We start from the raw sequence: 72,089 nt of genomic DNA, 5'->3' as shown, positions 1-72,089 counted from the left end.
TATGGCGTTCCCCACATAAACGAAAGCCCTCCAGAACCGCCTTATCTTTGGCCTCCACCGTCGTGAAGACACTCGGGATAAAGCCGAATCTACAGCCCATCAGTGATCCCTCCCCATCTTTGAGAATAACACCGAACCCTATACTAGCATTTTCATCCACCACCGCATCTAGGGCTGTAAATGAACAGAGCTACTCGCAAGCTATTCGAGATTCGGCTCGAAAAAAGCTCATTCGGAGCTCGATTCGATAATAAACGAGCTGAGCTTGAGCCTAATTTCGAGCTTAAAATTTTTATCGAGCCGAGCTTGAGCCTGACAGTGCTCGGCTCGTTGAGCTCGCGAACATGTTCGCGAGCTTGTTCACGAACCTTCAGTCGAGCCTTCAATCGAGCTAGTACACGAGCCTTAAACGAGTCGAACTCGAACTCGTGTAACATATTAATTAAGAAGATTTTCTTAAATTTATAACAAATTCAAGCTTGAACACCATATATACAAACATCTAACGAGCCGAGGTCGAGCTCAAGCTCGAATTCGATATTATCGAGCATCACCCGAGCCGAACTCGAACCGAGCCCGAGCTTAGTAAGTGGATGACGAGCCGAGCTCGATCATCAAGATAAAAGCTCGAATCGAGCTCGAGCCGAGCTCGGACACCCGAATATTTAAATGAGCCGAGCTCGAGCCTGCTAGTATTCGGCTCGGCTCGGCTCGTTTACAGCCGCGGTCTGCATCACACCTGAGTTTGGCCTGACCACCCGAACGGCTGCACTCGATACTATTAAGCATCGGCTGAGCTTGAGGAGCACTCACTTTTTTGGTCCAAGTAGCGCGGAGGGCAATCTGCAGACAGTCAATATGAGAAAGCTCCTTACCTCGGATGATCAGCATGTTTCTTGAGTACCATATAGACCACACAATCGTAGCAAAGCAATTGTGAAGTTCTCTAGGAGTACTCTATCTAATCTCATCAAACCATTGGAATATGGAGAGGGTATCTTGTCCAGGTCTCAGAGTCAGTCTCAGGCGTGAGACTTCCCACAGGAAGGTCACCCGTTTACAGTCCCTAATGGCATGCTCCACAATTTCTACAGCTTCCCCGCACCTACAACAAATAGGATCAACATCAATAGATCGACCACGAAGAGCATAGATCGTCGGAAGAGCATGTGCCATGCATTTCCACATGAATAATTGCACTTTAGGTATAACATCCAAACTTCAAATACATTTCCAAATAGTGCTATCATGCGAAGAAGTAAACATCACCTCGTTCATGGATCGCTTCCGCAACTAAGTACCCAGATTTGACCGCATACATGTTGCCTTTGTCGTGCGGCCAGAACACTCTATCCCACATCTCGAGGTCAATAGATAATTGTACCGTCAGTTTCCAGGCCTCCCTCTCCGGTAATAACTCAGTAACCTTGGACATATCTCATTGCATCGTTTCCTCAGACAACAACTCACTCACTCGAGTATTCTCCCTATCCACCGGCACCTGAGCTATCAAGAAGTTACCTCTACCATCCGGCAGCCATGCATCTTTCCCCACCCGAATCCTTGCTCCATCTCCCAACCACCAAGCAATTTCTTCAATCAAAAGGTCTCTTTCTACTAGTATGCTAGTCCATGCATAAGAAGGATTATGGGCTTTACTAGCTAGTAAGATATCCGAATATCGAGCTTTTAGGGAGCGAGCTAGCAGGGAAGACTCATTTTGAAGGATGCGCCAAACCTGTTTAGCTAATAATGCTTATTTTGTGGACAAAGCTTATTTTGATCAAAGTTTGTGATTTTACATGCATTTAACTCTTTTTTATATTTAAGAAAGTTCGGGTAATTTTTAAAAAATTTTAAAGTTCAAATTATTTTTATAAATAATTTCAAAGTTAAATTTTTTTTAAGTTCAAATTATTTTACAAATAGCTCCAAAATTCAGATCATAAACTGCATTTAACCCACTATATAATTCACTTTCTTGTTAGGTATGCCATAATTTATTTTCCTTCACATTCCCCAAGTTCATTTTACTTTGAACGAGCCATATGCAATTTTATCTTTTCAACTCTAAATAATAAAATATATTTTCTCAATATCTATGTGTAGGGATGTCAATCTAGCCCGAAACCTGTGGACTGGTCCGATTAACCCGTCATCCGAGAGGGTTAGGGTTGAATATTTTCAACCCGATAAAAGTTACAATCCGATTAGCCCGTAACCGAATAGCCCGGCACCCGATAGGGTCAGCCCGACTAACCCGATGGGCTAGCCCGAAACCCAAATACTTAATATTAAATATTTAGATATAAAAATAAAAAAATGACAAAATATTACAAAGTCTCGTCATTTCACTTTTCTGTATTTTTTAGATGATTTGATTCTATGAATTCAAACTATTGTTGGATATTTTTTTGTTTTTTCGTTAACAAAGTTGAACATTTTATTGTTATCAACTTATTTTATATGTTATGTAATCTTGATGTTTTTTTCAATATCTTTTATTTTTACATTTCATGATTGCTATATAATTTATATATTTGATTTCTATGCATATTTTATACATTATACATTAGATCATTAAAATAACAAAGTATAAATGATTATTTTATTTTTACGCATTTAAGTCGACTAGCCCGATAGGCTAGCCCGAAACCCGATAGAACTGGCCCGATTGACATCCCTATCTATGAGAAAGGAAACGAACTATAACTTTGATATGAATGCATTATAAGGTGAGTAGAAAATAACGGCAAGGTAAGAAATTTTTCCTTCTTTTTAAATTTTTCAAACACATTAAGTTACATTCTATGAAAAGAAAAGAATACCAAAATTATATTTGATTTTACATAAATAAAACCTACGAATTTCCCTACATTTTCCGACATTCCGAGATTTGCAATGCATTGACGAGAAATCATTTTCTTTAAATTTGAAAGTTAAAAAAAAAATAGTCAACTTTGTCGCCTCTTCTAGAAGACCACACACAATTTGTTACAACCCCAAAATAGACGGAGAGATATTAGCCCATTCCCTCTCTAACGACGTCGTGTCGTAAGCATATGCTTCAGCATTTCTTCTTTACCACTCCCATATTCTTCTTCAGCAAGAAAGTTTTGACCCACCCCCCTATTTACCAATCCCACACTAAGCAAATTATATATATACGTGTGCGTGTGTATATATATATATATTATTTGGAGCTACTCAAAACTCGAACAAAATCAACCTGACGAGTTCTCCGCATTTCAATTACGATTCTCTGCAATCTCTCTTCCCCCAAATAACGGCGATTAGATTTGTGTGAATTTTGACGCAATTGCTCGCAGCTGGTTGCTGGAAACCACCGACATGCACGACGGCGACCCCCGCCACGGCGGCGATGGAACGCTTGCGCTCGACTTGAAGAATCTGAAGGTGATATCACCGCTCGGTAGGGGAGCTAAAGGCGTCGTGTTCCTCGTTCAGACGGAGAGTGGAGAATTGCTCGCGCTCAAAGCAATCCTACGATCTTCCGTGGAGAAGAAGAAGAAGATTTCGAGCGCCGGAGACGGCGGCGAGTACAGGAGGATCTGCTTCGAACGAGAAGTGTTGGCGTCGTTTCACCATCCTCTGCTGCCGAGACTCCACGGAGTTTTGGTTACTGATAAGATCGTCGGATATGCGATCGATTACTGCTCCGGCCGCGATCTGCATTGTTTGAGGAAGAAACAGACTGAGAAAATGTTTTCCGATGACATCATCAGGTAGATTAGTCTCTCTATGGAATGAACTATTTTCAGTTATCCGGCGTCGTCGATTTTGCATTGTTGAAAATTAATCCGTTTATTTATTAATTTATTTTTTAATTACGATTTCAGATTTTACGCAGCGGAGCTGGTGCTGGCTTTGGAGTATCTGCACAATTTAGGCGTCGTTTACCGAGATTTAAAGCCGGAAAATGTGATGATTCAGGAGAGCGGGCATTTAATGCTGGTAGATTTCGATCTCTCAACCAAACTCGCTCCAAAATCTCCCGAAAATCGCCCGGTCTCGTCCGAATCGAAGCTGCAAGTGAAGAAGCCGAAGAAGAGGAAGAATAAATTCGGTTTCTCGATGAGGCGCCGCGACTCGGGGATCTCGCCGGTCGACTCGGTTCAACGGGAGGAGCTCGAGTCGGACTCAGCGAGCACCGCATCGGACTCGGTGGAGAAGTCGAACTCGTTCGTCGGCACGGAGGAGTATGTGGCGCCGGAGATCATCCTCGGCGACGGCCACGACTTCGCCGTCGACTGGTGGTGCCTGGGCGTCATGCTATACGAGATGCTCTACGGTACGACGCCGTTCCGGGGCGCCAACCGGAAGGAGACGTTCTACCGGATCATAACCCGCGCCCCGAATCTGACGGGAGAATCAACGCCGTTAAGGGACTTGATCGCAAAATTACTCGAGAAGGATCCGAGAAAGAGGATTCCTGTCCACGAAATCAAGGGCCACGAATTTTTTAAGGCAGTTGATTGGGACTCAATTACGGACATGCCCCGGCCGCCGTTCATTCCGGAGTTGACGGACGTCGAGGGCATTGATGGGAATAAGGAAATCGACGTAGAGAAATATGTCCAAGGCGTGTTCAAAGTTGGTGAGGACGAGAAAGTGGAGGAGCACATGAATTTTGAAGATAGTAGAAACAAAAACGCGTGGGTTAATAATCATCCCACACACATTCAGAATGACAATTTTTTGATTTTTTGAATTTTTTACCATACATTGTGATTATTGAGAATATATTTTGACAGATCATTATTTTATTAATTACTTTATATATTTGTATATATATTTCGTGGAAAAAGATATATATAATTAAATCTCGAGTAAATATGTCACCTCGTAATTGGTTAGCCACTGCTGCGGTGTTATGCATGACATATTGACATGGCATGTGAAGGTTTTAAGATTTTGAATGTGATGGATATTATTGAGACTGGACCACCGGCTTTACAATCAATTTGATTTATAATTTGCTTTAGTTTAATAGTATTATTGTGCTTGATAATTTTATCTCAATTATATTTCAAATATAAATGGAAAAGGAGCTTTTTTTTATGTTGAGAGTAGCTACCCGTAGTTATTCAAAATGAACCATGAGAGTTCAAATACTTTAAATATGATTGATTGGCAATTCAAAATGGACTATGAGAATTTCAATTCTTTAAATATTGTTAATTGTGTTTGAATTGGGCACCCCTCAACTTGGCTAGACTGCAACACGACATAAGTAACTATAAGCCGTTGAAGTAATTATTCACTTTATTTAACTGATACTATAAGATGAAATGTTGATTGTGGATTATAATTAGCCAGCAAATCGGGAGAGACAATGTTTAATTATATATAGGTACAATTACAGTTGGAAGATCACATCTTGATCGTGATCACCCATCCCATCTCTAGCCTTCATGTTCGATGCTTTTTGTCACATGATCACATTTATTTTCCTATTTTTTATTAATCACATATACTTATTCATCAACACATGGCAGTGTATCAATCTATTATAATATGTATAATACATACACTATAAGGTTCACTTGGTACACAATACTATGAGATAAGATATGATATACTTAATTGAGATATATTTTAGTGTTCATTTTGTTCAAGTAGAGAACGTTTAAAAAATTCTCATCAACTCATTTTATCTACTAATTACACATTCTTTAATCTCGGTGCTCATATGTAATGGGGCATTTAATGGGACAGTAATCAATTATGATTTGTTTTATATTTACCACCTCCAAAGTAGTATACAAAATCACACAAATATGTACAAATTTTTTGGAATTTTGATTTATAAAGGACTATGTATTTGATATTAAATACTAGAGTGTTATAAATGTATTATACATTCTAATTATAAGTGCCAAACAAACATTACACAAATCACAAAGCCAGACAATTTTGAATCTTCTCTTTTGAGAAATCTGTTTCTTGGAGAGCCCAAAGTTGTGTGCAGTGTGAAATAAATATTTTCAGACAATTTAATGTATAAAGATTGCAAGAGAGCATGCGTAGTTGTGTTGAGGAATTGCCCAGAAATGAACGACATACTATATTATATGATTATATGATTAAAGAGGCAGAGGGAGGGTGTGTTTGGTTGATGGTTGTCTGGATGTGGAAAACAGCTCAGTTGGTGTGAAATCATGTGGACACACAAGTTCCTCAGTTTTGCAACTGTTAACGATATGGCTTCATAAATACTAAAGCAATTTCCACCAAACATGTCGCATGCATCAACCTCACACCTTCAATTGCATCATACCAGATAGGTATTATTGTCTCTGGGGGCGTTTGTTTTCAGGCCATAAAATAAATTCATAAAAAGTTCATTTTAATAATTTCAATTGTTATCAAATTATTTATTTTACTATATAATCTTTTAAGTGTTTCATAGATCTAATCTTATTAAATAAATTAAACGCTCTCCATTATGTTCGACATTATATGAAGGGTTGAAATTGAAGATGAGTCGTGCTGGTTAATATATATTATATTATATTATATTATATTATGTAAACGAATCTAGGAGTATTTATTAATTTTCTCAAAGGTATTTTTACAATCATAGGTCCCTCCATTCAAATTCAACTTAAATATAGTAGAAGCTCCACTCAGTTTGTCAATTCCACGTGGCAAGCTCGCATCGATTAACGCTACCACATCGCAAAATTGGTGAGCACAAGTGATATTTTTTTCCCAATTCCAATTGCACAGATCAAGAATTTGGATTAGATTATTTATGATAATCAAGAAAGTTTTTCTATTTTGCTTTTTGCACCAGATTTTCATTTGTAATTAGAGCATCCATAGCAAATCTCTTAAAAGTAATCCTAATTTTAAATTTAAGTTAATAAAATAATAAAAATAAAAAATGAGATAAAATGATCATCTGGATCCACAAAAAAATTTATACCCCCTCAAATTTAATCCTAAATTTACACCCCTTAAATCTAATCCTAAATTTATAAAATAGATAATGAAAAATAGGAGAGCTGTTGTGTGTATTTGTAATTTAGGGAAGACTTTAAAGTATTTTTAAGAGTAAAATTTTGAGAGATCTGTGGATGCTCTTGCACAGCTAGCTTTAGATACTTTCAAAGTGCTTTAACTGTTCAAGTACATGGATTTCAAGTCTGAGATTTGATTTCATGTCACAAACCTAACCTAAACAATTTGTTGGAAATATGGTTTTATGCCAAATCTGAAAATTATTATTTAATTAAATATTTATTATTTAATTAAAATAATAATTGGATGTTAATCTACATCTCGAGTAGATCAACGTGATATACTTGAAGTCTCAAAACCGATTTCCGGTGAGTGAGATATTGTATGTCAAAGTTTGGATGTTGAAGAGGGAAAATCAGTTTCAACTTCTGCGTTCAACGATTGCGGCCACCTACCGCACCCGCCGGAATTGACTGACGTTCCGTTCACACCGGCCGTTCACACTAGGTTTAACACCTATAAATACGGGTGTGTTGTGAACTCATAACTCACAACTTAGAACTCACAACTCAGAACTAACGACTCTGAAAACTCACAACTCACAACTCACAAAATAGTCTGCATTCTGCATTCCACCTCTAGCTCAGTTTTCGATCCTTATTCAGTTCGCCGGAGCTCGCCGGATTGTGGTGCTACATCCGCCGAGACGAAGTCGTTTTACCTTTGGGGAAGATACGCCAAACCGAAGAGCACTACCGGGGCGATAATCTTCTTGCGGGAAGAGATTCATCTCGACTCGACTTAGTTTATACGTATAATTTATTTATACAGTATATTTCAGTTGTATACAATTATTTGAGTTGTAATTTCTCAAATTATTTTCTTTGTAATATTTTCAATTATTTTGAGTTGTAATATCTCAAAATATTTATTTTGTAATATCTCGATCGTGTACCCGGTTCTAACAATCGCAAGAAGATTATTTCTCTGCCGTTGATACACGTTCGAGAAATGGCTCACACCGACGTCAATATGGATGGCTCCACCACCTCTGCAACCATCGGTTCAACCACGTCGTCAATATTTTCCTCGTTTGCATCAACGGGGGCTTCTTCGTCAACATCTAGAACTATTGGTCTTGCCGAGAAACCATCAACGTTCTCAGGCAAGAACTTCAAATATTGGCAAGAGAAGATGCTATTCTACCTCACAACCGTGGGGTTTGCCGGATTCTTAATGGAGGATAAACCTCCAACCCCGAGTGAAGGGGAAGGGGAGACAAGCCAAGAAATTCGTACCGGATATTTGAACTGGTGTCGCGGCGACTACTTGTGCCGTAACACCGTTCTCATGTCTCTGGACGAACGGCTCTACCGTGTTTTCAAGGTTCATGAAACCGCGAAACAATTGTGGGAGGCCCTTGATCTAAAGTATCAAGTGGACAAGGCGAATACTACCAAGTATGTCGTTGCCAAATGGTTGGAATATAAAATGGTTGACTCCCGACCATTGATGGACCAAGTGGAAGAGTTCCAAAATCTTTCACATGAGGTTCAAGCCGAAGGGATGCCCTTGGCGGATGCATTGCTCGTTGCAATCATCATAGAGAAATTACCTCCTAGTTGGAGGAAATTTCAAAACATTTTGAAGCATGAGCGCTCGGAGATGTCCGTGCCGATATTAATATCCAAGCTTCAAATGGAGGATCACGTGAGAAGTCGTGATCAAAAGGGAAAAGCTCCAATGGAGGCAAAGGCCAATCTCACCGAGAAAGGCGGTCCCTCCAACAAACGTGGTCGTCCTAACCCTAATTATAAGGGTAAAGGAAAGCAAAGCGGTAGTCAACCATCAAAGTTTGATGGTGTATGTTATAATTGTGACAAAAAAGGTCACATGGCTAAGGATTGCCGCAAGCCAAAGCGGAAGAAAGCAAATGGCAACGTGAACAACGTCGAGAAGGACTTCGACGATTGGAACCACGATGACTTTGCTGCCATGATCTCCGAGGTGAATCATGTGGACAACCCGAACGCTTGGTTCGTGGACACCGGCGCTACCGTCCATATATGCATAAATCGTGAGTTGTTCCACAACTACAAGGAAGTGGAAAACAAAACGATAATGGAGGCTAGCGAGCGGACATCCCAAGTCCTTGGCATGGGAGATGTGATTCTTCAACTCACGTCGGGCGTGGAGATCACATTAAAAGACGTATTACACGTTCCAACTGTCCGAAAGAATTTAATTTCGGGCTTTAGGCTTACGAATAAGGATTTTGAATTGTTTTTCAAATCTGACTATGTTGTAATACGCAAGTGGGGAAAGTTCCTAGGGAAAGGCTATGCCTCCGAAGGACTTTTCAAACTTGGTGTAAGAGCTTGTAAGCCTGCCAAGGCTAAAATCAATAAAGATGCATCAACCTCTTCTGCTTACTTGATTGAGTGTTCTGATTTATGGCATTGTAGACTTGGACATGTTAATCTAAATGCTATAAAGAGATTAGTAAAAATGAATTTACTAAAAGTTGATGAATACAACTCACAAGAAAAATGTGAAGTTTGTGTTGAAGCCAAAATGGCTAAGTTACCGTTTAAATCGGTAAAAATGAGCACTCAACCATTGGAACTTATTCACACCGATGTTTGTGATTTAAAGTTCGTGCAAACTAGGGGTGGCAAGAAGTACTTTATCACCTTTATAGACGATTGCACAAAGTATTGTTACCTTTACTTATTGAAAAGTAAAGATGAGGCTATTGAAGCTTTTAGAAACTTCAAAAATGAAGCCGAGAATCAACTTGGATGTCGAATTAAGATGGTTCGAAGTGATAGAGGTGGAGAATATGTAGCTCCGTTTGCTGAATTATGCAACGAAAGTGGTATAATCCATCAAACGACGGCTCCTTATTCACCACAATCTAACGGCGTTGCTGAACGCAAGAATCGAACTCTTAAGGAGATGATGAATGCCTTGTTGATTAGTTCAGGATTACCCCAGAACATGTGGGGGGAAGCTGTCTTAACGGCCAACTATATCTTGAACAAGATTCCACTCAAAGGGAAAGATGTAACTCCCTATGAGCTATGGAAAGGAAGGAAACCTTCGTATAAATACCTCAAAGTGTGGGGGTGTTTAGCCAAGGTAGAAGTGCCTTTACCAAAGCAAGTTACAATAGGACCTAAAACGGTGGATTGTATCTTCATTGGTCATGCACTTAATAGCAGTGCCTATCGTTTTATAGTGCACAGATCGGAGATACCTGATATACATGTTGGGACAACGATAGAATCTAGGAATGCTATATTCTTTGAAAATATCTATCCTAACAAGGATAAAGGTACATCGAACTCTAATGATGGAGTTGATGGTGATGCTACAGGTTCTAAACCTATGGAAGTAGCTAGTAATTCTACTCAAGTAGATGATGCCACGGGTTCTAATCATGTACCACCTAATAGGAAAAGACCAAGGTCTAAACCTATGGATGTAGAACCGAGACGTGGGGAACGAGTTAGAAAAGCTAATGTCTATGGACCGGATTATGTTGTCTTGATGCTAAATGGCGAACCGGTGACGATTAAAGAAGCTATGTCTGGCTCAGATGCAGCTCTCTGGAAAGAAGCCATCGATATTGAGATTGATTCCATTATGCAGAATCATACTTGGGTGTTAGTGGATCTACCACCTGGAAGTAAAGCTTTAGGATGCAAATGGATCCTAAAGAAGAAGTACAAATCTGATGGTACTATAGATAAGTACAAAGCCCGACTTGTCGTTCAAGGTTTCAGGCAGAAAGAAGGGTACGATTTCTTCGATACCTATTCACCTGTGACCAGACTAACATCTATTCGGATGCTTCTCGCTATTGCTGCCTTGCACAATCTCGAGATTCACCAAATGGATGTGAAAACTGCGTTCTTGTATGGCGAATTGGAAGATGAAATATATATGAAGCAACCTGAAGGGTTTGTAGTACCTGGGCAAGAGCACAAAGTATGCAAACTTCAAAGGTCTTTATATGGGTTGAAGCAAGCACCGCTTCAATGGCATTTAAAATTTGACAGTGTAATGTTGTCAAATGGATTCAGAATCAATGAGTGCGATAAATGTGTCTACATTAAGAATTCTAATAACGGATATGTTATTGTTTGTCTTTATGTAGATGACATGCTCATCATGGGAAGTAATTCCCGAGTGATTCAAGAAACCAAAGGCATGCTAAGTAAAAATTTTAGCATGAAAGATATGGGCTTAGCTGATGTTATCCTTGGAATTAAAATTCTAAGAAGACCTGATGGTATTACTATAACACAATCTCACTACGTTGAGAAAGTGTTAAAGAAATTCAACGCTTTTGACAAGCCAATAGCTAAGACACCATGGGAACCTAGTGTGCATTTGAGTGTACACAAGGGAGAACCTGTTGACGCGATAGAATATGCGAAGATTATTGGGAGCTTGTTGTATCTAACAAATTGCACTCGTCCTGATATAGCATGCTCGGTCAACAAGTTAGGCAGCTTTACAGCTAACCCTAGTAATGAACATTGGAAAGCTCTTGAAAGGGTTTTGAGATATTTGAAATATACTCAAAACTATGCGATTCATTATACTAGGGAACCCTCTGTACTTGAAGGGTACTGTGATGCAAATTGGATATCTGATGCCAAAGACTCGTTTTCAACGAGCGGTTATGTATTCACTGTGGGGGGTGGTGCTGTGTCTTGGAAATCCAAGAAGCAAACATGTATTGCAAGATCGACCATGGAATCAGAATTCATAGCTTTGGATAAAGCTGGTGAAGAAGCCGAGTGGCTTAGAAATTTCCTCGAGGATATTCCATGTTGGTCGAAACCTGTGTCGTCCGTGATAATTCATTGTGATAGTCAAGCTGCTATCGGACGAGCACAAAACCATTTGTATAACGGTAAGTCGAGACATATTCGTCGACGTCATAATACCGTGAGACATATGATCACTAGTGGAGTTATCACAATTGATTATATAAGATCAATTGATAACATAGCGGATCCTTTGACAAAAAGTATCCATCGAGATCAAATGTATAAACTGTTAGGGGGAATGGGTTTGAAGTCCACAAATTAAGGATAATCATAGTGGCAACCCAACCATGATGACTGGAGGATCCCAAGAACTTGGTTCAATGGGACAACTAAGTTATGAAAATCCGTGTGTTGAACACTCGAATTGCCTATTCCTTGTAGAACAGTGAGTGTTCGGAAACCTGCACGTGGTGAGGTTAAGTCTTTGACTTTTAATGACTCTAGAACTCCTCGAAGAGGACAAGTATAGCAGGATACTTGAGTTAAGAGTCACCTATGTAAGTGTGAAGTGGGGCCGCTTCGATTGAAACACTTATGAATCCAAAGAGGTGTTCCAAGGCCTGTAATGGACACAAACGTGAGAACGAATAAGGATTGAAGCAATATTGTGTCAATATTGTTGACTTAGTATACACCGAGGAGGACTAGTTCAAGGAACACAATCCACTAGGCCGCCGGTATACTCGATAATATTGACTATGGCAGGTTCAAAGCCACAAGCTACCTTTCCAAAAGCAATGTTGTTTCTTAAGAAGACTGAGCTAAATGTCTGCATACATACGCATACTGATTTCTCACTCATGTGGGGGATTGTTGGAAATATGGTTTTATGCCAAATCTGAAAATTATTATTTAATTAAATATTTATTATTTAATTAAAATAATAATTGGATGTTAATCTACATCTCGAGTAGATCAACGTGATATACTTGAAGTCTCAAAACCGATTTCCGGTGAGTGAGATATTGTATGTCAAAGTTTGGATGTTGAAGAGGGAAAATCAGTTTCAACTTCTGCGTTCAACGATTGCGGCCACCTACCGCACCCGCCGGAATTGACTGACGTTCCGTTCACACCGGCCGTTCACACTAGGTTTAACACCTATAAATACGGGTGTGTTGTGAACTCATAACTCACAACTTAGAACTCACAACTCAGAACTAACGACTCTGAAAACTCACAACTCACAACTCACAAAATAGTCTGCATTCTGCATTCCACCTCTAGCTCAGTTTTCGATCCTTATTCAGTTCGCCGGAGCTCGCCGGATTGTGGTGCTACATCCGCCGAGACGAAGTCGTTTTACCTTTGGGGAAGATACGCCAAACCGAAGAGCACTACCGGGGCGATAATCTTCTTGCGGGAAGAGATTCATCTCGACTCGACTTAGTTTATACGTATAATTTATTTATACAGTATATTTCAGTTGTATACAATTATTTGAGTTGTAATTTCTCAAATTATTTTCTTTGTAATATTTTCAATTATTTTGAGTTGTAATATCTCAAAATATTTATTTTGTAATATCTCGATCGTGTACCCGGTTCTAACACAATTAAAATCAAATGCACATGTAACAATTAAATGTGCGTTAAAACTACACTTCCCTTTATTACAAACAGTAGAAAGCATAACATTTTTGCAAACTTAAATTTGCCAGCAATTTCAATAATTGATTCGATTCGAACTCACCTTTTTCACTCCCTTATGTAAATTAAATGAAAATTGTCGTGCAGTAATAAATACGCCCCCGCCAACACCATATAATATATTTAAATTACGATATCCCAACGGAAATAAACACTAAAATTATTTATAAAAAAAAAAAACGGGGAAAAGAAGAACACGCACAAGTATTTACTTTGATATAAATGGTGGATTTCAAGAGGTAAGAAAATTCAAGATGAATTTTCATCTCCCTCATAGTATATTATGATTAAACTGGCTTTTTTTTCGGTGAAATAAAATTGTTTATTGAGAAACTGGTTGCACCCATAGACCTTTTCTTTTCAAAAAAGTTGATTCTTGAGACTTGGAAGGGTGCAAAGAAGAAATCAATATTCAAATAAAGAATAGTAATATTTAGTAGAGATCTTGGACTTTTTGTCGGCATTTTTCTTGGACATCACGAATATGAATCTTTCTTAACATTATTGTTAATTCTATGTGGTGATCTTGGAGTTTTGAAACGCGTCGTATTGATTAAATTATTAAGTTTGTTTCGAATTAAAGCAAATAATTAGACATACGCAGACTTTAATATGTAAGTAGTGAGTTTGGCACGTTCAAATTTATAGACCACTATCTCTCTTTCAAGTTAGAATTCTAGAAAAATGGTTGAAGCTTTTGGGTTAAGGTTTGATCCCTAACAAGTACTTAATCAAGTACGAAAATATTGTTAGCAATTTGGAATAATTCCTAACTTCAAATATATTAATAGACACAAAAGATTCCAACCAATAACTTGGTAGGACTTAGAAAGTCCGACGAAATTTCTCTCTAGCTTCTCCCTTTCTCTTTCTTTCTTTTATAAATCATTTTCCTTTTAAGTTCATACATCTTGTTGAGAAGTGAGAACAATTTCATTTCGATGCAATGTTGATTTCAACATAGATTTTTGGTGATATTTGGATCATCGTAATTTAGAAGCTAAGTGTTCATTTCAAAAGCATTTCGTCTTCATTTGGAGAGCATTATTATACATGAACCGAAAGAAAAACTTCAGAATCTTTTAAAATAAAATGTGATTTAAACTTCTCATGAATTGGTTGAGTTGGAAACCAAATTTATCATCATCAACATTACAATGATAAGCTTGGACTAATATAGTACTAATGGTTGAGATTAGATTGTTTAAATTTAAGTTGTCTCGTACAATAATATACACTAGGCCAAATTATAATAGTACAGCAATAACCCATTGATTGTCTTGTCTTGCCATATAAATGATATAATAACTTTCAAGAAGAACATCAGCCCAATATAATCACCTATGTACCCATTTCATGAAAGAGTAATGTTATACAGTCGTATTATGGCTAGTAATAAATTAGTCAAGTGGGAGAAAAAAATAATTCATTTAATTTTTCTTGATAAAAAAAGATTTAGCTATTTTACTGTATTTTTCATATTGTGGCGATTTGTTTAATTTTTTTAAGGGTTAAGTATCAATTTGGCCCCTAACGTAGAGGCCCCTGTAGCTATTAACACCCTATGACCAGGGGTGTGTCAACTAAGCCACTGAATTACCTAATTTCCGCCAATTAACCGCTCCGACTTAACGGACGGTTAACACCGTTAACTATTTTAATTTTTTTATTTTATTGGTGGTGGGACCCACCCAATCTTTGAGGCCTCCCAGCGAAAGGCGGACGACTCCTCAGCGGCGACCCTCGTCGGGAGAGATGAGGACGAATTCAGCGGTGCGGTGATCTGCGGCCAAGGAAGATGCGATAGCGTCGAACCAGGGCGGCGACCAGCAATTTCAGGCAAGAGGGCTAGGGCTCAGCTTTTGCTTCGAAGTGTGAGTGGCATCGGAGGCGAGGCGCGACCTCACCAGGAATCCAAAGACTAATTGAACGGCGATCTCGCCGGAGTCCGTCATGGAAGGGCCATTAGTCTCGCTGGAAGATCAAGCCGAAGCGGCGGATTTGAGGATGAAACGAGAGGGGGAGAGTGACTGAAAAGGAAGAAAAGAAATGAGTATGGGCTAGCTGCTATTGGGCCGCAACTCCGGCGTCGCAGTTGGGTTACAAGATGGGTTTTGCTGCTGCCGCTTTTACGTCGTGGAGGAACGGCAACTGGTGGTGGTGGCGAGGAACGACGGCGGCGGTGGAAGGTGGCGGCTGCTGCCTTTGCACAAGAGAGGGAGTAAGCCGAGAGAGAGAGTTGAGCGTGAGAGATGACATAGACGAGAGAGAGCAGAGCGTGAGAGAGAGATAGACGTGAGAGAGAGAGAGATGTGAGCTTATCGCCGCTGCGACGCCAGAGTTTCGGGGAAGGGGTGGATTAGGTTTCCGGCGAGCTTGGTGAAGAAGATGGTGTGGGTCCCACCACCAATAAAATAAAAAAAATAAAAAAATAAAAATAGTTAACGGTGTTAACCGTCCGTTAAGTCGGAGGGGTTAATTGGCGGAAATTAGGTACTTCAGGGGCTTAGTTGACACACCCCTTGCCATAGGGTGTTAATAGCTATAGGGGCCTCTACGTTAGGGGCCAAATTGATACTTAACCATTTTTTTAAATATATAAAAAATAAAAAAGCTAATATGTAAACAATGTATTAAAATAATTAAATTATTTCTTATTTAAAAATAAATTAAATGAATCAAATTTTTCTATTTAACTAGTCCATGATTCACTACAAGAAAACGCGGCTGTAATGATTGAAAATTCGGTCGTTAAACCCGAAAAATCGGTCATTAAATGCTTAACGACCGAAAATTGTTGTCGCCGTTTTGTTCGTCGTCCGGCCACTAACGACTAAAATTTTTTCGATTGTAATTAAATCGAAAATAAAAATAAATGGCTATTCGGTCGTTAAGACGGTCGTTGTTGTTCAACGACCGTTTTACTACGGTGGTTATTTTTAAAAAAATTAAAATAAAAAAAATAATACACTCGGTCGTTATTTTTAAAAAATCGGTCGTTAATCCCGCTTTTTTAACGATCAAAAATTTCGGTTGTTAATTTCGGTCGCAGCAGCCTTGTTTTCTTGTAGTGATTAGCAATAATGTGCCTAGCTACATAGATTTATTGTACGCCAAATTACTATCCATTTAAGTTTGCTAAACTGACACATGCTTTAAATATCATGTCAAATATAAAGATCAAAGACTATATATACATGTACAATTAAACATAATTACATATATTGATCAAAAGAGGATAATAGCACCAACTACATTAATCATGTTTAGTTACTCATGAAAAACTATCTAATGGATAACCTACAACATTCTACACCTTAAACGGAACACAATAAACAAAATAGAAATAGATACACAAATTTGCGCATTTAACCACCATTTATTCAAAACATAAGAGATTTAAGAGTCTTAAAAAAATCACTAAGCTCTAGAACAATAAACAACATTCAAAGAAAATCACAACAGGAAATAGTAACTAGCTAGTCTACTTCAAAGACCCAATAGCTATAAGAATTTGTTAGAATTAATCTATTTGATCATCATTAATTGGATTTTTGGACCTAAACATGCTTTCATCCCTAAAGCCCAACATGGTGGCCCATAGCCCATAATCCCATTTTTTCATGCATCTATAAATAAAATAAAGGTGTTGGGGTGAGCATAAATGAGATGATAGTAAAGTGGTGACAAGATTGAAGAGTAGGAATTGGAGGAATTCTCTACAAGTTAATTATCCCTAACATCTAAAAAGCATTCTCTCGTGCGCAAAATTTAATGTCCTCTGCATTGGTGCTATAAAAATTCAAATATCTTAAATGTGTTCTTCATCAAATAAATCCAGTGTTAAACTAAGAAACAAAACGAAAGTCCTCCCGATAAACATTACTAAATCCAAATGCAAGAGCTCAAGAATTGGAGAAAAAGTTCATCAATACAAAATCATCTCCAACAAATAAAGGTGTTCTACAAAGAAAATAGTGTGTTCTTAACCAAAGTCATCCAAAAACAAAGTGAAAATGATCAAGGAGACATACTCCCTCCAAGGATTTCAACATTATTGAAAATTGAAAATTTAAATCCAAATCCAAAGGAGATCAAAAGACAAACTTCTCTACAAGAATTTCAAAAAAAATCAAAAAACACTCAAAGAAATATTTGAAGAGAATAACCAGATAGCAACTCACGCATAAACTCACATCAATCCACAATTTTGGATTCTTACGCACCTTTTGTATGTTATTAAATTGAAATACAAAAATCTGTGTTACACTAATATAAGAAACAATGGTGTCAAATGGCCATATTGAACATGCAAGCACAATATTTGGCCACTAATTGAAAAAACACAAATTATGGCCATTAATTAGGCAATATGCCTAATATACCCCTAATTGGGCGGACTGGGTAGGGTCAGGAGCGCGGGTCGCGTGCCGGGTAGGATCAGGCACGCGGGTCGGGTTAGGCACTTATGGCACTATTAGTGCCATAAGTGCCAACGAAAATTTTTTTTACTCTCCCTGCCCTGTCTACCCCCCAGACCCCGACCCCACCCACCCCCAAGTCAAAAGGAACTTTTTAAACACTTCCCCTAGGGTTTAGATATTTCATTTAGGGTTTAGATTATCCATTTAGGGTTTAAATGTTCCATTTAGGGTTTAGATGCTGCTGTTGTTTCTATATTTGTTCTGCATGTTTGGCACTTATGGCACTAATAGTGCCATAAGTGCTAAAAAGACCATTTTACTTTATTTTATTTTGGATTTTCGTTGGCACTTATGGCACTATTAGTGCCATAAAATAAAATAACAAAAGTAAAATTTGATTTATTTTTATCTAGGGGGAGTAATTTTTTTTTTGTTTTTGGCTTGGGGTGGGTGGGGTCGGGGGTCTGGGGGGGTAGACAGTGCAGGGGGATTAAAAAAAAATTTCGTTGGCACTTATAGCACTAATAGTGCCATAAGTGCCTAACCCGACCCGCGTGCCTGATCCTACCCGGCACGCGACCCGCGCTCCTGACCCTACCCAGTCCGCCCAATTAAGGGCAAAAACGTCCCAAAGCTATAAAAATTGCCAAAATTTATGTTTTTTCAATGAGTGGCCATAATTTGTGTTTTATGATCCATTTTGGCTATTCCAAAATTTTACTCCTAATATAATCTGACGCACCTTTATATCAAACACCTTATAGTTATTAATATACTATAATAATATTAAAAATTTAACTTTCACTGTTTATAAACTTATCTACCTTTTTTTAATCTCGCAGTATAATAAAAAAATATATTTTATCTGACAATTAAATAAATAAAATTTCACGAAATTTTAGTTTAATAAATAAAAATATAAATATTTATATGATTGTACTGGTGTATTATTTAAGTTATTTCATTTATAACTGATAACTTGTAATTAAAATTCAAAATAAAAAATTCCAATTCCAAAATTATTAATAGTAAATTAAATTAAGTAATATACACATATGATGTATAAAAAGAAAAGAATTTTAAAAACAAAATTCTCATAGTCAAGCAGAATAAACAAATAATAAAAAAGAAGTATAGTATACATTTTATTTAAAATATAATAACACAAAAAAGTGGAAAATATATTCTATCTACGAAATGAGAAAAAAGAAAATAAAATGAGAATTTAAACATTATGGCACAACAATAGCACAATTTCATTTTCAATGGGATATCCAATCAATATAATGTATGGAATGAGATTCAGTGTACCACACTTTATGTCCCACTTTGTGTCCCATTTTCAATTTTATTTATTTTCTTATATATTTTTTTCTTCAATTTCAACTTTATATGCTTTAGTTTAATTTTGTGATTATTAACTAGGGTTTATTCCATCAATTTAGGGTATATAATTATTTTTTATCATTTAATTTCACTTTATTAGTTAATAATAGGTTAATAAATTCAAAGTCGTGGTATATACTTTTTAAAAATTTTAATTTTTTAAAATAAAAATTAAATATAATTCATAGTATCATAATAAATTTTATTTTTATAAAAAATATTTTTAAAATAATAGATATAAGAATGGGACACAGTGGCACACATAAAATTGTGGGACACTGGATCTCATCCCATAATGTAGTCAATACGTAAACTATGAGGTCCTCCGTTAGTAAAGTAAAAAGAAAAAAGAATACCATAATTGTTGGCGGTGATTTTGTATATTTCTTTTAAATTCCAATTTTATTCTTAATAATGATTTAATTTACAAATTAATCTATTTTTATGTAGGGTTATTATTAGTGTATAAATACATCAATTTTGGGATAGTTTGATTTTGTACATGAACTTTGAAATGAGTAAAAAGATACATAAATTTTGATATTGTAGCAATTGTATCATAAATTCAATTTTCGCTCAAATTAAAGCTGACGATGCAAGTCGAAATATTGACGTATACTCATCGGATGTTTTAAAAAAACGATGTCGTGTATGATATCCTTAAACGACATCGTTTGAGAGGATTTATATACACAAAATTTGAAAATCGTAGGATTTCTGTAAAGTTCGAACATCTAGAAATTGAATTTATTTTAAAATTGTTACAATTAATAATAAAAATTTATGTATTTTTAACTCTTTTCAAAGTTTATATATAAAATAAGACTACCCTAAAGTTTGTGTATTTGAACGCATATATGCTAAAGATACGATCGATTTCAAAAAATAAAAAAGATACGATCGATTTCTTGGGCCATATTGTTTATGACCCAATTCGTTAGATTTCTTGAGTAAAACCAACAGAAATTGGGCCTTTTTGTAATAATTTTCAGCCCAGTTAAGTTTGATTTCGGTATAAAAGATAAACTAGTGACGTGGAATATTTTACTAGTTTTTAAAAGGGTTAAATGCATGTAAATTCACCAACTTTAGTCAAATTTCATTTTTAACATGATCTTCAAATTTTCAATTTTATACACCAATTTTGGAATTCTGTTCAATTTTAACTATGAATTCATCTATGATAATTTAAAAACACATGTAGCACTGACGTGTAAGCTCACTACCATTTATCTTCCAACCTATCAGTCTTCCCGTCTGGATTGGGGAGGATAGTGAGCTTATCCAAGATGCCACGTGTGTTTTTAAATCGTCGAAAATGAACTCATTTTTAAAATCGAACATGGTACCAAAGTTGGTGTATAAAAATGAATTTTTGAAAGTTCGTGTTAAAAATGGATTTTGACTAAAGTTCGTGAATTTAGATGCATTTAAACCTTTTTAAAATATATGTTGATGTAAAATTTTAAAATATTTATGGAAATTAAAAAAATGGAGAAATCTAGGATGTAATAAATTCAAATAAATAAGCAAATAAAGATATTAATATCTCGTGTAAACATTGTAATCATATTAGTTGTTTATCCTATTGTGCTACACAAAATATCCAATGTGAAAATGGAATGACTAATTTGCAAAAAATCTACCCATCGTTGACGTTGACATATATACAGTGCGTGTGTGCATGCGTGAGAAATGCGCCAACACTTCGTTGCCGCCACGCACTTTCAGGAAAGGGAGGGGAGGAAATTATGTGGTTGCTATTTTTTTTTATGTATTTCTTTCTTTTTTATAGGATGAAGATAAACCAAAAGTTGTTACATTTCAATTCGTCAAAAAAAAAAAGTTCTTATTTCAAATTAGAGAGTACAAATGTACAATATGTGGAATTCGGTATAGAAAGTTCGATTTTCAGATTATTATATTTTATAAAAATATATTAGCAAACTATGTTAATTAACATAGTTTGCTGTTATTTTAGTTATAAGCAAGAAGCTGAATGATAGTATATAGCAGTAGAGGAATATTAAGTTAATACTAGTAAATAAAATTCCAATCGTGGTATAAATTAATAAATCTGAAACACTTCACTTTTGTTTTGCATGTGCTTGATGATTGTATTTGTTAATATACATTTAAGTTATTGTTGGAGTTAAATATGTTTTGCTATTTAATTTTTTAATATTTCATGGATCGGATGTTATGCTTTTGTTTTAATAGTTTAGTTTTTTTTTTGTAGTTAATTTACTCTGTATATAATTATTATGCCAACACTTATTTGAAATCAGTGAATCGATATTTTTTAAAATAAAAAGATTAAAAACATATAAAATCAACCCTCTCAAAAAAAGAAACAAAGAAATAAAAACATATCAAACTAAACCACTGAATTCAAGGCCTTTAAATCGGGCCATCGAATCCTAAGAAATTAAATAGCAAAACACAGTTAAATAATTAAAATAACTTACTAGAATATGACTACGAAGATAATGAAATATTTATATAATTATGTAAATTTTCTTGCTCCCTATTTTATCGTTCTTGGAGTTTTAACTACCACACCAATAAAGATGTTAATGATGACTTCAGAATAATATGAACATTGACTCCGAGAATTTACCAAATTATTGTTATGACTACTTTTTGTAATGCAAACAGTTTTTTAAATTGATTCATACCCCCAAGTTAATTTTTGTAGTTGTGTGCACAATATGTAAATTTATAAGATATTATTGAAATTTATGCAGCCGAAGGATCTTTTTGGTCTATGATATTAGGTGACCTACTAAATGGATGCCATGTAAATACTGAATAATACTATATATAGACTAATTATTAGGGACATGCTTGATGGAATAGAAGAATGAATGAAATGGTGATTTTTACTTATGTCTTATTTATCAGTTTAATATAATGTTTTTTTAAAAATCATCATTCCACTTGGAATTCTCGTCCCCACTAGATTAAGCGTAACCATTTCTTCTTTTTTCTTAGGTAAACTTTTCGTTCTTAGAGCATTCACAGAAGATCTCTCAAAATTTTACTCCTAAAAATACTCCTAAAATTTTCTCTAAATTATTTTTAACCCCTATTTTACAATTGCACACAGCAACTCTCCTATTTTTCATTATCTATTTTATAAGTTTAGGATTAGATTTAAGGGGGTGTAAATTTAGGATTAAATTTGAGGGGTGTAAATTTTTTTGTGGGCCAACTTAATATAGGTGATTTGTTGGATGATCATTTTATCTCTCTTTTTATTATTTTAGTTCAAATTTAAAGTTAGGATTACTTTTGAGAGATCTGTTGTGGATGCTAACTCATGGAAATATATAGTAATTTCATTCTTTCCTTCTTTCCATGCCCACTTTCATTTCATTCCAACGTACCAATCATGTCCTAAAGATATATTAATTTGAATTTTGTTGTTAAGGCTCTTTATTTGTTTATTATCCTCTATTTTCATCTTTAAAACATTTTATTAGTGCCTTAATATTTTGATTTGTTGCAGTTCGTACTTTTAATTTTTTGCATAAATTTGGAGTTGAGATATAGACACCTATTAAACATCAAATCACAATTTGAACTATTTGTCCAGTTTTCCTCTTCTATTTGCAATTTTATCATCAAACGTCCTAAATTGCAATTTGAACTATTGAAAAGTTTAGACCCAACCACGCTAACTTTTGATTTAATTATTCACCCGTTAGAATGAAATTAACAACAAAAGAGCACAACCTTGAAACAAATCATATTTAATTTTTTATTTATTATACTTGTTGAATTATATTTTAGTACTAACATTTAATGTCAATTACATATGTTCTAATGATATGTATTTGTTAAAAATAATTAATATTGCATCCTTTATGCTTAAACAATCTTACAGTTATAATTTTAGGGGGTTATAAAATTAAGTAATGACATATGCTAATAAATAATATTTGGCAAATCAAAAAAAAGAAAAAGAAAAAAGCAAGCATCACGCAACGTGTGCATGCCTCCAAATATTTCTCTTCAGGTTGTCACGCTTTGTGTGTGCGTGTGTGCCAAATGCACCCCTCCCTCACAAGAAGGAAACTTTTAATTTTTGTTGTTCTTTTTTGTTAATAGTAAAAAATATGCTCCCTCCGTCTCAAGCAAGATGACACATTTCTTTTCGACACGGAATTTATGGAGTTGTAGATTAGTGTTTTAAGGGCATCCACAATGGGTGCTCGGAAATGGCATCGAGCCCCCCAAATCCACACCCTCCCCCCCATTGCCGCTCCCCCGACTCGCGAGCCCGCCTCCCCTCTCCGCATCCGGCTCAAACTGGAAATGGTTGGGCTCGTCTCCAACACCGCCCAATCACAAATTCAGGCAAAAAAAAAAAAACAGATTTTTTCCGTTGAGAATTGTACCGTTGGAGAAGCAGCCGTCGCTCAACGGCTGTTTTTTTTTTTTAATTACTTCAATTTCCCTCTATATCCCACACTCATTTCTTCATTCATATTTCTCATTCACTTCTCTCAAATCTAAAAAAAAAAAGTGTCATCAACCAACGATTCTTCAAATTATTCTTCCACCAATTCTTCATCTGACGAAGAAGTTCCAAACCCACAATTTCCTCCTCTTCCCGATCCTATGCAAAATCCAGAAGGTTTTTTATGAGTCTTTCTGCAAATTTCATACAAGTGGCGAGTTCATATCGATTTGATCATCCTCCTCTACCGAAGAAGAAGCGTAAAGTTGTTCTCCGTGATTGTGAAGGTGGTGGCGCACGCCTTCATCGGGATTATTTTGCTGACGACAATTATTTCGCCGTCGTTTTCACATGAGCTGGGCGTTATTTCTACACATTGTGAATGCGCTAGAAGTCGATCCTTACTTCCAACAACGTCCTGATGCTTGTGGGCGTTTTGGCTTCTCACCAATCCAGAAGTGCACAGCGGCGATTCGACAATTGGCGTACGGTACTGTAGCTGATTGTTGTGACGAATATCTTCGTATAGGCAAAACGACGGCGTTGGCGTGCTTGAAGAAATTCTGTAAAGCCGTTGTTCGGAAATTTAGCGGCGTATATTTGAGGAGGCCAACCACTGCCGACGTTCAACGACTCACTGCAATGCATAAGGCCAAACATGGTTTCCCAGGAATGTTGGGGAGCCTAGACTGCATGCACTGGTCTTGAAAGAATTGTCCAGTGGCTTGGCATGACGCTTACACTCGAGGGGATCAGGGCAAGCCCACGATTATATTAGAGGCTGTAGCTTCACAAGATTTGTGGATATGGAACGCCTTCTTCGGAATCGCTGGGTCAAATAATGACATCAACATTCTCAACCAATCCACGTTATTCAATGACGTCCTATCGGGCAATGAAGCAGCGGTGCATTTCCTCGCCAATAATTCCCACCACACCAGAGGCTACTACTTAACTGACGGCATATATCCGGACTGGTCGGTATTCGTCAAAAGCTTCGCATTTCCGAGCGACGAGAAGAAGCGAAGGTTCAAAGTGATGCAAGAAGCTGCAAGGAAGGATGTGGAACGAGCTTTTGGCATTCTTCAAGCTCGTTGGGGTATAATTAGAGGCTCGTCTCGTCTATGGAAGTAGGAGCATATGAACAACATCATGTTTACGTGCATCATATTGCATAACATGATAATTGAGGATGAAGGAAAGATTGCAACAACTTGGGATGGCGACGCTGGTGAGGGATCAAGCAGCATTCCTCAAACACAGTTCAATACCGGAGCACCACCGAAATTCGCCGCCTTTTTTACCCGAAACGCAAACTTGAAGGACAGTCGACTGCACACTCACCTCTGCGATGATTTAGTCGAGCATATATGGGCATGCTTTGGTCCCGTAGAGCCATAACTCGTAAATTTAATTTTATCGAAATTAATGTAATTTTTCATTATTATTTTTTTTATTATTATTATTTAATGTAATGTTTGATTTTTAATTTAATGAAATTTGAGTTGTTAAAAGTAAAGTTAATTTTAATTAAAAACATCAATAAAATTAAATGGAAAATGAAAATACAAATTAGAGAGCCAAGGGATGGGCTTTTAAATGGTGGGGACCACATTTAAGAGCCCACCTTGGCTCTCCATTGTGGATGCTCTAAGTGTGTAGTATAAACGTGATAAAGTATGAGAGAGAAGGTAATAAAGTGATAAAGTATGAGAGAAAATGTAATAAAGTGATAAAGTATGATAGAAAAGGTAATAACAGATTGATTAATTAGTTATAATTATGCAATTTGGGCCCACCAAAACAAGAATTTTCGCAAGAGCCCTCACTCGAGCCCACGAGTAGCTTCTGTATTGCTCGACACTTGAGCCGCAGTATTTTCCAACCTAACTCTGACTTTGATAGCAAAACGACGAAATAATTGTCAATGAGTTTGTCGGTAATCAGCAGCGGCAGATAAATAAAATCGTAGGTAATTAATTTACCGATATTTATTTTGACTTTGGATGAAGTCCATCTATAACCTTTGTTACTGAAGAATTTTGAGATTTATGATTCCTCGATGTTCGATCAAATTGATGACTGTGTTACTGTAGAATTTTGAGATTTATGATTCGTCGATGTTCAATTAAATTGATGACAGTGTTACTGTAGAATTTTGAGATTTATAATTTGTCGATGTTCGATCAAATTAATGTAGTGTCACATGCTTTACTGATGTAAATCTTTAACGCCATTTCACCATACTTCAACGCCATTTCACCATACTTCCACTTGGTTATCCTCTACATCGAATGAATGGCTTTAAATACAATCAAACATTATCGTAAATTGCTCGTTGTGCCATGAAACTCGATTGTGTATGATCAATTAAACCGGACAAGGCGTGCTTAAGCGATTACATGAGACATTAGAAATGATCTTATAAACAACATTCAATTTATTTTATTTATTTGTCTTACTCATAATTGCTAAAATTTGATTGTTGTCTATCAAATTTTTGGCTCCTGCGCATCCCGTCCTATAGCGAGAGAAAGGAATATCCTATTTATATAATTTACTATTAAGCTATTAATGTGACCGCATTTATAAACTTGTAAACTGAGTTTGCCTCAAGTCATTAAGTCAACGTCGTCTAACATCCCACCCCCTCCGCACCGCAATTCGCGCAACTAAAATTAATTAATTTATTTTGTTAAAAAAACATAAGTAAATAATAAAATTTAAAGCCCATGTGATCGAAGAATCAAATTCAAGACCTCGGGAATTGAGTATTAACCTCCTACCACTAATTCAACACACGTACAATTTTTTTTTCTTCAATTTCAATTTTATATGCTTTTAAATTTATAATTATTAAGTGGGACTTATTCCATCCAATTAGATTATATAATTACTATTTTTATCATTTAATTTTATTTTTATTAACTAATAATAAATTGATAAATTTAAAATTATGGTATATTATCTTTTACAATTTAATTCTTAAAATAAAAATTAAATATAATTCATAATATTAAATTAAATTTTATTTTTATAAAATATTATTTTTTAAAAAAAATTGTTATTAATCAAATAAAGGAAAAACACACTCACACTCTAACCCTCTAGGTGACTCGAATCCCTGATCTATTGGTTGAAGGAGAAACGTCTTACCAACAGACTGTGCTTCATCGTCAATATTATTAAAACAATAGATTGAATATGAGATATAATAACACACGCAAAATTGTAAAACACTTGGCCTCATCCCTATTTCCTAATAAATTCTCTGTTCTCCTAATTATTTCTTTTCTTTGAGTCGGGAAAAGAATCTTTGACCACACTGTTTATGCAAATAAGTATGATCGTTTGGTGCGTGTATTGATATAGCAATATATAATTAATGTTGAAAGTTAGAGATTTTGGATTAAAATCTATCATGTTCCAATTTTTTAAATTTCGTTATTTAGTTTTTAATTTATCAAAAAAAAAAGTATGATATTTTGGATAGCAACAAAGAACATCCTACCAACTATTGTTCATAAATGGATTTTGATTACTTTGATTTTTGTAAGTATGAATGAAGGAATTATAACACTCGACTTTATGGTGGTTACGTAGCAATCCTACGTATCCTAATAAGTTTATTTATCTGTGAACAGAATCTTTTCCACTTCGCACAAAACATATATATACCCGTTTTACTTAAGTTATATTTAACTTAATTGAAAAATGTCCTATTTTATTTTACAAATACAAGTTTCTTATGCTTTATTTTTTAAATATCTCTGATGTTGATGATTTTTGCTGATTTTTTTTTAAAAGTTTTTATATATTTTGATCGATTTGACAGTTATCAGTCATAAATATATAAACACGATTTAATAACTATCAGTCAAGAGTTTATCTAGCCGTCCGGATGATTGGATCATTTCACTGGACGATATGATTTTATCGGGTAGCTAGATGATTTGGGCGACTAGATGATCTAACCACCCAACGGTTAGATGACTCTCGACTGATAGCTGTCAAATTACTCCATCCGTCCCACTGTAAGTGAGACCTTTTTTTTGGGCACGAGAATTAAGAAATGTGTATTTTGTGTGTAGGTGAAAAAGTGAAAAGGTGTTTAAAGGGAAAAGCTTTTACCCAAAAAGGAAAGGTCTCACTTACAGTGGGATGCCCAAAATAGAAAGAGTCTCAGATACAGTGGGACGGATGGAGTATTTTCTTTTTCAAATTTTTCTTACGTATTTATGACTGATAGTTATCAAATCGATTAAAGGTGTAAGACCTTTCACAAAAAATCAAACAAAACTATCAACATCAAATGGTAAAATAGGTTATTTGCTTAAATTTGAACATAAAATGCTTAAGTTTATAACGTATGCATTTTTAACATACAACCTAAGGAATATAACATTTTTACCTATTAACACAAACATATACTTCCGCTGTTATATAAAAATTGCGCACATTTAGTTCGATCATTTTCGTTCATATTTTTTATTTTTAGATATTATTTCTTATATTTAAATTTCAAAATCTCAATTTATTTAAAATAAATTATCATTGGTAGCACTTTTTCCACTCATAACACTATAAATAATGTAAATTCATTATTCCCCTAAAAAAATATATTTAGCTAACATTTTTAAAACTCATACGAAAAGAAATGGGCACACTTTTATGGACAAAATGAGTATTACTATTAATTATGAATTATTAGCTTTACAAAAATGACGAAACTATTAGAATTTAACCTTAATTATTTGTCCCTATTAACTGCGGCTTCTCCTCTATATAAACCCCTCCATAAATATCTGTCTCCCTCCACAGCTCCCAACACAACCAGCCATGGCCGCTTCCTCCTCTCTCCTCCTTCTAATCGCCGTCGCCATGGCTCTGCTCGCCTCTCCGGCGCTGTCACTCACCTGCAAATCGCAGACGTTCTCTCAGCACAATCTCACATTTGCCAGCTGCACCGACCTCCCAACGCTCAAGGCTTCTATCCACTGGAGCTATGACGCGGCGGCGAAGCCGATGCCGACGCTCTCCGTCGCCTTCACCGCACCTCCGGCGAAGCCCGAAGGCTGGGTGGCGTGGGCGCTGAACCCTACCGGCACCGGCATGGTGGGCTCCCAATCGCTGGTCGCGTTCGCGGCGGCGAACGGATCTACGGTGGTGAAGACGTACAACATCACCTCGTACGGCCCGATCTCCGAGTCGCCGATCTCCTACGGCGTGCTGAGCAAGCGCGCGGAGTCGTCGAAGGGCGCCATCACGATCTTCGCCGTGCTGGCGCTGCCAGCGGGGAGCAAGGCCGCGGTGAACCAGGTCTGGCAGGTCGGGTCAGCCGTAGTCGACGGCGTGCCGGCGAAGCACGCGTTCGCGCCGGATAATCTGGCCTCGAAGAACACGCTGCAACTTGCCGGAACGGCGGAAGACGGCGGATCGCCGTCACCGGCACCGGCGCCGATTGTCGCGGCCGCGCCGGGCGGGGGGGTGAGCGGGAATGTGAATGGAGGCGCTAGGGCTTGGGGGAGTAGATTGGGGGATTATGGAATTTGTGCGCTGCTTGGGATTTCCATTTTTGGATTTTAGATTTTAGGAATGTTTCTAATTTTTCACACTGTTCATTCACGAGAATGGTTAACAATAATTTGTTTTTGTAAACGACACTTTTTAGCTTTTTGGAAATAAAAAGTTTGTTTTTATTTTTGTAACATATTTATATATGTATACATCTGATCTCATTTTAAAAATATCACCATCCACAAAAAAAAAATAGCGTTGGAGCATTTCCAACCATAGAAGGTCTCTTTTTTTTTTTTATAAATTAACATTATCAAATAAAAAAATTTAAAGATTGCACTACAAAAGACTCGAATCCAAAATCTTTAACCTTAAACATTAAACCTTTTACCGTTTGACTTACACATGCACATCATATAGAGTCCCTCTGAGTTGAGTCTGAGTGTGTGGTTTCACTTAAGAGCCTAGCAAAGAGTTCTAATTGAAGTTGTAATTTTTGCATTTTCATTTTATATCGTTTACCTTTTTAATTTTAAATTTAATATTTTATTAAAATTAATTGTCATATTAGATTAATTAAAATAAAACATAATAACTAAACTAAAATTATAATAATTTAATTATGGCTCGATCGGACTAAATCGAGCCCAAATGTGCTCGATTAAATTTGAGTTGATGAGAATCATGCAATTATAAATTTGGCGGTCACAAATGGGGGATTGTCGAGCCAAATATTGTCGGAATTCTGACAGAGCTGCGGTGCGAGGATGAGATGTAGCCAAGCTACTCGAAGCCTCATGGTTGCCATTTTCTTCCCATTTCGATGTGCAGTCGCGTTCCTTTTCAATGATAATGTTGTGTAAAATGATGCACGCAAATATGATGTCGCTCAATTGCTCATTCTTTCAAACACAAGCTAGTCCTTTGATAATAGCCCAACGGGTTTAAAGGACGTCAAAAACTAGTTCTATGTCCTTTCGAGCAGCTTCTTGTATCAACTTGAATCTCTTATTTTTCTCGTTCGATGAGAATGGATGACTCTTCACAAAAGTTGAGTAATTAGGATAGATGTTGTCAGTTAAGTAGAGTACTCTATCGTGTAGTAGGAGCTATTGGCATTGAATGTCACCGGTGGAGCCTTCCTTCAAGAACTTCGTTAAACAACGACGATATGTTCAGCACAGGTTTCACGATCCCGATAAATGTAAGCTTTCCTCTTCAGCCTTCGCCTCAGAGAGCTATTGAGCGAATCAACTGCGTCAAGCGTGTGCATTCGATTTTTGTTAAAACCAAACGAAATCAAATTTGTATTTGATCTTTAAAAAAAATTGAACCGAATCAAATTAACCAAATAAACCAAACCGAAAAATCGAAATAATTCAAAAAAAAATTGAAAAACCGAAGAAATAAAATGAAAAATAAGAAAGAGATAAATGTATTATAGGTGGATAAGAGGTGTTAGGTCCAGAGGGTCTCGAATAGGTGTATTGGGGGATACACCTATAGGCTATTTTTGAAAATGAAACTTTGAAATACAAACTGACTCAACCTTTAGTTAAAAGAGTTTTATCAAAACAAGGTTGACGACTGATACTGAATACTCTTCAATAAAGAGTTATCAGTTAAGTCAAAGACTTTAACTGATACACGTAAGGCTTCAGTTGAGTTTGTTAAACAGAGAGATGTTATGAATCTTACTGATTATCTGAAGATAGATCAGTTATACTAATAACACACGCAGCGAAAAACTTTTGTTTCGAAATAGCCTGTGAGATTAATCACGTTGTCAGCAGTTAAGTTTCTCTTTGCAATTAATCAATTTTCAGTTTAAGAAAGTATGAGCACAAGTAAGAAGGTAAATACTGAAAGCTATAAATAGCACAGAGATTTTTACGTGGTTCGGAAAATACTTCCTACATCCACGGCCAGTTGATCAGACTGACAACTTCACTAGGCATATGCTTACGGGTGCACAGCAAACCTGGACGTGTGCTTACGGGTGCACAACAAACCTGGACAACTGAAGATCCTATCTTCAGTACCAACACACCTGGTTGTATTTCTCACTCTTAGCGCACTAAGATCTCTTCGGAGACAGAGCACTAGTCTGAACTCCTTACTACTCAAACTCTCGATTCGGTCGATTGAAAAGAGGTTCGAAAACTTGCCAACTAGATTACGAAGAACAAGTTCTCTGTAATCAGTTATACCTAGGCTTTGGATATACAATATTTGCCTAAGTTCTAAGAGAATGTATGTAATCAGCAGTGACTGATTTTTGGCTTTGTGATTCTCTTCTTCGATTCAAACTTTGGAAGGGCTTTGAATGCTAAGTAACGAATTCGACAGCGTTTCAGCTTATGTAGTTGAATCGGTTAAGATTGAAGTGATCCTTGAGCTCTATTTATAAGAGACGTCTTAAATAGATCCGTTGGCTGAAATGGTCTTCAAGAATTCTTCCGTTAGAAAGTAATTTGAACTTGGGCTGAGGCTTCAATCTTCGAGGTTCCTTTGTTTGGTTAGAACAGTTACTTTTGAGGAGCAGGAGATAGGACATCTCTGAAAAGGTGATCACCAAAAGGAATAGCCTCTACAGAGAAAGGACGATCCTGAGATCTTTGCATTTAATGCGGCTGTACTTCTGGAGTGCGTGGCTTCCTTTAAACTTTAGAAGTTCAGTCCGACGAAGAATGTTTAACTGATACTTGACTATAGTATCAGTCCGCTGAATCCACGTGGCTCGCATTAAATAATCAGTCGTAACTGATTCTTGGACTGGATAGTCAAATATCAGTATTTGACGTTGCCTTTATCGTTATATCAGTCGGCAACTTCAGTCTTCAGTCTTCAGAACAACAACTAAATTAGAAAAAGAACTTTAACACTTGAGTTCGAACAGTTCTAGTCTATTACAAGTGAAACCTATTGATTTTGGTATCATCAAAACTAGGATTAGAATATTTCATTAAGTTCCCAACAAGAGGTCTCCACGTAAGCTACAATTCAGCACTTCGGCGATCGAAGAAAAATTGGAAGGACATAAATGCAAAAATTGAAAATATTGTGATTTAATTCGCCGCACTTCAAATATCACGTTAAAATTGTAATTTCGAATAATTTGTGATTTTATTTGCCAAAGCCCCTCATGCTAATTTATTATATTGTGAGTGGAGAAAATGACAGATATATGATGGGGTATATAAACAAATGGAAAGGAACTAAGTTTTGTGTATATCTAAAATAGGGTTAATTGCATGAAAATACACGAACTTTAGTCGCAATTTCATTTTGCACATGACTTTTGAAACTTACATTTTTAATCATGAACTTTGCATTTGTTCCAAATTTTCCTTAAAATTGAGCTCCGGCAGCCGGAAAGATGACATGTCTTCAAACATGCCACACGTATGTGACACGTCATTAGTTCAAACGACGTAGCACAAAACGACGTCGTTTTAATACCGCGTTTCTCAATCCCCAAATCGAAAGCCCTAGTTCCCTCAATCTGGAATTCGCCGCGGCTCTTCTCCGGCAGTGTAGGCTTTCCCCTTCTCCTCCTTAATCTGGAATTCGCCGCCGCCGTTGTAGAACCGGCGAGTGGATTCTGCTCCACTCTTTCTTCAATTCGTGTTTCTCTCCCTCTTTGAAATCCCTCCGTTTATTTCTCACTTCTAAAGTTTCACCTCAAATTTTAGGAAGCTAAACTGAGCCCTAGCTCCATTTCGGCGTATTTCCTCTCTTTCTAGATGCAAAGCTGAAGCCGCTGCCTATCTCTCCCTTTTTCAAAAGCTGCAGCTCCGGAGTCGACGAGGCTGCCGTTCAACGTCTTGCCCCCGGTTCGACGAAAATGGCAGCCAACCGCCTCCTCTCTCTGTCTCGTGGTTTATGACAAAGCTAACTCCTCCTTTTTGGACGGTCTTAGCATTAAAATCAGTAATTGAAGCAACAACAACAGTCTTAGCATTAAAATCCAGCCTCTTTGCTGCCGCCGCGGCCGGCGACGACTTTCGGCTGTTTAAATGGCGTCGTTTTACAAAACGACGTCGTTTCCATGTCTGCAAACTTCCGGCTGTTTAAATGGCACATACCCGGCTGCCACATAGGCGCCACATCAGCTCTCCGGTGACTGGAGCTCAATTTTAAGGAAAATTTGGAACGAATGTAAAGTTCATGATTTAAAATGTAAGTTTCAAAAGTCATGTGCAAAATGAAATTGCGACTAAAGTTCGTGTATTTTCATGCAATTAACCCTCTAAAATATCAAAAAGTGACTACTTTATGTGGATGGGGGGAGTATATTCTATTGCGCCGTCACCACCGTCTAATATCCTCCGTTCATTTCTCTCTCAAATATGTATTGTAGCTGGAACAACATCAATTCCATTGGAATCGCCCCCTCTCTTTTTTGACCGATGACCAATAGAGAAATTTGTTGAATTTCACTATAAATCAAAGAAAAAAAAAAGTGACCGAACTCCCAAAAAAATGCATATAATAAAATATAAATATGCATATTGTTAAAAAAAACATGCATATTACACAACAAAAGACTGGATACATTAAAACATAAATATGCTATGTGTTTTATATTGTCGTTCGTTCTCATTCTTGCATATATCTCGTTCGTTCTTATTCAAAATCCAACCAAATCAATGTCATATATTGATCCGTTGCTTTATTTCTCCTAATACATTGTTTGTTTTTTTAATTTTTTTTTTGAAATTAATGGTAGTCTGACCTGAGTAATAAAATCTCTTATTTCCCCCCTATAAAATTATTTTGACTAGCCTGTAATTATTATGCTTCCTTTTAGCTTTACCCCATGCAAAAACAAGCATTTATAAGCATCTTTTCTTGGTGTTTTTATTAGTGTAATGAAGCAGAATTTGTCACGTCAAATTACCTTTTAAGTAACATAGTTTGGCATCTTGCCCACCATCAACACGACGTGTCGTGTTTCCCACATTTTACTGCTCATTTTGGTGCATCACTAATCATTAATTATGCTTAATTAATTAGGCCTGAGTTGATTTTGTGTATGATAATTAATGATATAGACTATTCTAAGCATTTTCATCAAATTTATTTTGTAGGAATTCTCGATATGTTTTGAAATTGTTAAAACAAAAGAAAAGGACCAAGAAATCGGACGAATTTCAGTCTCCAACTCACATATTACATATATTTTCAGTTTCCAACGTTTAATTGAAATTTTTTTTGTATATAATGTTTGGAACATGCCACAATTTTTTTTTGGTCAAGGAATTCGCTCGTGTTCATCACCTTTCTTCTTTATTCAATTTTATAAGAAAAAATATGCCCGTTTTCTTATTTTTGGCCAAAACAAATGAGGCTTTATTTGGCGGGATTGCTGGAGATTTGGCCGGGTTGGGGGAGGAAGACCGGCGGGGTTACTGAGGATTTGGTGGGAAAGAAGATGAGTTGGGGATGTTTTTTAATTATATATGAATTAAAAGTAAAAATAAAATTTGAACTTGAAAATAATTTAAATTATTAATTATATAGATAACTATTTAATCATAAATTTAAAAATATATTTAAATAATTAAACAATAGTTCTTTAAATTTTGTGTACAAAAAACGCTTTAACTTCTACGGGACGAATAGCTTTATTTTATTCTTGTACACATTGAGAACAAAAATTGTAGGGACCTATTAATATGAAGATAACAAAAACGCTCGTTTTTCGAAACATTATCTAAAGTCGTTAAAAGGCCATATTTAACAAATGGGTAGGTAATTTTTTTTGGATCGACTTGTTTTAATATGGTTATAAAGGGAGTCAATAATAATTTAACCATTCAACTTAAGGTCTTAAAAATACAGAGGAAAAATGATGAGATGTAGTGGGAAATTGGACCACTTAAGATAAAGTAGAAAAAAGTAATTGGAGTTTGTTACTCTATTTCTCTAAGATTAGTGCTTTCTTGATTTGTCATATTCCTAACTGTCCAACAAAACTAGACAGAAAGCCCACAACTATAGGAAGTAAATACCAAGTCGTGCCCCATATGCTATCTTGCTTTAACTAGCAAAAGTAGACAATGACTTGCAACAAAAGCTTATTTAATCAAAATAAAGAGAGAGGTTACTATTATAAAAACAGAGTAAATAATATATAGAAACAACAAATATGTTGAAAATATACATTGGCACGATTGATAGCGAGGTGAGTCATATAGTAGTATATTAGTCTTCTCTAATATGATTAAATATTTCTTATTCTGACGGATAGTGCTCAGATTCGGATTTAAAGACATAATAAGATAGTTATAATTTTGCTTGCACTAGATTGTGTTTTGGCTTTTATTTGGATATATACGTGGTTAAGTTACAGTGAGATTACTATTTTTCGTGAGATGTGGGATTAATGAATAAGTTAATATACAATGATGAATAAGGTAATATATAGTGTTGAATAATAATATTAAAAAAAATTAGTATAATTTTCGCTCCCTCCAAAGTTCGAACTCAGATAATTTTTTTCCCCTCCATATAAATAACAGCCATAGAATACATTAAATCAACGCCTACAAATCAATCTAAAATCTCATCATCATATACGAGAGATTTCATTGAAATCATTTCCCCTATATATATATATATAGTGTTGAATAATAATATTAAAAAAATTAGTATAATTTTCGTTCCCTCCAGAATTCGAATTCAGGTAAATTTTTTCCCCTCCATATAAATAACAGACAATAAAATACATTAAATCAACGCCTACAAATTAATCTAAAATCTCATCATATATGAAAGATTTCATTGATACCATTTACCCTATATATAAAAATATATATATATATATATAGGGTAAAGTTCTATGGAAACACAAAGTTAGATGGAGAAAGGAGACGCAATATGAGTCGTTAATCAATCTTGAATCAAAGGCTAAGATTACAAATGAAGATACTACAATTGGTAAGATTCATATATCCGAAAAAACTCAAAACGGGAGCACTTCTCTCAATCATCAAATAGAGAGTAAGCGTGAAAAGCCAGAGTAAGGGCCTAGATCGCTAGCAATGCCGATGCTGTACTGACATTCTAAGATAGATCTCTCTCTCTCTCTCTATTCTTCTCCACCCACGCAACGAACAATTCCTCCCCGCCACGAACGTCTATCTCTTCTCTCCATCTCTGCGCCCCCGTCACCGTGAACGCCCCAACCACCCCGCGCGGCCTAGGGTTCGAATCCCTCAGCGCGGCGCCGCCTCTTCCAACGCCTTCGATCAGCGGTGGCACTCCCATTTATGGAGAAGGATATATAAGTAGAGAATAGAGAAATATTGAACATGTCATGAACATGTCAGTAGAAGCGGTTGAAAATACCAATAATTTTATTGAACGTTTGGGGGTTTGGGGGTTCGAACCCTGTATAAGTTCAACACAATTCCCATTTAACGTTAAACGAACAAACGCTAACCGTTAGATTAGATAAGATTAACGGCTGGATTGCTTCTCCTTTTGTTGCAAACATTTGTTTCTCCATCTAACTTTCTCCTATATATATATATATATATATAAGGAAGAGTTCAATGGAGACCACTAAATATTCAATGAACAGAGACCAAATATCAGCCGTTGATCTTATCTAATCTAACGGTCACCATTTATTCACGCCATGTTCAACAGATTTGATGAACGTTTATCAAATTCGTTGAACATATCAGTAATTCCGTTGAACATTCATCAAATCCGTTCATGACGTGAATAAATGCTAATTTTTTGGGGTTGTGGGATTCGACCCTGTATATGTTCACGAAAAAAATCTCGTTGAACATGGCGTGAATAAATGGTGACCGTTAGATTAGATAAGATCAACGGTTGAGATTTGGTATCTGTTCTTTGAATATTTAGTGGTCTCCATTGAATATGACCACACACACACACACACATATATATATATATATATATATATATATATATATATATTGGTGCGGTTATTGTAAGAACTATATTTATCGTGAGATTAATGTAGTTTTCAATAAAATTGATACATCCACCATTAAATTAAAAAAAAAAATCACTTTCTTCATGATTTGAAATCAATTGCTAAATTTATTCATTAAAATAATGCATAGATACATATATAGTGGTTTAAATAAAAACTTTTATTTAAAATGATAACAAAAAACTATTCTTAAATGAAATTTAGTTGCTTTCTATCTTCAGTTGATAGTGATTAGAAGATGACCCTTTTGGAATTTTGGATTTGTCCATTGTCCGATAATGACTTGACCAAGTTCAAATTTGACTTATCGATCATATGTACAAGCAAAAGCAATTTGTTATATTTATTCATCTTCTCTTTGATTATGAACTCTTAATCTTGGTTTTCAATGACATAAACTTTTGAGTTCTTGTTGTTCGAGTACTTAATTTTAATAAGATGTTAGATTTTGACAAGCTTGACGAGGGGAACATTTTAATTTGACATATGTGTGAATTACCAATACTTATTGTCAACATCAAATGTCAAAGTCTAATATAACAGGTACTTGAAATCGCTGCAATGGAAATGGAAACTATGTATGAAAGAAAACTCAATAAGAAAAAAAATTAAAATGAAAATGGAACACAATAATAAATGCCGTTGATTGTATTTTGACGTAAATGAGATTTGCTTTGAAATTCGACAGTTGTAGCGAGTCAACTGCCACAAATTTTGGCCCACGTGACCTTCAATTCAAAGCCATTGATTATTATTTATTTCTTTTTTGAATTAAAAGCCTTTGATTATTTTTTGTATTAAATTGGGCTAATAGCCGCTGAGAACATTCACATTGGTGTTACATGATAGCTTATATGATAGCTTACTTTATGAGGGGGAACCACATGATATAAAGAGGCTGCATTGGGGTTACATGATAGCCTACATGATTTTTTTAGTTGTGATTTTTCCATTTTTCATTTAAGTTTAATTTCATAAATTTAAATCACACAATTTACTTCAAATTTAAATTGCATTAATTTTGAAATCCTAAAAATTACATAAAACTTAATAAAATAAAAACAAATACTACAAATAACTATTCCGGCCCTAGAGGTCCGAAACGTGCCCAAACATGCTCCATCAAATCATATTGGAGCGCGGCGTGCAGCTGCCTATCTCGGAGAAGGGTATCTCTTTGCACATATTCCTCGAAGGAAACTGGGGTTGCTCGACCACTCTCCGTCGAGTCACTGCTAGACGCCCCATGTCCCGTGTCGTCATCTCTCCAATTGGTTGCTCCTTCACCTTCGTGCTCCACAATCATGTTGTGGAGAATGATGCAACACAGCATGATGTCCCGGAGGTGCTCCAGGTACCAATTTCGCGCGGGACTGCGAATGATTCCCCACCGAGCTTGAAGGACTCCAAAAGCATGTTCGACATCCTTTCATGCCGATTCTTGCATCTTCTTGAAAGTATCCGCACTGACACCGGTGGCTAATTGGCAGATAGCCGGCGTGCATTTCTGCAAAGGGGAGAGAGAGTCCCGACCTATTGCATCAGTGGTCATCTGGAAGTAAATATCTTCACCTTGAACAGCCGCGACGATGCGCAAGAACAGCTCCTTCTGCATTCGAAAACACCGTTGGAAAAATGTGGGTCTGTACGTCGGATTGTCGTTGAAGTAGTCTTACATAAGACGTAGATGGGCTTCCTCTCGATCACGGTGGACGTAAGACCGGGGACGTTTAACACGTCCCGGGCGCCGGTTGGGTGTAGATTTGAGCAAGCAATTGTTTCTGCAACTCTATCTCGTCCATGATCGCGTGAGCTACACCGTCAGATGAATCAGACGAAGAACCGTGGTCGGATTCCGCCATTGTCGGAAGAAAAAAGAAGAAAAGGCTTGAAAGGTATAGATTGAAATAGGAGAATTATTGAGTGAAAGTGAGGAAGAAGAAGGAGGAAGAGAGAATATAAAGAGAAGAAAAAAAAATCAAAAGGTCAAATTTGCACGCAAACCGAGACAGCCAAAGCTGCCTTTCAAATTCAAAATTCAAAAATTCGATTTTTTTAATGGCGCGTGTTTCATCAACGGTAAAATGGGCTACACGTTAGAACGTGTAGCCCTCGTGTAGGCGAGGCCCGCATCGCCTTACACGATAGCGACCTTACACGAATAGGCCGCATCGTGTGAGCGATGCGGATGCTCTAAATCCTATAACTATTTTCGTATTCGCGTTTTCCATTGTTCTCAGAAATTCTGCCTCAGTATATCACAATTCACAACTAATTTAGGAGTCGCGATTTGCATCATGCGAAGTATTCCTACAAAATTGAAGATGACTTGGCAGCCGGACTAATCTACCTGGCATAGAATTCCGATAGGTAAAATGACGTCGTTTTGCCTTACGTTTCTTTGAAATTATTAGTCACAAAACGACGTCGTTTTGTTGAATTAGGGTTCTAGGGTTGGAATGGGGAATAGAGAAATAGATAAGAGGGAAGAAGCGGCGTCTCCACCGTGGGCGGGGAAGGAGACAGTGCTGCGTAGGGCAGCGTCAACCCAGATCGGAGGGAGGAGAACAGAGAGATAGATGAGATCTGTTGAATTAGGGTTTCGTCCGGCGAGCAGCGACTTCGCCAGCGGAGCTTGAGAGAGAGGTGGCGGTGGCGCACAGTGAAGTGGGGTTGGATTGGGGAATGGTGAGGCGGATATGTCCGCGGATGGGAGTTTTGAAAGCAGAGGGAGGAAGCGGTGTCTCTGCTGTCGCCGAGGAAGGAGACGGTGCTGTGTGGGACGGCGTCAACCCAGATCGGAGGGAGGAGAACAGAGAGATAGATGAGATCTGCTGAATTAGGGTTCCGGCCGGCGAGCAGCGACTTCGCCAGCGGAGCTTGAGAGAGAGGTGGCGGCGGCGCACAGTGAAGTGGGGTTGGATTGGGGAATGGTGAGACGGATATGTCCGCGGATGAGGGTCTGTGAGAGGGCAACGAGGGCGGCGGCCTTCCGGCCAGTGGAGCTTGAGCGAGAGGTGGGCGGAACTTGAAAACGACGTCGTTTCACTACACGTCATTTAAAAAAAAATTAACAGGTAATTCCAATGTAGATGATAATCACCATTGTCAGCAAATAAAATGCCACGTAGATTAAGTTATGTTGTCGGAAAATTTCGCCGGATACAAATCGCGACTGGAGGATTAGTTGTGATATATTGAGACAGAATTTCTGAAATCGATGCAAAACACGAAAATGAAAATAGTTATAGGATTTAACAACTATTAGCCCTATCAAATTTCAATAATTTGACTTCCACTATTCACAGGTGACAATCTCTAAAACACGCCTTCCTGCTTATTCTAGAAATTACGCATAAAGGATTAATCAACAATTTATTTTCATTAAATTCAAATGAAACACCCATATTAAATTATGATGTTACTACAGTTTTCCCGTCTCTTTCAAACACTTTTTAGAGTAATTAAAAAAGTTGAATGATACGAATTTAATTTAGCAGTGGCGTGCTGAATGATAACCAAGGAGACAAAACAACATGGTCCAGGACAAAATGAAATTTGTAATTAATTAGCCAAAAAAATATATTGTCAAAAATATATTGTTTTGTGATGGTGTGATGATATCCAAAATATAATTATAACTGCTAGCTTGTAAGAGCATCCACAGCGCCAGCGTCGAAGCCGGTGTCGATCCGGGGCGAAGGAGGCGGCCGCGCGCTGGAGACGCGCGCAGATGCGAGGCTGTGTCGAAGCCTCAACCCGGGGTGAGAGGGGAGAGTGTATGGCGCGTCCGAAGGACGCGCCCAATTTAAAAAAAAAATTCAAAAATCGTTAATTTTGTTCAAGGGGGAAGGGGGAAGGAATGGAGTCTGTGTTTTTGCTGGAAAAGAGACGCAGATGGGGGGAAGGGGGAAGGAATGGAGTCTGTGTTTTTGCTGGAAAAGAGACGCAGATGGGGGGGAAGGGGGAAGGAATGGAGTCTGTGTTTTTGCTGGAAAAGAGACGCAGATAGGGGGGAAGGAATGGAGTCAGTGGGGAAAGAAAAAGAAAGAAGAAAAGGGGAGTAGGTGGGTGGGGAATTTTGTTTTTTTTTTTTTTTTTTTTTCTTTTAAAATCTTAATTATTTAAATTATGTATTTTTTTTATTATTTAAATTATGTAATTTTTATTTTTATTGCAATGTTTAATTTAAATTTTAATGAAATTTGAATTAAAAATACATTTGGTCTCGTTTTGGTCCGATTGAGTCCTAGAAAATTAGTGTAATTTTTATTTTTTTTATGGTATTTAAATTATGTCTTTAAATTATTGTAATGTTTAATTTTATTTTTAATGAAATTAGAAATTTAAAAATAAAAGTGTAGAAATATGAATTTTGTGGAAATGGGGATTTAAGCACCCACCTAAGACACAATGCATTGGAGAGGGGTGTGTCTTAGGTGGGGCCCACTCCTAAGACACCCCTCTAAGACACCACCATTGTGGATGCTCTAATGCGCTGAGTTTGAACAAAGAATCACTTTATATTATAATTTATAAATAAAATTTATAAAAATAATTTTATATTTGATCAGAGTTCACTCATTTGGAATTATTAGTAGTGACATAACACAACAATGAATCAAAAAATAAGGTTAATACGGTTCAACTATTCAAACTCGTCCAAGATAAATGTAGAAACAATACATTCGTGTGGCTATTTTGAAGAAGGAAATATAAATTTTGGCCACTAATTTGAAAAACACAAAATCTGATCATTTTTACGTTTTAGGACCGTTTTGCCCTTAATTAGGGCGGGCCAAATTTGAGTTTGCGTGCGCGTTAGGTACACTTGACACTATTAGTATCAAAAGTACCAACAGAAAAAAAAAATCAAGTAAATTGGTACACTTAGTGCTAATAGTGTCATGCACGAATGGTACTAATGATCATATTAGTGCAAATAGTGTCATATACTTGTGCTTTTACATTGTCTTGTCTTATATAGGTGGATGCAGTTATATGACTATTTTGAACACTTCTCCGTAGGATTTATATTCTCCATTTAGGATTTAGATTCCTCATTCAGGGTTTAAATTCCCCATTTAGGATTTACATTCTTCATTTAGAGTTTAGATTTCTCATTTAAGGTTTAATCATCTAATGATACTTTTGGCCCTAATATTACCATTTGTGGCAAAAGTACCAATTTACTTTTTAATTTCTATTGGTACTTTTGGCACTAATGCTGTCATTTGTGTCAAAAGTACCAATTTAATTAGTTCTTTTTTCTTTTCTTTTTTGGTACTTTTGGCACCAATAGTGCCAAGTGTTCGTAACACGCGCACAAACTCTAACCCGATCCACTTTAATTAAGAGAAAAAAGTCTTAAAACGTAAAAAATGACCAAAATTTGAATTCTTTAGAAGGGTGGCCAAATGTTGTGTTTTACTGTTCAAAATCACTATCTCAAAATGGGACTCATAAATGTATCAGTACACGTCTCAAACTCAACTAAAAAGTGATTGTGTTACTTATTATAGTTTTAAACACGAATAATGATACTTGCTAATTACCCCGACACATTTGTATTTATAAATATAACTTGATACTCCCTCCGTCCATCTAAAGTATGACATTTTTGGTGGGCACAGATTTTAAGAAAATTGGTGGTGATTTTTATGTAGTGGAGAAAAGGTCTCACCAAAATTTGAAATAAGTGGTTGAAATAGAATTAAGGATGATTTTTTTTTTTGTTAATAAGTAGTGTTTGTAACGATAAAAGATAAGAAAAAGTGGTGGGGTCATGTCTTAAAATGGAAAATACCATACTTTTCGTTGACACCCAAGATGACAAAAGTTTCATACTTTCGTAGACGGAGGGAGTACATAATTAGTTATTTGTCTCCATAACAATCCGAACATTACAAAATAGACATTAATAATAAATAACACATGATAAAAGGTTAAAAATTAAATAAAATTCACATAGACATGTCAATTAATATTAAGAATCGTTTAGAATTTAAATACTCGTACATGTTTCAACCCGTTTAAAAAAATAATTTTACTACTCAATTATATCTCAAACCTGTGTAATACGTAGTAATATCTGCTAAATACTCGAACTCATTTAAATTAATAAAATATCTAAATAATTGAATATAAGTTGTTACAATAATTGCTTATTTATATCAATAATACTCGAACACTACATAGTAAGCATTAACACTATATGGTATAAATACATGTATATACCCCTAACAATTCAATCGTTCAATCAAACTAATGAGGCTAAGATTTAGCTATCCAAACTTGTCTTGAATGTATTATTATTAAATACTCCCTCCGTCCCATTATTGAAGACACACTTTAATTTCCTTATTAGGTTGTCCCAATAATATATACATATTTCTATTTTTAGGTAAAATTAGGGTTTCATTAAATTTAATTAATCATAACCCTAATTACACTATAAAGTAGCAAACCCTAACCATTTTCGATCATACTCTCCCAAACCCTCTTGGTCTGGAATACTCTATACCCACTGCCCTCCATCTGGAATCGCCGCCGCCCTTCTCCTTGTCCCTCTGCCGCCCTCTTCCATCGGGATTTATAAGGTGGAGGTTCATTTTGAGTATTTGGGAAATAAATTTTGAGATGCGAGCTAGGGCTCGATTTTGAAAGAGGAATTTAATTTATGAATTGAGAGGGGAGAGGGAAAAAAGAGATAGAGGGCATGGGGGAAAACCGATTGTTCACCGAAAAATGCAACAGCGACGGTGGCAATTTGAGAGAGGAAGAGACTGGATTTTGTACTCCTAAGGAACATGGGAAAGAAATGATGACAAAAGGGGACAGCGACTGAGCGGAGGCACATGCCTGTTCACCGGATCTCTAACGAGGCGTGGCCTAGCCGACGGCTGGAGTATCAGGGGGCGCATCGGATCTAGTTCTGGGGGCTAGGGTTTGCAGGGCGGCGGCGCCATCGCTCGAGATACGTGTGCGTCTGTGAAGAGAGGGAGCTTAGGCGAAGGGAAAGTTATGGAAACAGCGGCGATGGCTCGTCGGATCCTCGCCGGTGAAAAAAGAAGGATTAGTGGAAGAGGGGGTTGTAGAGAGCGATTTCTGGGTTCGATTTTGGGCGGCGTAGCAGAGGGAAGAAGAAGAGTGGTGGTCGGCGGCGATTCCACCGAAGAGATTTGAGAGAGAAGATGAGAGAGAGAGTTGAGAGTTAAAACAATTTAAAACCTGCACTAAATTCTCTAATCTAATTTTCATAAATTCTCGTGCTTAAATGAAATATGTCTTCATCATTGGGACGAAGAGAGTACATGTCATTTTTAGTGGGACGGTGGGAGAGAGCAATGATTTTAGAAACAAATAAATAAAATTAGGCCCATTTTTCCTTCATAAAATTCCGTCACCTATTTTAACCAGTTTTTTAAAAAAGAAAAAGAAAAGTAGGCCCAATTTTCCTTAATAAAATTCGTCACGGCTTCATCATCATTACATCCAAATCATTCCAATTTCCATGCTCATTATTTTATGTTGACGTGGACTTTAATTATCGTTTGTCTGCAAAATGGAGTAATATATTCTGCATCTACGGTCCAAAATGAGCGGGAAATATATTTGAGATTCTTATATATATATAATCACAGATGTCACGTCAATTTCTAATTTATGCGAATCACATGGACGTTACAGCCATTAAATAGAATAAATCCCGCTTAGTGCATTCAAGATAAAAGGTGGGTAAGTAAGAAAAATGATAGAATAAAAATATCTTAGGCGTCGACAGGTGGAACAAGAAGTATCAATTTCATGAGTCCCACCAGCTTAGAGTAGTCCGTATTCAACCATAACTTTCACAATTCAATTAAAAAGAAAAAACATATATATGCATGGTGTGATATGCATTTAATGATTTACTTTATCTTTTACTAAAGTAATCTCTTTTTTTTCGTTGAAATGTTTTTAAGTTATGTTTCTTAATGCACCTTCATTAAAAGTAACAAGGACACCAAATAAATTATTCTGTCACATAAAAGAAAGGACACGTTTATGTTACAATATTATGACAAAATCGTAATTTAGGTTTTGTGAGATTCTCAACCCCACATTTTAGCCCAAGCACTCAAACAAGGATTTCTTTACTAAAAAAAGTAGTAGTATTTTTATTAATATTTTTTACGTGCAATTTCAAAAACAATAATTCATCATTTCGTCGTGTACGTAGTCATGCGGCAAGAACTCACTTTCCCATTTAGAATTTATTATTTTCACTAGTACCTATTGAATATGTTACAACACATGATTATTTTCAAAATCTCAATCTAATATTTACAAGAATTATGTAATTTCATGACTCGTAGTATAACATGGGACCTACTTTGAGTTCGGACAACTTTCACCACAATCCCATGTCATAAAGCAATTGAATTATTACATAAAAATCCAAGACAACTCGTGGACTTAACAACAATTTCAATAATGTGTTTACCATGTTTGAAAAGACAACGTAACAACTGTCAAAATAATTCAAAAAGGGAAAAAGAAAGAAAGAAAAAAAAAAGATTAAGAATTGAAATGTGAACAAAAAAGGCGTGAGCATAATGAAAGTGAAAGTGGTTAGTGGTGAGCAAAGAAAGATGATAATAATGATCATATATAAATGGGACCAAACACCTCAAATCACACTCTTTTAACTTTCTTCTTGTATGCCCACACAAGTAAACTTTTGACCGTTAAGAGTTTACACCAATTAGATCACGACACCTCCGACGAGGCGGCGCACACCTACGTGTTGTATTGATGAAATAAAATGCGGGATCAGATTCCCGACAAGGGATTCGGGACGAAGAGGATCAAGCTTTCCCATGTGCAAACTCATTACAAGTAAGAATCATGTGCTTTATCGAAACCTAGTATACTCATGTTTGCAGTGATGAAATTAAAAGACTCGATTACAAAGGAATCGAGGAAGATGAGCCCTAGATCAAGGTTTCCCATATGTTCATGTAAAAATGGTGTGCTTGGTTGGGAGCTCACACGGTCACGTGTGTACTGATGAAATAAAATATATGAGTTTAGAAGGCTCGATACAGAGGAGTCGAGTCGAGGGAGATGATCAAGGCAGCCCATGTGCAAGTCTTGCAAGTAAGAATCATGTGCCTTATTTGATGATCAATGAAGCATTATTCTAATGGAGAGATCACATGCAACAAACATCAACTTAGATACCTGACTCATGCTGTAAAGAAACAGCGCAAAAATAAGTTTTTTTTTTCAGCCTGTATCTATAGGTTGTATGCCAGACTAACTATATAATCTATTGTACAGGAGGAAATGGCACAAACTCAGTCAAGCAAGTGAATCTAAGATACAAATACGGTAAAAATAGGCATAGATAAGGCAACAAAGCAAAATGATCATGGAGCAAGAGGTTCTTGCCTCGTGTGTCCGTTGTTGTAGCCATCGTAGGGTTTGGTAGATGCCTTTTTCCTCTTCAACACGACGACCCAAGTGAAGGCTTCCAGCGACAGGGCAATGCCTCCAAGAACCGCGATCACAACAATGTATGCACGCCTCCACTTGGGGTCAGGCTGCAATATGTCGAGACCTTTGAACACGTTGAGGATGCCAAGGACAGCGACTGAATATCCTATCCCATGATGGTATATATTCCAGTAGATGCGGAGCTTATGGTCCTTCTTGGGCCTCAGAAGCAATGCAAATACCTACATAATAACGCCAAACGAGCAACCACCACATACCAGCAAAGCTCAGCATCAATGCGAAAGATACAGTTCTAAACAGCCAAACCCTCATAATATATAATCCAGAAACACACCCATCAATCACAAATCAAGATTAGCCCTAGACTAATTCTTGATAAAATTATGCATTCCCTCAATCAAAAAATGCAGATAATAACAAAATCTTGCTGTAAAACAGCCATAGCCATTACCTGCAGAGTTGCAAAAACAAAGAGCGTGATCCCAATGTTGCGATGGACTGAATGAGTAATAGACTTGGACTCGCTCCCGAGTTTAAGGCCAGTTCCCCAACCAGCAACCCCAATGGCGTAGGCAGAGACCTGGCACGAGACGTGCAGGTAAAACCACGCTGGATCAGCCGAGGGAAACACCTTCAAGTATCGCGCAATTATGATTCCGGTAGGGAACATAATCCCCCAGCTCACCACATTCAGCACTCCATGAATCTGAATACAGCACGATTATTAATCCCCAAACATTTTCCCCAAATCAATCAAACTCCTATTTCTAACTAGATTTGACACAATTATTAACCCCATCACCAGAAACTAATGAAGTTCCAATAATGAATTTGAACTAGTAAACTACTTTTATATCTATTTCTAGTAAATCCCAATTTCTCAACTAATTAATTAGATTCAAACAAATAAATGTATGTGTCATTCAAGTATATAGTATAATATTATACCAAATTTCCTCATAAAATCCAGAAAGGAAATTACAAACAGCAAATCACACACACAAAATTCGATTAAGCAAATCACACAAACAAAACTCACATTCCTCTTCTTCAGATTCGAATTGCCGCCGGCAGAAGCGGTGCTCTGCCCCTTGAGCAAATCAAGGCTGCCCTTAGAGTTCAAATTGGCGGGCTGAAACGCGTGCTTGTCCGGCACGCCGCCGGTGACGGAGGACCCCACCTGCCAGACGTGGTTGAGCACCGTCCTCCCCTTCTCCGGCAGCACCACGGTGGCAAAGAGCTTGATCGTGCCGCCGGAGGATTCCGCCGACGATTCCTTGACGTCGAACCAGACCTTGGACTCCTTGAGCGGCTGGTAGGAAGTGATGTTGTACGTCTTGACGGCCATCTTCCCGTCGGGCTGTTTGAAGGCGATGAGGGCCTGCGAACCGGCCATGCCGGAGGCGGTGGGGTTGAGGGCCCAGGAAATCCAGCCGTCGGGCTGGGCCGGGGGGGCGATGAAGGCGACGGAGAGGGTGGATTGGGCCTCATTGAAGTCCCAGTGGAGATAGGCGTTGAGGGAGGGGAGATCGTTGCAGAAGGTGTAGCGCTTGTTGCTCGTGAAGCTCTGCGATAAACACGTGGCCGCCTGCGACTGTGATGCTGGTATTAGCGAGGCGAGGAGGAGAAGGAGGAGTGCGGTTAGGAGTGGAGGTGCCATTAGTGGAGGAGAATGCAGAGGTGAAAATGGTGGGGGTGAATTTTAGAGAGAGAGAGTGTGTGGAGTGAAACTCTGAAAGTGTAGTGTTTGGGTTCGTGTTTAAATTGGGGGAGGAATTGTGGAGGGGATATTTTGTGTTTTTTATTGAAGAATATAATACTCCATGTAAAGTGAACATTTCTTGACGACAAGATTATGTATTTGAATAATTAAATTTAATATGTAAATGATACTATAATCGTGGTTTTGATTCAGGGAGAGATTATGATTAATTATATACTTTGGTTAAATTTTGACAATATTTGAGTGGGAAAATTATCAGTAATTAAGCATACTGCATTTTTTTTTTTTTTGAGGAAATTAAGCATACTGCAATTGAATGCATGTCTTAATTGCGTGAAGCTCAAACTGAGTAATAATATGAATTTCATTGTTTTTTTCTTCAAAGTATTATACGAACCCAATAAACCGAGATTAACACAATTATATACAGATGATTCGAGTAGAAGTAATCCAAATTCTACAAATTAGAAATTAATATGCTCCAACAATTTTAAGTAAATAAATTATTATGACTGATATACGTGAAATAATGTGATTTTTATATAAAAATTACAATATTCTTTTTGTATACAAAATAATGCGACGATAAAATACAATTAATTAGTAAAATATTTTTTCCCAGTCGAAACGTCGAAAATCATATAAATATCAATTACATCAAGATACTTTTAATTAATAAAACAAGAAAACTTTTATTTGAACGGATCATTCATCAGCATACTTTTGATTAATAAAATAAGAAAAACTTTTATTTGAACGGATCATTCTCTTTATATTTGTGTTTATTTTCAGTTGGGTGCAGATATATTTCTGATTATTAAATTTTCGTCCCTTTGAAAAACACTCCAAAAATTGCCAAATAATTGGCCGGTTTTTCGCCTATATACATGCTAGTTGAAATAGTAAATTTGTATAAGACGTTAGTGACGTTACACATGACATTATAGGCTCCTTTGGTACAAATGATTGACCGTATATAGAACCGATCACCTATTCACTGTGGACAAGTATAGTGTGTCCACCAATGATGTGACAATTTTAATTTAGAAAGAGAATTAACATATCTTACTTTAATTAAAATTATCTTACTCTAATTAAGATTGACACACCAATAGTGCGCACATTATGCCTGCCCACAGTGAGTAAGTGATCGATTCTGTAACCGTATAATATAACTATGGCATCCTACTTTTTTTTTCTTTTTTGAGGGAAAAAAAATAAGTTTAAATTAAAAAAATATCCAAAATAATATTTCTAAACCAACTAGGGAAACCCGTTGCCCAACAAACAAAATCTGGACAAGAGCGAGTAAACTAGGCTAGGCTATGAGCAGTTTTATTGGCCTTTTTAAACACATGACACCCTAATATTCTCTTTGTTTACGAAAAAGTGTCATACTTGTCCTTTTTTTTCGTCCATAAAAAAGTGTCATGTTTATCTTTTTGTACATTCATGCCCTTTATTTTTCAACTTATTTACAACTTATGTCATTAATGAATCCACTATTTTATTTAACCCATGTAATTAGCACTACCCCTACTCTCTAACTTTTACCTCACTCAAAACAACTTTATCAGCTTTCTTAATACCCGTGTCGGCTAACTCAACTCAAAACACCTATTGAATTGACTCACAATCGTACGAGGTCAATTGCAGTGGAATAAGCTAACCCAAGTCGTACTCTCAAGGGAGGCTAAACGGGGCGTTTACCCGTCTTGCACACAATTAACAAGAAATTAAACCTAAACATTCTAATCAATATTTTGGGTCTGACACTCTCTCTCATTAACTAGCACATAATTAACATAAAACATTTAAAATTATCTAGGCGGAAATCAAATGTAAATAAGTAATAATGAAATAACATGTAATTTTACGCCAGGATTCACGAGGAAAGCAATAATTCAATAATTAAACAAGCAATCAATAAAACAATTATCTAGACAGCACTCTAAATCATAAATAAGAATTAATCTAAAGAGTAAACGGGAAGAAATATATATATTGTAATGAAAATCATAAATCTAGAGTTTATCTAAGCAATAAATGGAAACTTACAGCAAATGACTATAATCGGAAATTAATTCTCTAACTATTGAATTAATCTAGGCGTAAGGATGGAAATCAAAGCAATAAACCCTAACTTGAAAAACCGATGTCTGGAACGATGGCTAGAACTCTGCCTGGGAAAGTGTAAGTGTACCCTAGGAAATGAGAAGTCAGCCTTTTATATCCCCCAAAGTGAAACACACTTTTCTTTTCTATTAAGGCTGAACGCGCAAAAAGAGTTGAGAACACACACCTAGCGGTCGCGGGGCGAAGGCAGTGCCCGCTGGACGCTGCGTGTGTAAAGGTGCGGGGTGGAGAAATGCCCTCGGTCGTTGGCCTTGAGTAGCTCGGGCACTGGGGTTTCTCAGCGAGCGTGGGGCGTCGAGCGGTGTGAAGGCAACGTGCGGGCTCTGGCCTTGGCTGAGCGGGAGCGGGCGCGGGCAGAGGAATTACCCCAACGGTCGCTGGGGTTTCGAGCAGGTGAGGGACGGTGTGAAGGCAATGCGCGGGCGCTGGCCTTGGCTGAGCGGGGGCGGGCGTGCGGATAAAAGGTACTCGGACGCTGGGAAAAGCCATCGGGCGCTAGGAATGGCAGCGAGCTCGTGGGCAAGTCGTGGGGTAATTGGTGCGCTCGTGGGGAAAAGCCAGCGGCCGCGGGTTGTCAGCGCGGACTGCATTGCGTGATGTTTTTTGTTTTGGCTCGTTCTCTCTCGTTACAAGTTGGATTTTGGATCCGTTTTCGCCTACGAACTCGTATCGAGATGAACTACAATTCTTCTTAAGACCAATCAGTCAAATTCGAACTCCATATTTTTTCACTAATTAATCAATTAGAGCATCAAATCCTGAAATAACAAAATAAGCGCATAAGCTCAAATCAATCAATTACTGAGTGAACTAAACCAAAAATATAAATCCATAATGCACATAAACACCAAAAGAATCATCACAAAATATGACTAAACACCGGCACCCAAATGGAACACTTTTTTGTGGACGAAGGGAGTATATTGTTTCATAATAAGTACACCCTCCGTCCCACTATAAGTATCTTAAAACTTTTCGGCACGGAAATTAGGAAGAATGTGTAATTTGGTTAAAAGTGATAGGGCCTACACTTTTTTAAGAGTTAAAATTTTTCATTTGTGGGATAGAGGGAGTACTACAAAATAAACGGTCTTTTATAAATTCAAAAACCCGATAAAATTATACAGATTTATAAAATTATCCATACCACCTATGAAGCAATATACGTAATAATTTAATTATAATGATACTAAATTGTCCTAATATCAACCAAAGTAGTATTATTAAATAATTTAATTATAATAATATTTTAGGAAATAAAATTTATATAAAATCTTAATATGTTATGTTGGGAAATAAATGAAATATCATTGTCCTAATTTTGATGATACCAAAACCACTAGAAAGCGTCTTCGTCTTCATTCTTTTTAGGGGCTCAAGTGTTTAGTCCTCACTTATCTTGATTGAAGCGGCAAAGACTGAAGATCAGCTGACTGAAGATCGAAGACTGAAGTCACCAGTCAAAGATATTCATGCAATACATGACAGCGTCGAATCTGAGCTTAAATCAAGTACCAGTCGACATTCTGCATCGGACTGAAGTGAAGAGTTTCAGACACGCCACATTAAATGCTCAAGTATAACAACATTAAATGCCGAAGATTTGAAGATCATCTTTGTAAGTATCAAAGCTTCCTGTTGCATGTAAAGATGCAGAAGTAACATACTCCAAGGACAAGACAAATCAATACTTGCTACATGGAGTATCTGAAGATTGCCACCTCAGCCCAAGAAGTGACATCCTCTCACAACGACAGAAATCCTGAAGACCATCTCTCCAACGGATCTATTCAAGACTTCGCCTATAAATAGAGCTTGAGGAACGCCAGCAATCAGGACCGATTCGAAGACATACGCTGAAGCTCTGTCAAATTCATAAGCCAACATTTCCATAGATAGAATTTTGAATCGAAGAATAGAGTAATCAATTATTGTAAAATCAGTCTAGCTGATTATCTAAACTCTCCTAGTGATCTAGGCATTTCTTGTTTTATCTTTAGCCTAGAACAGATTACTCGAGAGCCTGTTCTCAGTATTCTTAGTTGGAATAGTCCAAACCCCTTTTCAACCGAGAGAAAAGAGTGTTTGAGTGGTTATTTAGTACCAGGTAAACTAAACTGCTAGGTTCCTTGGCCCCAGGTAAGCCAAGAGTGGTTGTTTAGTACCAGAAAAATTAAACAGATCGATTCCTTGGCACCTGGTAAGCCAAGAGAGAAATCCAACTCAGAGTGGGTTGGTAGGTTTGTTGTGCACCTATATGCATTAGCCCAGAGTGTTTGTCAGACTAATCATCTGGCCGTGGAGTAGGAATGTTGTTTCCGAACCACGTAAAAATCCTTTTGTTCTTTATCTGCTTTCAGTTTTTCCTTATTTACGTTAAATCTGTTTTCGACTGAACTTGATTAACTGAAAAGTGTAACTAAGGATTTTACAAGTGACAAACCTTTTCTAAAGGCTATTCGCACTAAGTTTAAATTTCACTGCCGAGTTATAAGTCTAGCTGATGATTCAACTAGGGGTGGAGCAAAATACCGAAAAATCGGTATACCGCACTTACCGTACCGAAAAAATACCGAAAATACCGAAATTTCGGTATACCGAAAATTTCGGTACGGTATTGTACCGTACCGAAGATTTTCGGTACGGCAACGGTATCATTTTCCTCATACCGCAGTATACCGATATATACCGATACCGCGGTATATGCCGAAAAACCGGTATATACCGGTGTTTCGGTATATACCGATAGTATATACCGAAAAAACCCGTATACCGTCGGAATCAATTATATATATATATATATATTATTAGTGGTAAATTATTTTTTTTGTAATTACTAAAAAATTAATGACAACTTATAAAATATAGTATTTATTAATAACTAAAAACATGTAAATAAATAGAATAAATATAAAATAAGTTGCATCTATTTTATTTAACTAAACGACTTTGAAAAGTGAACAAAAAAAATTATATAACTATACAAGTATGAGCTAAATATATAGCTATATTTATGTATCTACTGTCTACATACTATAATTCTAATTTTAGAATAACTATTTCTCTAAAATAAGTTACATCTATATAAAAAATTAACTAAAGATAATAATAAGTAATAAGTACATTTTAAAAAGTAAATAAATGGAATAAATATAAAATTCAAATAATAATTACAAGATTTACTCGTTATTGAAGAAATTAGAGTATTAGTCAATTCTAATCTATTTATTATATGAAAACACAGTTTGTGGCAAAATTGTAATTAAATAATCAATCAAAGGATATTTATAAAACTCAACAAATCTCATATCCTATATATTTTCTCTCTCCTCTCTCATCTCTTTCATCATACGCATTCTTCAATTTTCCACTCTCTCTCTTTCTCATATTCTCTTTTTCGTATTTTGATGATTTTTTTAAAAAAATCAAATTTTATTTATAAAAAATATTCTATATATATATATATCTTAAATTAAAGATGAATACAAGATCTTTGATTTGGTACCAAATAATTATTCAACTCTTTTATTAGTATTCTAGCTAATAAATTCTAGTAATATAATTTATTTTCCTACTTATCAATTGAAGCTTTTCTAATAAGATGACATAGGTATTGAGCTAACTTAGAAAAAATTAATTTTATGCATGATTAGATTATGTTTTAAAACTATATATTGTGATGTGAAAACTCTTTTTTGATTGTTTCTTCGTTTCTTTTAATTTGAATGACGTGTTTATTCTATAATTTTAAGCAAGAAAATAAAGTTTTCCATCAAATAGATGGAAAATTAAAAATGATACTTTTCAAAATTATAAAATAAAATTAAGGATCTTTACTAAGTAATTGATGTACGTTATTTTATTTTTTAAGAAAAAATAATTTACATTTACTTATATTCTAACTATATTTAATATTTATTTTTTATTTATTTGATACATCATTTAATTTATTTATTTTTGATAAATTAACATGATTAAATAAAGAAATTTAAAGGCCGCGCCGCAGGGGCTCGAACCCAAGACCTTCGGTTTTAGACATTAACCCCTAATCGCTTAACCGATACACACGCTACATCGTTTAATTTTGATGCAAAACTATGTTCGCCGTGCATCGCACGGGAGAATGTACTAGTATATAACTATATATAACTATGAGCTATGGAGCTATATAGTTATATTATATATGTTGATAATAACTACTAATTTTAGAATAAGTTAAATCTAGGGATGTTAAGTAAACAAATCGAATCGAAGCGAAATAAATATCATTGGGTTCAATTCATATTCGTTAAAATAATTGCATATACCAATGGATTACTCGAATATCTTTTGAATTTTATTTGCTATTCGTATTCGATTCGTACACTGATTCACGAATATTCGAATTGAATCGAATATCCGTTTTAATTTTTACAAGTGTATTCGAATATCCTATTCAAAATTACCTACTACTCCATCCGTCCGCCAAGATTATGTCACAATTACTATATCGGGCGTCCGCCAAGATTATGTCACTTTCCTTTTATGGCAATGGTCCCACCATCCTCTTTAATATTTTATCCTTACTAACACTCTTTATTTACAAAAAAACCACTCATATTTGATTTATTTTACATTCCTAGTTACATCTATGTTATATAACTAGGTAACTATAAGATTTTGAAAAGTAAATGAATGGGGTAAATACAGTTGAATGATATTAAATAGAATAATATATAAACTATAACTATAATCGAATGATAAATATTCAGCTTTTATGTATAATTCTAGAATACGGTACATCTATATTATTACATAGAAAATAAATTTTTGTAGCCATGGTACACTAAGGGAAAAAAATATAATCATGTTATTTTTATAATATAAATTAAATTATTATTCAATACTCATCAAATAGTTGAATATAAATTAAAACAATATAATGCATTATTTCACAATATATCCCATAAAAAGATAAATACTAATATAACTATTTATTAAGTGTTAAATATATAATATATATAATTTCATTGTTAGCTAAGTTGATAACTTAACTTAATTATATTGAACTAAAATAATTTTAAAAGTTATAGGGTTACGTGTATATTATATATATTAATATTAATATTAATAAAATTTAAAATATAATAAACTAAAATTACTCTATTCATTCAAAGGTAAATAAGAGGGTTGAAAAATAAAGTATAACTAAAGCCCTTCATTCTGAAATATGTACTCCCTCCGTCCGCCAAGATTATGTAAAAATTACTATATTTGGCGTCCGCTAAGATTATGTCACTTTCCTTTTATGGCAATGGTCCCACCATCCTCTTTAATATTTTATCCTTACTAACACTCTTTATTTACAAAAAACCCACTCAAAATTCAATCTCAACCACACATCTCATAAAGTGGTGGGACCCTTTCTCCACTACATCAAAATCATCACCAATTTTATTAAATCCCGTGCCCAAGCAATTTTACATAATTTTGGCGGACGGAGGGAGTATTAAATTTACCAAAAGCCTTTTTCTTTTCATTCAAAACTCAAAAGTCAGAATCCCATCTTCAAGTTCAAACTTCAAACCCTACAAAGAACCAAACACACTGACGCACCCATTGACGCACGCATCTCCATGTGAGTACTTGTGGTCTATGTTGCATAGGTACGGAGGTGCGGATGCGGGGGCGATACGATACGAGTACGGGGATACGGATTTTTAAAAATTATAGGGTGCGATTCGGCAAGGATACATCTAATTATTAAAATTTTATGATATATAATGCTTATAAACTATATACAATTTAAATTTTCTTAAATTAATTCTATGTAATTTACATTTTATTTTACCCAAAAGTTAAACATTTTCAATTATATAAGTTAATTGAGCAACAATATAACGATTCAAATATTATTAGTCCAATATATAAGTCATAACTGAAAATAAAATTATCAAAATAACCTTGTGTAGGCCTTTCGTGCACGAGATACGTGAATTTCGCCTATGGAATTCGTGAAACCGGTTTATTTTTATAAATTGTTTTAAAAGATACGCCACGTGGCGAATTGGGTGCGAATCCGACGAGAATCCGAGAGAATCGCACCCTAAAAGAATCTGATTCGCCGTATATGCTGATTTTTGAAGAATCCGTGCATCATAGCTTGTGGTGCCTTTTCTTTTTTTACTAGATAGTAAATTTTTATTTTACAGTTAGCAGATTTATTGTATGCCTAAAGTTAGCAGTTGATTTATTGTTAGCAGATTAATTTATTGTGGTGCCTAAATTGCTGTTTTATTTTTCATAAAACAAACGTTTCATGAATCTTCCATGGCCATCGCTTGTTGCTCACTCGCACTTTTGTGCATCGCTTGATATTATTTTACTGTGATGTTATTCTCATGATCGAAATTAGTAGTTGCTTAATTCATTGACCAATGAATAAATGATTGATTGAAATTTTGGACTTTTTTTACAGAATGGAATCTGAATGTAGTCGCAAAAATCCATCTGATTTTGAAACAGAAAACACACCAACAAATGATGGTTGTATTAGTAAAAAACGAGATAGAGAAATTTCAACACAAAAGCCCCCTATAGCTCCTAAACGAGCAAGAGAAGTTTCCACACAAAAGCCCCCTATAGTTCCTAGAAAGAGAAGTCCATACTGGGAGCATTGTGAAAAGGGAACAAGGAAGACAAGTGATGGGAGCCTGCAAGATATAGGAATATGTAAATACTGTAGAGGTGAAATACCAGCGACTTATGGAAGTACTAGCGGTTTGAAACATCACTTGGTAAAGAGGTGCAAGTCAAGTCCATTATACGAAGTGAGCGCGAATGAAAAAGGGCAAGCTGTATTGACTAATGAGAGTTTGGGGCAAGGGAATCACATTGTTTCTCATACATTCAATCAGAAAAGGTGTGAATTGAAGCTCACAGAGTATGTGGTTATGGATGAAGCATCCTTTCGGGCTGTTGAAGGGAAGGGGTTTGTTGGGCTTCTTCATGAACTACAACCAAGATTTCGAATTCCTGGTCGAAAGAAAGTCGCAGGTATGGTTTATGCTTTGTATTTATCTGAGAAAAAGAAAATACAAAGTGTGATTAGTGGCCAAAGGATGAGTATCACCACTGACACTTGGACATCTATTCAAAACATAAACTATATGGTTGTCACAACTCACTTTTTGGATAGTGATTGGAAGTTGCATAAAAGAATAATCAACTTCACAAAAATAACTAGTCATGTTGGGGATGAAATTGGAAAGATGATTGAGGTTTGTTTGAGAGAGTGGGGGATAGAAAAAATGTTTTCTATAGTAGTTGATAATGCATCATCCAATGATGTTGCCATTGATTACTTAAAAAAAGAATGAAAATTGAAAAGACTTTGCTATTTGATGGGAAATACTTGCATTTGAGATGTGCATGTCATATACTTAACTTAATTGTTAAGGATGGCTTGAAAGAACTTAATTCTTCAATTAAGTCAATCAGAAATGCAGTTGTCTTTCTTCATTCTTCACCTGCTAGATTGAACAAATTTAGGGAGTTTGCCATACTAGCCAAGTTTTCTAGTACGTCAACGGTACCTATGGATGTTAAAACTAGGTGGAATTCAACCTATAAAATGCTTGAAATTGCATTGAAGTATAGAAGGGTATTTGAAAGGATGGCTGAAGAATGGTTGCCTTTTATGAGATATTTTCGTGAAAAGGATGACAAGGGCAAAGAGAAGATGGGGCCTCCAATTATAGATGACTGGGAGAATGCAAAAGCATTTGTATACTTTCTCAAAAAGTTCTATGATGCCACTTTAGAGTCGAGTGCATCAAAAAATCCTACATCTCATTTGATTTTTCAATCAATGATTGCCATTCAAATTGAGATTGAGAAGAAGTGATGTGATGATTCAGATAGAACTCTTAAAGAGGTTGCAATTGCCATGAAGGTAAAATTTGAGAAGTATTGGGGGGATTGGAGTAAAATGAATTCTTTGATATTTGTTGCTAATGTCTTGGATCCAAGAAACAAGCTTCAGATGATCAAAGTCAGTGTTAAGAAATTGGGAGGTACTGCGCACAAGGTCTAGGAATTCATTGATCGAGTTAAAAATGACTTGATAACTTTATGGGTAGAGTTTAAGGGAGTAAATGATACTTTGGTTAGCGAGAGACAAAATACACTCTTGGCGTGTGGCGATGGAGACAGTACTAGTAGAGATGGTGATGGTGGTGGTCTTTGTGATGAATTGTTCAATGATATTGATGCACAAAATGAAGAAGAACAACTTCAACAAATTTCTAATGAAGTGGATAAGTACCTAGCCGATGAGATTGAGAAGCGATCTAATCTCACTTTCAATCTTTTGGAGTGGTGGAAAGGAAGTGAAATTAGATATCCTATCATTTCCTTAATTGCAAAAGACATATTTGCAATTCTGAGCTCAACGGTTGCTAGTGAGTCCGCTTTTAGCTTGGGCAAAAGGGTTGTGGATCCTTTTAGAACTAGTTTGAGTCCGAAAATGGTAGAGGCATTGGTGTGCACCAATGATTGGCTCAAAGGAGAGGATTTTAGCTTATTTAAGGATCCAACCGATGATGACCTTGAGTTATACAAGGAAATTGAAGAAATTGAAATGAGTAATGGTTTCTTCATTTTATTTATTTAAATTTATTTTATTTATATTAATCTGAAATGAACTATATTGATATTTTTGTGTTTATTTTACAGGTCCAAATATCATTCAAGATTAATTTCAAAAGTAAGATTATGTATGTATATTCACAATCTCCTGTTTTTGCCTAAGTTATTATTCTGGTATGTTAACAAATTTGTATCTTGTTTGTTGTGGTTCCTCTGCATCTATTCGTCTGACTAATTACTAGAGAATGTGAATATTATAATGCTTAGATGCATGTGAAAACATGATGCTCAAATCCCTTTATATTAGAAGGCATTGAAGCTGGTGTTAAGGGCATGAAAATCCCTTTATTATAAGGGTTAATAGCCAGAAAATACACGAAGTTTCACCAAATTTGCATTTTGCACATGACCTTTAAAATTAGCTCCAGAATACACGAACTATTGATTTTATTGCAATTTGCACACGGCGAGAACTCCGACCATAATTAAAGTTGATCGGCATTGACGTGGACTATAAGCGTGGCATTTTTATTGTAGGTGGCAATACGCGTGGCATTTTAATTGATCTGGCAATACACATGTCATTTTTATTAAAAAAGAAATAAAAAAAATCATCTCTCTCTCAGAAATCACAGTCGTATCCTTTCCTTGCTCAAGCTTCTCCACCACCGCCGGCCAGCTCTTCCACCAAAATCAAGCGTTGGACCTCAGGCGCAGCAACAAAACCCAACTCAATGGCGGTGAATCTGGAACCCTCCGCTGCTTCCTGGAAAAAGGCGACAAATCTGAATTCAAGTCTCTATCTCTCTCTCACGTTTTTTGTTTTCGACCATATGTCCACTGCACCACCACCTCTGTCCTTTTTACCTCTGACCTCGCGCCGGAGTTGCAGGAATCGAGAGAGGGAAAAGGAGAGGAAGATAGGGAATGAAAGGGAGATCGTTGACTGAGAGAGAAGGGTGGTTGTGGTTCTGGATTTGGGGATTCTGCAGAGTTCGCGGCAATTGTAGCGGATTTGGAGGTTTTGCAGAGTTGGCGGTGAATTGAAGGTGTAGAGCTCGGTGGTCAGCGGCTTTCATGAACGGTGGTGGTGGAACGCAGCGGTTGGAGACAAGGCCGCGCTGGTGTAGTGGAGGTGGAGGTGGTGCTCGGCGTCTGGAAAAGGCGGCGGATCTGGGGCGTAGGGTGCGTCGATGGGGCAGAAGGTGGCGCTGGAGTGATGAGAGAGGTGGGCACGGTGGTCGACGGACCGCGCGCTGGCTGGAGACGGTGGAGAACAGAGGTTGGCTAAGGCAGACGACAGCGTTCCATTTTTTAATTTAAAAGAGCTTGACAAAACGACGTCGTTTTACTACATCGAAAAATCGTCCACATCAACAAAATCTGACAGCCACATCACCACCGATCAAGGTGTTAGTCAACGCGGGTGCAATTTGCGATTAAATTAAAAGGTGATGTATTCTTGAGCTATTTTTGAAGGTCATGTGCAATATGCAAATTCGGTGAAAATTCGTATATATTTCAGCTATTAACCCTTATTATAAACATTAGTGTAGTTAGTTATTTATATATTATGCCACATAGACCTATAGCAATTAAAGAGCAACTCCATTATAAATGCAATCGCTTATTTTATCTTAATTTATAATCTTGGTAGTTCTTATTGCATTATTTTATTTAATGGATACCTCGTATTTTAGCTACAGATTTTAATACACGTATCAAATATCTAACATCTCTTAATTTTTTGATAGATGGAGTAATGTTGTTAGAGTGGTCATTGGAGGTTCAGAAGAAATAATTTACAGATTTTATCGCTGGAGTGGACAATTTTTTTTGTTTATTTCCAATTCTATTCATTTTAAGCAATTATTTACTGATGAGTTCATGCGAATTTAAACATATTTACTTTCTAAATACTTTGAAGATTTTATATATGTTTATTTTTCTTGTTTTGGAGTTATAGTGATTTTTTTTAATATTGAAGATGTGGAGTTTAATTGTTAGAAAGTTATTTGTATTTGTTTAATGAAATTTCGATATGTACAAATATACGGTATATCTTAATGGTTTGGCAATTTAGGCATGAAACGATATAACAATAATTTTGGTAATACCGTAAGGTATGGTATACCGCACTATCGGTACGACAACGGTATGAAAATTCTCATACCGAAATTTTCGGTATACCGAAAAGTACGGTACGACAACGGTATGAAAATTCACATACCGCAATTTACGGTATGGTATACGGTATGACGAAAAAATTTTGGCATACCGTACCGATCCACCCCTAGATTCAACTGATAGTTAGCGAGATCAATAACTCTACTCTGATTACAAACTCTAGATTGAAGCCTTACGTGGATATCAGTTAAAGCTCAGTGCTCAACTAATGTCAAAATTACTGAAGTATTTCAGTATCAGTCTATAACCTATTTCCAACTGAAATTTGGTTAAGTTTGTTTTGTTTTGTTTTGCGAAAAATAGCCTACAGGTGTATTTCTCCCCCCCCCCCTGTTCGGGTGCAATTGTGTACAGTAGCAAGCAAGGTCGTATTCCACAGAGACTGAATTTACCAATTCCTATCCTAAATTATTCTACTCTATCTGGACAAACGAAATTAAAAGTTTTTGTTGTAAAGAACAAAATAAAAAAACAGCAGGAAAGAAAACAAATCAAGCTGCGAAACAGAGAAACAGATAAGACAAGATTTCCCAAGGCAAAGGTTTCAATAGATTCTCCTAACTAACATGTTCAATTCAATTAATAAGACGATTCCTAAGGCAATCTCTAAGCTAGTCCATTCCCACTCCCGTGGCATACAAACCGTTGATTACATGCAAGGCTACCATCCCTGGATCGCACTTCTAACATGTAACTCCTAAAAGTTCCTAGGATTAACGCCCTCACAGTTATCAATTCCCTTTAGAATTAAATATATGTGTTCTATGTTCTTAGTTCAGGTAATAATTATCATCTCCCGATCCCAAATTAAAACCTATGATTATGCTAAATTGGTGGCCAATCAATAAAGCAAACAATTAAAACAAGAACATAGAAATGAATAACAATCCAATTAATTGAATCAAACAGTCAGAAATTCAAATCATGTTTACTCCCTAAACCTTGGGAAAGGGGAATTTTAGCCACACATAGACATATGAACTAGAATACAATTCTCAATAAAACAAATAAACATCCACAAGAAAAACCGTAGTAGAATTGAGAATCTTCAGTTCTTGCTCATCCACACATAGACATATAAACTTAAATAGACCATCAAACACACAAAATCCTCACAACTAAGCATAAAAAATGACACACCAAGAGGTAAAAATGCATGTTTATCACCCCCCCATACACCTATTCAATCAACCCTCCGGGACCCAACATGTTATATTAAACAACATGTTATTATATTTTACAGGTCTTTTAACGCATCCTAAACATGATATCAATATGAAATATAATAAAAAAACACGACAGTTTAACATATCACACCTTATCACATACCACGTACCAAACAAGCCTATAAATCTTAGACTTTTAGTAGCCTATTTCTTATTCTTGATTCTTGGTTCTTGATATTTTTAATGAATGTTTTAAACTTTAAAATATACAACATTTTTATTTTTCTTCTTCATAAAATGTCATAATATTTTTTATTTTTGTATTTTTATGTATATAAGGAATATTGAATCTAAATCTCACCTGCATTCACATAAATTTAACGTGGTTCTAAAATACTTTATTAAAACTAAAAACTATATAAAATATATATTGGTTTAATATATGAGTATAAGTAAAATACTATTTTAACAATCAAATCAATTTCAGATTATTAAATTTTTGTTACTATTCATAAATTTTAAAGCTATTCAACATAAATATATAATTTAAAATTTAAAAAAATATAAAATATTATTCGTGTAGAGTACGAAAGACATATTTAGTTGTGTTAATGGTGCGAAATATCAATTGAATATAAGTGAAAATCAATAATTGTCCATTCAATATTATTTGAATAAAATGTAGTTAATTTTAGCTGCTTCGGACAAAATTACCCCCACATTTCTTTCTTTCATGTACAAAAAAAAGCACGGTCTCTGTTATCTTTGTTCTCGCGCTCTCTTTCTCTCTCAACCCCTAGTTTCTCCATCGCTCCTCTACCGTTTTCAAACCCTAATTTTTTCGCCACGCCTTGAAGTCCGAATTTTAAAAAACTGAACTGCAAAATATTTGGCGCCACCGGAGAGCTTCATCTTTTCCCCTCCCCCCCCACAGATGGTATACAGAGGCTTCCCGCAAAACAAAGTGCCTAGAATGAGTCCTTCAATTTGCACACAAACCCTTTCGGAATAGAGCCCTAGAAATGAGTCATGCAATTATTCTCCAAGAAAAGAGTGCGAAGACGGTCAAATTGTTGAAGGTGAAGGAATTGGGCCGGAGAAATTGTTGTTGATGAGATTGAGTCTGACTAGGGCATGCGGAGCCGTGAAGGCAACGAATTTGGGGCAACAGATCTGGAGATACGAGGAAGGCGCCTTTACTCCAGAATTTCATTTGTAATTTTTGATTTTTTGATTTCCTTCATCAACAATTTCCTTCATTTGCAATTCCAATTTCGAATCCACATTCGAATTCTTGACGCCATTTTCTACTAGGTCTGCGAAGGGTGTGATTATGTGTGTGAGAGAGAATGGAGTGTGTGTGCGCGCGTGAGAGAGAGAGAGAGAAGAGTGTGTGTGTGTGTGTGTGTGTGATTTAGCATTTCTGATTGCCACATTGGCATTCTGGCTGCCAAATCAGATTTGATATGGGCGAATTTGTAATTCGTGGGACAATTGCGAATAAATTATAAATTGATGTATTTTAGGGTCAAATTTAAAGGTGATGATATAAACTAACTTTAGGTGAGATAGTTTCTACAAAATTATTTATAGTAAAAAATTGTAGTTTTATCTATTTTTTTTCATTAGCATGTGGATTGTGTGGCTTAATTATATTTTGAAATTGCGTAGGTTATACAAAACATGTTGATGAGCATAAAAGTCATCGTTTAGCTTCGTGCAAATAAAAGTCTTGTGCCCACAGCTACACTAGCTAGTTAGCAGCAAGTTGAGGGTCGAATCCACAGGAAACTGACTGCAGTATCTTCGGTCAAGGTGTGGTTGATTTTGGTAACCTGCTTTGACTACTCTTGTGGGCAAACGAATAACTAATACTAAACTAAAATAACAAACATGAACTGGTCAAATGATAAAACAAACCTAACTTGGACCTCACTCATTAAACACGAACTTCACTATGTCATAAGTGCATTTGCTACATGCATATGTCAATCGGTTATATGCATAAGTCAGTAACGTCCCCATCGTCACGCGTCACGCATGGTACAGCCCCATGCCCAATCATTCATTTCAGTGTATAAGCCCCAGAAATTATCAGTTAATGGGTTTATCTATTCTGGCCTTAAGCCATCCCTACATTGGCCTCTCGCTTAAAAGGGTTATTCCCAGAACGCCTTAAGATTTAGAAAGACCCAATGCGACCTCTTATATGGACTTAACCAAAATTTGTGACTCCAACACCAGTTGTATTCTTCGGAGGCTGAAATTCCTTTCGCCTTATGCCCAAACGTTACTTGTGGTCAAAACCACTTAACTAATTAGTGATTAGTTAATTAATCAAGTTGCCCAAACCGTTTAGAAACAAACCTAGTGTATCGGAAACATATTCATGCAGTTCTTAAGATTAATTAGACCTTACAAGTTTAAGTGTTCATACTTAATTCATCTTGCCCAAATCAGGTTAAAGAAATTACCTAGACATAAATGAAATAAACATAACAAAAAGATATAAAGGAAATCATGTTGGAACGAAAAAAGGGAAATTGCTTAAATAAGTGTCTTCCAAAACATAAATAGAAATTGAAACACTTACACCCACAGACATGCGTATTTTGCTTCCCATACTATCTCTCGAAATTACAACACAACAGAACAATGATCACTGAATAGTTACCATCACGCGAGAAGCCTTCATGTATTAATAGGCGCGATTAGGGCTCTAGAAGGCCAAGCCCATAGAGAGTCGGCTGGAGCGAGGAGTCTCGCGATTTATCTATATATTTCATGCCTAATATTGAAGATTCGAATCCTTATGGAATGTGGATAGGGTAGAGCCGTAGAGGTTTAACCCTATCGGCCTCTTCATAGATGATTACCACCTTCTGCCCGGATCAAACGCCTACATATCAATCCTACCTCGTTTGTCTGCTATGATGTCTTCTGCCCTGGACCTTCTATCCAATGCTACTAGATCTCGCGCGGTACTTATGGGCAAAAAGGTTGGTTCACTTGGCCATCTTCACTTCAAACTTTTGGTTTTCAATTCTGGTTGCTTTATGTCCCAGATGCATCCGTTTCAGATCTATGCCTCTTTCGCGGAATACATCAGCATTATGCCCTACCTGCACATTATGCCTAAGAGACAGGCCTCTTCCGAACTATGCCTTCCCAAGCACAAGACTTTGATAAAACAAACGAGAAAGGACTCGATCTAGACCTAAAACAAGCACAAAAATAAACACAAATATGGGCTCATCGGTGAGGTTGAAATTAATTGGCAATAAAGGTAGAGATGATGGAATGCATAATTTGCCTTCATTTTTTGAAGTTGTTGCTTGAGTTGTTGGAGGCTTAGATGTTAAGTCAATTGGTAATAGAGATGTTATAATTGAATATAAAAGTGAGCAGTTGAAACAGATTAATGAGCTCTATCCATCATATTTTTCATTATACTATCCATTAGTTTTTCCTTATGGTGAGAATGGATATAGAGAAGATATATGTTTCTATAATAATATTGGTTCGTCAAGCTTTGTTCAAAAGAAAATCAGCGTAAAGAAATTTATTGCGTATTAGTTGCACGAGATAGTTTGGGAGCTTTCTATGATTTTGTTATGTAAGTGTCTTTTCTGACAATTCATTGTTGATGCTTATACTATGATTGAAGATGGTAAACTACGAGTTCGTAGTCACTAGAAAAAGTTGCGGTGAGATATTTATAAAGATTGGATAGGGGTGAGAATGATCCGACCAGACAAAGGAAAAAGAGTAAATTTTACCATCAAATTTCATTGGTGGTGTTCGATATATGATTTAAAATTATCAAGATGCAATTTCTATATATAGTTGGGCTGGGTATCTAGATTTATTGCTCACATTAAGTTGCTTGAAATTACGAGGTATCTTAGCTATATAAATCTAAGACCTGTAGAATGTCTTGATATAATTGGTCGGGATTTTAAAGTGAAATTAGATTATTTGATTAACACACTGCAACAAAATAGTATATTTGGTGTGATGAGAGCAAGTAGATTTACTTTATGAGACATGCGCAATGCAAAACGATTTTAAATATTTTTTTTTATCATTTCTTGATATATGACTATTTTATCTTTTTTGTAGTGTGTGCACACTGGAATTTCAAAAACGATGTTTGCCTCATGCTCATATTTCAAAAAAATGAGACTTCAACAAGTTTCATCTACTACTGAAGGTCATGAATTTGAAGAATATTTAGCTTGGGCTGCAAGTATTGGAGATGACATTATTGGTGACCGGATGATCTTAGCATTGTTAATATACCAAAAAAATAAACAAGATTTTACTCACAATTTTCGGAAAATCATTACATGGTCAAGCACTTATCCACTATATACTGATAATGACAATGCTGGTGATAATGGTTCTTATTTATAAGATGGAGCTATACGTGCTCCCACTTTGGATATAGTTGATATTGTGATTCCATATATGATCAATCTCAATAAATTGGATGGTCAAAATTATCCGAGTTCGGACAGTACATGTAAATACTATAATTCTAACTCAATTAGCAATTTCTTGGATGAAATTCACGCGCCGAAGTTTTTAAACGGAATTAGGTGTTTGAGTACGCCTAATCATCAATTATCTTTAAAAGTTGGAACTCCAGTTTTGCTCTTGAAAAAGCATAAACATTGTAATGGACTTTGTAATGGAACCAGATTAATTATTACTAGACTTGGTCTGCGAGTGTTGGAAGAAATATTGTTGAATGGATATAATGCTGGAGAAAAGGTTTTGATACCTCAATTATCATTGATTCCGCCAAATCCAAGATTGTCATTCAAGTTCCAACGTCATTAGTTTCCATTAGTTGTGTACATGCGATGACGATTAATAAAAGTCAGGGTCAATCTCTTTCCTATGTTTGATTGTACTTGAAGATACCTGTTTTTAATCATGAGCAGCCATGTCTGACTATATCAAGGGTTATCAGTCGTGGAAACAGTGACGGATCTACATTACCTGCCATGGGGGCACGTGCCAAAAATTTATTTTTACTATATATATATATATATAATTAAAGTATATAATAAATAAGCAAACCTTTAAATCTTCAATCCCCATTAAATAATTTGAAATGGTATTTTTTGCAATGAATATCATAAAAAATCGTCTACGCGGTCGAATAAGAGATAAATAGATAATTGATAGTTTGGTTGTATTATGTATATATTGAGAAGAGATTTTTGATGGTCAATCAAACAAATGTTTCAGTTAATGCAAACTCGTAAATTTTAATTCTAACAAAACTCGAATTATTATGTACACAAATTAAATGTATTTTATATTTATAGTATATTTATATTTTATACTCCATAATAACAAAGTTTGGGATCCGTTCCTGCGTGGAAGTTTAAAAATTTTTGTACGTGAAGAGGATTATGAAGATTGTATATATGCTCAAAATATTGTGTATAGAGAAGTTTTCGAAAATGTACAATATATGTATTTTTAAATGAGTATTATCTTTATTACTATGAATGCAAAGATTTTGCACATTTATAGACGGTGTGTCGCTCGAGTACATAACTGATTTGTATAAATTGTTACACATGACACGCAAGAACCACTATGAGTCGTAGAGTTTTAGTAACCTATTCTTTGATTTTTTGATTCTTGATTCCTATTAATTGCCAATATAGTTAAAGGATTTTCAGCCTATAACTGGACGTAATTTGACAGTGCACTCAAAATAGTCATTACCTTAAAAAGATTGGTTTATCTTTTTGTTTTGAAGGGCTAAAAAGATTGGTTTTATTTCTTAAAATTCTCATAATCTGGTATTTTTTGTATCAATTATATTATCTTGTTACAAATGAAGTAAAATATAAGCCTGCAATCAACCAACCAAGTCACCAACTAACTGTAACTTATTTGAACAAGAATTTATCTTATCACAAAATCTCTCACTATGACAATTTTGGCTACAAATAATTAATTAACAATAAATTACGATTACTGAAAGCAATCTAAATACAGAAATCTATATATTATATAAAAGATCAGTATAACCAGTTTTCTTTTAATTTCTGAGTTTAGACTCTTCTAACATGAACAACAACACCAATAAAAAGAGGCGATCAATGTTCATCAGAATTTCGAAATTTTTTAAACAATTGATAAAAATAGTAGGCAATTTTTTTGAAAGGGATGACTCCAAACATTGTCCTGCTTTTATCAGTTCTCAGAACGTGTCCAACATTGGAAATTCATATGCTGTACACGAGAAAAGTTGAAACCTCCAACCAAAGAAAAGCTATGAAAAAAAACAATTTTTTTTTTTGAAAAAATGACTGTCTATATAGATATATTCTTGAATCTGCTTGAAGATGAAGCGAGATGAGAAGAACCATTTTAGAAGCGATGAAGCGAGATGAGAAGAACCATTTTAGAAGCATAGCGTCACTTATCTTTCGTTGGAGTTATCTTCTATTTAAATTTCTATCCTAAATATTATTACAATGTAGAGTAATGAGAAAAGGATGAAGCGAGATGAGAAGAACCATTTTAGAAGCATAGCGTCACTTATCTTTCGTTGGAGTTATCTTCTATTTAAATTTCTATCTTCAAAATGATGCCCTAAATATTATTACAATGTAGAGTAATGAGAAAAGGGAACTGGAAGAAGAAGTAGCAGAGTGAAAAAACAGGGCAGATTCAAAGCGAAGCCTATAAAGTGTAGGAATGTGATTAAATTATGTAAATAATTAGGAGAAGCAGAAAACAGACGAAGAAGGCATTGAGTTTTGGAAAGGAAAATGAAGAAGAACTATTTCCATTGATTCTTGGAAGAAGAAGAAAAGTGATGCACATTTGATTTGTTCTCTGCAAAGAGCTGCGGCCACTTAGCTGATTAAGAAAATAAGGGTTGTTAACATATTTTTATATTATAATTATTGGGCTATTTGTTTGGGCCATGGCCCATGAGATATGATGATTTTAGTTTTTAGATAAATCAAGTATTTAAAAACTACCCATTTTTACTTATCTAAAAAGGAAAACGAAGGTTTTCATCAAACGTGATAATGATTAAAATATTATTTTGAAGATAATAATAATAATAATAATAATAATAATAATAATAATAATAATAATAATAATAATAATAATAATAATAATAATAATAATAATAATAATAATGCTTTAAAAAAATTAATATGTAGCTTGAATGAATTATACTATATGTATACTTCCTTTTGATTTTTGGGAAAATTATATATTTATATCCATTATCAATTAAAATCAATTAATGTATCTAATTTTTTATTAGTATTTCAACTATTAAAAATACAAATTAAAATTTTATACTTTCTTCGTTCCCCGAATAACTTCAGAGGGAAAGGTATGAGTTTTAAGACGAATATGTGAAAATGCGAAAAGTAAGGACAAATAAGATATTGAAAGTGGTGAAAATTTGAAAAGTAAGGTAAATGGATATTATTAGTGGTGGTGTATAGTTCAAAAATAGAAAAAAAAAATTGAAGAATACAAAAATGAAAATTATGAAGTTGTTTGAGGGACGAAAGTAGTATGTTTTTAAATTTAGGTTCTTTATTGAATAATCGATATCAATTATTTTATTTTTAAAAAAATAACTTGCATTTATTTATAATTTAATTATGTTTAATATTCATATTTATTTACTTAAAATATTACTCAATTTCGATGCTCGCCGTGCATCGAACGGACGGGCGTACTAGTAATTATATTAATTGTGAATTAGAATACATTAAAAAGAAAATTCAAATTAGAATCAGTGTCTCATAATTTTGTATGTCACCGTGTCACACTCTTATATCTTATTTTATACTTCATCCGTCCACGAATCATCTTCATAAGGAAAGTCGATACGAGTTTTAAGAAAAAATGGTTGTGCATTTAATGAGTGAAAAATGAGTTTCACAACTTAAAAAAAAGTGATGACAGAAAAAAATTTGATGATATTGATTAATGAACCAATTAAAATAAAAATGATGACGGACAAAAATAAAAAAAAAATATGAATATATTTTATGAATAGCGAGAGTAATATTTTTTTATTATAGTATTATGAATTATACTAAATTTTGTTTCCAGAAATTAAAATTTTAAAATTTATATATCCTAACTTTGAATTTATAATAACGAATTATTAACAAATTAAAGTAAAGATAAATTATAGTAAAAAATAATTATATACTCTAATTGAATGAAATAAATCCTAACAAAAATAACTAAAGCATACAAAATTGAAAAATAAAGAAAAAATATGAAAGAAAATAGCAAAATTCAAAAGTGGAATACAAAATGAGACATTAAATATGATACACCGAATCTCATGAGAAAATTTTGCAAGTGAATAGCAACAAAAATAAAAGAAAATAAAAATGAGAATTCACGCCACACGTCAACCTAGACTATCAACTAGAAGTTCAAGTTTTTTTTCTTTTTGATAAATTACATAAGTAAATAAATAAATTTAAAGATCGCACGATGATTGATTCGAATTCAAGACCTCAGGTCTTGGACATTAACCTCTTCTGTTTTTTTTTTTAACCGACGACTTTGCGGATACAAGGCATGTGTTCGAACCAACTGAACTAAGTGCTCAGTTCCATTAGCAGTTTGAGTTCACATCTTTCCAATATCAGATTACAACCGTTTTTTTTAGTGTGTGAGAGAGGCCTTTTTCTTCGTGTAGTTGCGAGAATGCAAGAAAACTACTTGAAACGTCGTAACATTAATCCATCATCGGATTATTCAATCAACAAAAACTTATGGGCCATAGAGAGAATGCAAGAATGCAATAAAACTAACTTACACCGTAAGTATAAAGATGAATCCATCACCGGATTATTTCATAACGAAAACTTGTGGGGCCGTGGATTCAGTTAATTAAACAAAATACACTTGAAATTCCATGTTTGACGCCAACACATAAATTAGATGTAATAATGCAAGAAGAAGAGAATAGAAGAAAGAGTGGTGTAAAAGAGACGTACTCGGAGCTCATCTGGAGCAGCAAGATTTGTTCTGCTTCGACAAGTCAACCCCGTTGGCCAGGCTGACCCGGTTGACCGACAGGTCAGCCTTGTAGGAGTCCGAGTTGAGGATTTTCCGGCTCACCTTGTCGTAGATCTCGTGTATCACGATCTCAAATGCTTTCATCACATTGGTAGAGTCGAGGGCGGAGGTCTCTATGAAGAACAACCCTTCTTCCTCGGCTAGGCTCTTCCCCTCCTCCACGCTCACCTCTCTGATGTTCTCCAAATCGCACTTGTTCCCCACTAGCATCCTTGCAACTGCAGTGTCACAGTGAGCTGTGTATCATCATGGAAAAAGGTCAAACAACGGCTAAATGACGCATCACAATCCAAGAATTCTTACTCTTATTTAGACACCATTTTATGTAAGTGATCAAATGAGATGAGTGTTCTCCCTCCAGAACTCATCTCAAGAAAATGAAAGGAGAAA

General features: G+C 35.7%; 5 protein-coding genes across 5 annotated transcripts in view; 3 read left to right on the top strand and 2 right to left on the bottom strand.

The window, feature by feature from the left end:
• The first annotated feature begins 3,164 nt into the window (after window positions 1–3,164).
• LOC131022902 (serine/threonine-protein kinase OXI1-like) lies at window positions 3,165–4,791 on the top strand. The gene is made up of 2 exons (XM_057952445.1): window positions 3,165–3,746; window positions 3,861–4,791. Exons 1-2 carry the CDS (start codon window positions 3,352–3,354, stop codon window positions 4,729–4,731), a joined length of 1,266 nt encoding a protein of 421 aa, XP_057808428.1. The 5' UTR covers window positions 3,165–3,351; the 3' UTR covers window positions 4,732–4,791.
• A 19,315-nt stretch (window positions 4,792–24,106) lies between these two features.
• Window positions 24,107–24,889, top strand: LOC131007178 (uncharacterized). Its single transcript, XM_057934352.1, has 2 exons — window positions 24,107–24,416; window positions 24,477–24,889. The coding sequence occupies exons 1-2, from the start codon at window positions 24,107–24,109 to the stop codon at window positions 24,887–24,889; spliced, it is 723 nt and encodes a 240-aa protein (XP_057790335.1).
• A 3,631-nt stretch (window positions 24,890–28,520) lies between these two features.
• On the top strand, window positions 28,521–29,465 carry LOC131022896 (auxin-induced in root cultures protein 12-like). Its single transcript, XM_057952440.1, has one exon. It carries the CDS (start codon window positions 28,595–28,597, stop codon window positions 29,339–29,341), a length of 747 nt encoding a protein of 248 aa, XP_057808423.1. The 5' UTR covers window positions 28,521–28,594; the 3' UTR covers window positions 29,342–29,465.
• Window positions 29,466–46,451: 16,986 nt separating this feature from the next.
• LOC131022819 (cytochrome b561 and DOMON domain-containing protein At3g25290-like) lies at window positions 46,452–48,589 on the bottom strand. Its single transcript, XM_057952348.1, has 3 exons — window positions 47,791–48,589; window positions 47,203–47,457; window positions 46,452–46,972 (listed from the first exon to the last, which is right to left on the bottom strand). Exons 1-3 carry the CDS (start codon window positions 48,409–48,411, stop codon window positions 46,664–46,666), a joined length of 1,185 nt encoding a protein of 394 aa, XP_057808331.1. The 5' UTR covers window positions 48,412–48,589; the 3' UTR covers window positions 46,452–46,663.
• Window positions 48,590–71,446: 22,857 nt separating this feature from the next.
• Window positions 71,447–72,089, bottom strand: part of LOC131022850 (ras-related protein RABA5b-like) — a 2,690-nt gene continuing 2,047 nt past the window's right edge. Inside the window, exon 2 of the mRNA XM_057952397.1 lies at window positions 71,447–71,935. Within this exon, the coding sequence (XP_057808380.1) occupies window positions 71,625–71,935 (311 nt within the window). The 3' untranslated portion in view covers window positions 71,447–71,624. The remainder of the gene's footprint in view (window positions 71,936–72,089) is intronic.

The sequence above is a fragment of the Salvia miltiorrhiza genome, chromosome 1 (genome assembly GCF_028751815.1).
Source record: "Salvia miltiorrhiza cultivar Shanhuang (shh) chromosome 1, IMPLAD_Smil_shh, whole genome shotgun sequence".
Lineage (NCBI taxonomy): Eukaryota > Viridiplantae > Streptophyta > Magnoliopsida > Lamiales > Lamiaceae > Salvia > Salvia miltiorrhiza.
The sequence above is the reverse complement of the archived record's forward strand: the minus strand, read 5'-3'. Positions and strand labels throughout refer to the sequence as shown.

Coding starts and splice junctions, on each gene's coding strand:
- LOC131022902 (XM_057952445.1), top strand. CDS start 3,352: ATGCACGACGGCGACCCCCGCCACGGCGGCGATGGAACGCTTGCGCTC. Junction 3,747..3,860: donor TTTTCCGATGACATCATCAG/GTAGATTAGTCT, acceptor TTACGATTTCAG/ATTTTACGCAGCGGAGCTGG.
- LOC131007178 (XM_057934352.1), top strand. CDS start 24,107: ATGAGCTGGGCGTTATTTCTACACATTGTGAATGCGCTAGAAGTCGAT. Junction 24,417..24,476: donor AATGCATAAGGCCAAACATG/GTTTCCCAGGAA, acceptor AGAATTGTCCAG/TGGCTTGGCATGACGCTTAC.
- LOC131022896 (XM_057952440.1), top strand. CDS start 28,595: ATGGCCGCTTCCTCCTCTCTCCTCCTTCTAATCGCCGTCGCCATGGCT.
- LOC131022819 (XM_057952348.1), bottom strand. CDS start 48,411: ATGGCACCTCCACTCCTAACCGCACTCCTCCTTCTCCTCCTCGCCTCG. Junction 47,458..47,790: donor CGAATCTGAAGAAGAGGAAT/GTGAGTTTTGTT, acceptor TGCTGTATTCAG/ATTCATGGAGTGCTGAATGT. Junction 46,973..47,202: donor TTGTTTTTGCAACTCTGCAG/GTAATGGCTATG, acceptor GTTATTATGTAG/GTATTTGCATTGCTTCTGAG.